Consider the following 72,089-nt stretch of genomic DNA (forward strand, 5'->3'; position numbering starts at 1 on the left):
AAGGAGGAAGCTGGTGCCTATCGTGGCCGCTGTACACTGACAGGAAAGAGAAATAAATTAAACCACCCCCAATGAGTGGTGGTACCTGTGTCAGCGGGAGACTGTCTCCTGCCAACATAGCACTGTCCACACGGGCGCTTCTGTGTAACTTATGTCACCCAGGAATATGTTTTTTTAACACAACATAAGTTATACCAACAAAAGTGCTAATGTAGACATAGCCTAAGATAAATTGTGCCTCCTCATTAGGAGGCATACTAGAGTGAAAAGGGGATACAGGGAGTTTTCTTCTTAGCTCACATGTACAGAGGCTTCCAGTGCTGGGGATATAGGGCTACCAAAGCACTGATAACCACAAGTGGGAGTTTTATTTTTGTGGATGTAGTTTCTCCAAAATAGCTACTTTGGAAGGAGTATGGGCCTGTTATGCAAATGTAGCTAGGGACTATTCCCATCATGTTCTCCCCAGGAAGCATTAAATATTTCAAAGGCATAATTCTTCCAGGTCTCTAGTAAGCAAACTATAGCTGTACCACAATGCTGTCCAGCAATGCCCCCAACACTTCCCCATACACCTTCTATCCTAGGAGCGGGGCACAGGAAATATTACATTGCAAGAGATGAGGTGTTAGCTCTAGAAAACAAAATTCCAATTTGGAAACTAATTTCATTCTGCAAACTTGAAACAAATGCCCAGGGGATATTCCTAGAGGGCTGTTACTCCTACTTTCAGTCCCTCTTTTCGCTGTTGAAGTGATGTAAACAGGCATAAGTGTAACAGAGAATTATGCCGAATGAGTTTGGACTGGAAGGGCTGCACAAGCCTTCCTGAACAAGTTATCTATATTCATTAACACATTCTCAATTAAAAAGTTTTCTGAAAAGACCACCATGCACATTACACCTTCTGCACTGCAGACAACTTGAATTCACATGCTAGTAAGTCTTAGTCCTTTATGCAAAATGCAATTCACTTTCCTAACAGTACCTAGTGAAAAGGAAACAGGGTTTTTCTCTTGTTTCAATGAAGATGTGACTGACATAGTCAGAAACTTCAATTATAAAAGGAAATATTTTTATGGGGTGACTTCTTGTTAATCAACTTATTACACTAAAATGTTCTACTGTTCTTATTTTTACTGATAACCTATAAACATTTACAGTACAAGAGAAGATTTAGATTTTCAAAATAAAGTTACAGAGTGGTAGCCGTGTTAGTCTGTATCAGCAAAAACAACGAGAAGTCCTTGTGGCACCTTAGAGACTAACAAATTTAATTGGGCATAAGTTTTCATGGGCTAGAACCTGAACTCAAGAAAGCATATGACCAAATAAATTTATTAAAATAAAGTTAGTATCTTTGGACCATGACATCAGTTTTTATGGCATTTCAGTCTATTTTAACTACAATTAAAAGCACTTTCTAAAAAGAACGGTGTCTAATTTCTGTGCTAAATCAAACCAGACAGCAGTGGATATTTTTACTTAAAACTGGAATATCATTAGAGTGAGCACAAGGCAGAATTGTAAGACACAACATGGCAAACAAACAAACAAAAACACACATTACTACAAAGTTATGGCTGAGAATTTAACCACACAGAAATTGGGTAATTCAAAGTTATACTTCCCTGGGTAGCTACTGCTTGGCCTACTTCCATATAAGTACCACTAAGTGTGTTGTTATAATGCAGAGTCTTTTAAATATATATCTTATATAAAATACGCAAGGCGAGTAAATTATAGCTGCTATGAGAACCACAATTTTGAAATACCTGACTTCACTTAGGTTAAATTTTCAACACACGTTTTACATAGAGTTTAATCGGATTCAAAAAAAGAAGAGGGTGCAGAGGAAAAATCTCAAGATCAAAATGCTCATCCTCTGCAAAAGTATTATGTTCAACATAATGCCAAGGGCTTTGAAAGACATGTTAGGGATTGAATTCCTCCACTGTGTGGTATCAAGGAAATTGTTATCTATAATCCAAAGGGAAGACTGTGCCATGGCAGCCTCTGGCACCTGATCCAATGTGGTGAAATTAGAGCAAAGTGAGGGAGCTCAGCAAACCCCAAGAGGCACTTTGCAGAGTTGGGCTCTAGGAGTACTTAGATCTCTTTAGTTTGGATTTACAGGATAGAGACTACACTCAGAGTTTTGATTTATGATGTCTGGAGATGGATACTGATCAGATGCCCACACCGATATTGGTTCCTTAGAGCTATCAGCTGTTTTTGATACCATCAAGCCTGAATAATTTGCAGACTCTCACAGGGGTAGATGCATCCACTCTTGCATTACTCCTGTCATAAACAGATAGCTAAGGGTTAATGTCTCTTTCACCTGAAGCACCTGACCAGAGGACCAATCAGAAAACCGGATTTTTTCAACTTTGGGTGGAGGGAATTGAGTGTCTAAGTCTTTTGTCTGCCTGCCTGCTTTCTCTGAGCTTTGGAGAAGTAGTTTCTACTTTCTAGTCTTCTGTTTCTAAGTGTAAGGACAAAGAAATCAGATAGTAAGTTCTATGGTTTCTTTTCTTTGGTGTTTGCATGAATATAAGTGCTGGAGTGCTTTAATTTGTATTCTTTTTGAATAAGGCTGTTTATTCAATATTCTTTTAAGCAATTGACCCTGTGTTATATCATCTTAATACAGAGAGAACATTTGTATGTATTTTTCTTTCTTTTTATATAAAGCTTTCTTTTAAGACCTGTTGAAGTTTTTCTTTACTTCAGGGAAATTGAGTCTGTACTCACCAGGGAATTGGTGGGAGAAAGAAATCAAGGGGAGATCTGTGTGTGGATTGCTAGCCTGATTTTGCATTCCCTCTGGGGGAATAGAAAAGTACTTTTTGTTTCCAGGATTGGGAACAGAGAGGGGGAGTCTCTCTGTGTAGTTTCACAGAGCTTGTGTCTGTGTATCTCTCCAGAAGCACCTGGAGGGGGGAAGGGAAAAAGAATTATTTCCCTTTGTTGTGAGACTCAAGGGATTTGGGTCTTGGGGTCCCAGGGAAGGTTTTTCAGGGGGACCAGAGTGCCCCAAAACACTCTAATTTTTTGGGTGGTGCAGCAGGTACCAGGTCCAAGCTGGTAACTAAGCTTGGAGGTTTTCATGCTAACCCCCATATTTTGGACGCTAAGGTCCAAATCTGGGACTAAGGTTATAATAACTCCATCCTCTTTCTGCAGCCAATCTCTTCTGGGGGTGGCCTTTAAAAAGTCACTGCTGTCTGGGAGCTCCCCCATACCAGCCCAGTATCAACACCAGCAGGGCAACAAAGAGTGCTGCAGCGCCTTTCAATACTTCCCTAACTCTCATTGGACTGCTACTGCTTTGTCTGGGAACTCTGGGAGCCAGTGGCTCCATCATCCCCGTGGGCCTCTCCACCTCCAAGAGCAGCCAGTCTTTCTTGGTGTGAGCACTAACCAGTCCTTTTTCTCACAGAATAGTCCTTACACTGACCCTAGCGGAGTGGGAGGCACTCACTGTCTCTAGCCTCCTCTGTGATGTCATCAACTTTCTTACCCAGTTTATCTGATCTCAAACCCTTATATCGCACTTGATTTGGCCTAATCAATTGCCCTAACAGCTGTGATGCCTCCATTTATTTTGATTTTTTTTGTCTTCATCATTCTCCCTCCTCTTCCCCTCCCCTTCTCCCCATCTAACCTCCCTTCCATCCACATGCCTCATCTCCTGTCACATTCCTTTACTGAACTGATTTCCATTCCCCTTCTGGGGATGTCCTGTAAGCTATAAGCTTAACCAATTATAGGTATTGAGTTGAATTTGATGAGGCAAAGATGAGGATAAATACATACTGCAGTCCTTCAAACATATCTTTGCTTGCCTCTAAAAGCTGTATAGACATACTTATCAGTTATCCTGGGCCAACCAAGACAAAATATCTTACCCCCTCATCAATATAAACCCTCAAAAGCTATTTCAAAAGAGTTACTTATATCTTTTTCAATCATTTTAACTCTTGGTAAATGCAGGGCATTCAGTAGATACACGATTCCTATTTTGGTTTGACATTTTTCTATTCATTGAGCAAAGATGAATAGTCTTAATTTCTGTTTACTATCTTTGGTTTCTTTCTTCTTTGGGGGGGAAGTGGGTTTCAGGGGCGGGGCTGACTTCTATACTCCAGTAGAAATAATGATTTCATAATTATTTCTGATCTAACCTTTTCAAGATTTCATGTGATTCTGTCACATTGAGGAAATGAAAGAACAGTGATAAGTTTGTGAATAGATTTGGATACCCCCAGGACTCAGAGTGTAGAAAATCTAGGTCTACACAGTCATTTTCTGAGATGACGATTTCAGGCACGTAAGCGTCTGGAGCCCTCATTAATAACAAGGAGCATTCTTTCATAGGATCTGTCTCTGGAAGAGACACTTTGTGCCCTGTTCTGGGAAAAAGACTGTAGCAAACACTAGCAGTGACTATTAAACCAAGGGGATTAGAAACAGCAGCAATAATAACATTAATTAAGAGAAACAGAATCTTAATTTGTTTAACATGGTAAAGCTAGCTGAGTGGAAAACAAAAGGACTTGATTTGATTGATATCTGCAAGACAAATAGACAAGCTAAGAGGCCTAAACATAAATATATTTCCCTGCGCTACCAGATGTATAGTTCCATGGAAACAAACACTAAGACATGAATTTCAAAATGCTAGAGGGTATTTCTACCTTATAAGCATAAAAAAGAAGGAAAGTAAGTATAAATGTCACAGAAGCAACAACTCAAATATAAAGAGCATGCATTGTGTTTAAATCTTATGGATAATGTGCTGAAGATTATGTTGCACACTAATAAATAACAGTGCACGTTTTAAAGTGGCAATATGTAAATCATGCCAGAGGAACCAAAAATATTAAATGGTTTTAGATTAAATGATAATCTAACTAGTATATCTTCTGTTGAGTCATATGTGGTGTAATTCCCACTCATGTTAAAGAAACACTGTCAAATTAAAAATAACTTCCTCAATTTTTTAGTAATCATAAGTAATATCTAAGGCTCCAATCATTCAAGTGAATCTGGGTAGGCAGAACCCCTGCACCTTGGCAGAATCCCCATGACTACAGGCCTAGGTCTACTCCAATTAAATAGATTAAAAAAAACATTATTTTTTACCCAATATTTTTCTGGTTTGCATACTTTGACAGCACTATTTTATTCTTACTGCTTTCTAATCAGTCAGTTTTCCTGGCTGTTTGTCTGGGTTTTTCCCACCAACACAGGGAGATCAAAATATTATAAAAATAAAAGGAAAATACAATTGTTTAATTTTCCAAATATGATGAGAACTTGTGAGAAAAAACAGTACTTGAAACTCATTTATAGAAATGATATAAAAGTGGTAAAATCATCAACAGTTATGGGTAGTATTTGAGAGGAGTAGGTCATTAAGGATCTCCCCTCATTTGTCACTCTACTTCCACACCTTCAAAGGCCACACTTTATGGACACTTTCCCAACTAGGGAAGAGATCTGGATGGAGCTCCTTCCGGAGGCAGTCAGTCCTTCTCCAAACTTCAACCCAAGTAAGTCACTAGAGAATGATAAAGTGCAGCCTCCACTGAGAATCCTGCCCCAAATCCTGAAAGGTGTGGGAGTTAGGCACCTACGTACCTTTGAGGATCCGACTCCCAGTCTTTCCTGACCTGGGAAGAGGGATGCCAGGCCTCCAGGATTGTCCTGGAGCCTCCAGGAATTAAAGACTAATCTTTAATTAAAGATTATGTCATATGATGAAACCACTGGGAATACGTCCAAGCAAAATTAACAACCCTACCTAGGAAGCAAGGGATCAAACTCAAAGCCAAAGCTCCGATAAGCCTATGTATAAGTATTTTCTTCAACACACTCCCAATACCTGAAAACAATTAGGCTAGATATTGAATCCCTCCCTTGTCTTGTGTACTAAACTGGGCACTGAACTCCCAATTCAAACATGTACAGGATCAGAATGGGCAATGGAAGCTCTTCAGTGTGACAGTTATCTGACCTTAGACGTTGCCTACTGTACTGGGAACCAACTAGATTATAATTTATTATCTTTACCCACTGCTGTAAACTGGCTCTGGGTGCACATCTTGTGTGTCAATTTACCTACACTTCCCTGGTCTATATTTGTGCTCCAAGCTTTCCAAGGCATGCTTATATGTCAGTTCCCACAGAACTCTTCTGAATTAAAATAATAATGCTTTTAATCAAAGGAAGGTATTTGTGGAGGAAAGGGGACAGAGATGAGGGGTAAGTGAAATTTCTCTAAAGTTCGAATAGACAAGTTAGCAACAATTAGTAGGAGCACTTTCCTAAAAGCAGGCACCAAGTGCTGTAACCTGTTGCAAATAATTGTTCCAGCAGCAGTTATGTCTTCAAGCAATTCCTGAACCTTCACAATACAGATTTTCAGACATATTTGTTTATGGCTGTGGCTTACTGAATAATACAAACAATGCAGCAGTGTAACAAGCATGAAGCAGGACAAGAAAAATACGATTAATATCAGAATCCAAAATCTAATTTGTATACGTGTCCTCAAATCACCCTTTGCCTCTAAGTTACACATTTGAAATCAGGAAGACATGGCCCAATTTTCATTACCTTTGGCTGCTCAGCAGTGTATTTTATATCTAATATAAAATGCTTGCAAATGTTTCATTCATATAATACACTGCTGAGAATCCAAATATATATAGATTTTCTTTGGTAGAATCACCAAATTAGTGGTTGAATGGAACGCAGTAGATGTAATACAGATTTAAATAGAACATTTGATATGGTGCCTCACAAAGTCTTAACTCTCAAAATTAATTCAAATTGGCTTGGATGTAAAAATTGCCATGCAAACTGAAAACTGAAGGCTCTAACCATAACCAATCTATGTTGTTTGCAGGGTTGTTGTAGCTGTGTTGGTCCCAAGATGTTAAAGAGACAAGATGGGAGAGGTGATATCTTTTATTGGATCAACTTCTGTTGGTGAAAGAGAGAAGCTTTCGAGCGACACAGAGCTTTTCTTCAGGTCTGGGAAAGGTACTCTTGAGTGTCACAGTTAAATACAAGTTGCAATACATTATTTAGCATAAGTAGTTAACACTATTCTAAGGGACAATTGAAGGAGAAGTGGCCTGTTAACACTCCTGTAGTCATTGGACAAAACATGAAGGGTTAGTGGCTGACAGATTGTTGTAATAAACCATAAATCTGGTATCTTTGTTAAGACTATGGTTTTTAGTGTCTAGCAAAATTATGAATTTAAGCTTCCAGGCTCATGTTTTGAAGGTGCTGTGCAGCTTTCCTTTGACAATAAAGACTGAGAGGAGAGGTCAAATATAGAGTGATCGTTTTGTGAGAAGGGTTCACCCCCCAGGTGATATGGTCTTTTTGTCTTATTTTTCTGTGTGAGTTCATTCGAGAGCATGATGATTATCTGATTTCACCCACATAGTTGTTATTGGGGAATTTAGTGCACTGGGTAAGGCACAGCACATGTTGTGATAAGCATGTGCAGGACAAATGGATCTTGAAAGGTGTTTTGTGGGTGAGGAGTGGATATATGTCTGCAGGTTTTGCATCTATGGTTCTGGCAGGGATTGCTACCACTTTGAATTGAGGGGTCCTGACAGTCTTAAGTGTGTTGAGATACATGTCCCAGACTTTCTCCTTGGAGCATATTATATGGTATCTGAGGGCCTGGCTAGATAACGGATTTCTTGGTGTGTTTGGGGCAGTTACTGGATCTGTGAAGGTTAGTGTGATGTTCTGTGGGTTTCCGAATCCGTGCTATCAAAACTACATTCCAAAAGATGGAATGCCAAAACATTTGAAAAAATCCCCAAAGCCATGATGGACAGAGGCCACAGCAGGGACTCAACACAGTGCTGCGTGAAACTTAAGTAGCTGAGACAAGCGTACCAGAAAACAGAAGAATCAAATGGATGCTCCGGGACAGAGCCGCAGACATGCCGCTTCTATGCTGAGCTGCATGCAATTCTAGGGAGGGCCGCCACCACTACCCCACCTCTGTCCGTGGACTCCGATGATGGGGTATTCTTATTTGCCATGCCTAAGGATTTTGTGGACAGGGAAGATGAGGAGGAAGAGGAGGACAAAGTTGAGGAGAGCAGGATTTTTTTCTCATCCTGAGTGAAATACCCTCCCAGCCCTCCCAAGGTGGTATCCTGGACCATGAAGCCATAGAAGGGACCTCTGGTGAGTGTACCTTTATAAATATAAAATATGGTTTAAAAGCAAGCATTTTTTAATGATTAATTTGCCCTGAGGACTTGGGATGCATTTGTGGCCGCTACAGCTACCGGAAAAATCTGTTAACGTATCTGGGGCTGGAGCAGAAATCCTCCTGGGACATCTCCATGAAGCTCTCCTGGAGGTACTCTAAATGCCTTTGCATAAGGTTTCTGGGGAGAGCAGCCTTATTCTGTCCTCCATGGTAGGACACTTCACCATGCCATGCTCGTAGCAAGTAATCTGGTATCATTGCATGACAAAGCCTGGCAGCATATGGTCCCAGTGTTTGCTGGCATTCAAGTAACATCCGTTCTTTATCTCTCTGTGTTATCCTCAGGAGAGTGGTATCATTCATGGTAACCTGGTTGAAATACGGGAATTTAATTAAGGGGACATTCATAGGTGGCCATTCCTACTGGGCTCTTTGCCTGTGGCTGAAAAGAAATCCTCTCCGCAGTTAGCCAAGCAGAGGTGAGGGCACACATTGGCGCTGAGCTGTTCGCATTTGGCTAGCAGGGATCTTCCCTGATACCAGTCACGTGGTTGGGGGAGGGTTAAAGTGATCATTCCAAAGCAAAGGATGTAGGGGGGAAGCTTCAAGCTGAGCTGTTCGCTTTTGGCTAGCAGGGATCTTCCCTGATACCAGCCACACGGTGCGGTGGGGGGAGGGTTAAAGCAATCATCCCAGAGAAAAGGATGTGGGAGGTTAGTTTGGTTTCTGCTGCTGCACGTTAACACAAAAACCGCAGCCCTAAATGGACAACTCAATGGGCTTTGCTTGGTATGGGAAAGGAGGGCGCTGCTGTTATGAAGGTTGCAGAAGCCAAAAGACTATGGCGTACCATGGCCGCCTGCAAGCCAAATTTCTGTTGCCCAGTGTGTTTGATCTCTAACAACAAAATCGCAGGCACTCAATATAAGATGCAAAAAATGACCTTGTACTGAAATCACATGTGCTATGTAATGTGAATCGTGTTGTTCAGCGTGAAAGAGTATACTCATTGTTCTATAAAATGTATCATTTTGAATGCTTCTCTCCCTTTTTTCCCTCCCTCAGCTGCAAATGTTTCAAGCCTCCCTCCTCTGTCCCAAAGGCTATCTCAGATAAGGCGGTGAAAAATATGCATGCACGATGAAATGTTCTCTGAGCTCATGCAGGCGTCCCACACTGAAAAAGCTCAACAGAATGTGTGGAGGGAAACAATAGCACAGTACAGGAAAGCAGCCAGTGAACATGAGGAGAGGTGGCAGGATACAATGCTGGGGCTACTGCAGGAACAAACGGACATGCTCCGGCATCTGGTGGAGGTTCAGGAATGTCAGCAGGATTAGAAACTGCCGCTGCAGCCCCTGTTTAACCTCCCTCCCTCCTCCCCAAGTTCCATAGCTGCCTCCTCACCCAGACGCCCAAGAACGTGGGGAGGGGGGAAAGCTCCAGGCACCCAACCACTCCACCCCAGTGGACTGCCCAAACAAAAGAAGGCTGTCATTCAACAAGTTTTGAAGTGGGCTTTTCCTTTCCTCCTCCCACACCCCACCCAGGCTATCTTGTGAGTTATCTCCCTATTTTTATAATCAATTAATAAAGAATACATGGTTTTTAAATGATAGTTGATTGAAAAGTACCCCTTACGGTTTATGTACTGGCTGCCCTGGTGGTCCAGTCCCAAGATAGGGATATGCGTTCCATCTATAGCCCCACCACAGTTAGGGAATCCCATTACAGCAAAGCCATCTACTATGACATGCACATTTCCCAGAGTCACTACCTTTGATAGCAGCAGCTCAGTGATTGCATTGGCTACTTGCTTCACAGCAACCCCCACAGTATATTTGCCCACTCCAAACTGATTACCGACTGGTAGCTGTCTGGCATTGCAAGCTTCCACAGGGCTATTGCCAGTTGCTTGTGAACTGTGAGGACTGCTCTCATCTTGGTATTCTTGCAGTTCAGGGCAGGAGAAAGCAAGTCACAAGGTTTCATGAAAGTGCCCTTACGCATGCGAAAGTTTCAGAGCCACTGGGAATCATCCCAAACATGCAACACTATGCGGTCCCACCAGTCTGTGCTTGTTTCCCGGGCCCAGAATTGGCATTCCATGGCATGAACCTGCCCCATTAACACCCTGGTGTCCACATTACCGGGGCCCACACTTTGAGAGAAATCTGTATCCATATCCTCATCACTCCTGTCACCACACTGCCATCGCCTCCTCGCCTGGTTTTTCAGGTTCTGGTTCTGCATAAACTGCACGACAATGTTCATAACTGCTGTGGTGATCTGAACAGGCTCCATGCTTGCCGTGCTATGGCGTCTGCTTGGGCAATCCAGGGAAAAGGGCGTGAAATGATTGTCTGCCATTGCTTTCACGGAGGGAGGGTTGACTGATGACATTTACCCATAACTACCCATGACAAATTTTTGGCCCTTTCAGGCATTGGGAGCTAAACCCAGAATTCCAATGGGCAGTGGGGACTGCGAGAACTGTGGGATAGCTACCCACAGTGCACTGCTCAGAATGTTGACGCTTGCCATGGTACTATGGACGCGCACTGCAGAATTAATGTGCTTACTGTGGACGCATGCACTCGACTTTATACAATCTGTTCTCAAAAATCAACTTCTGTAATATTGGAGTAATTTCATAGTGTAGACATAGCCTGAGTATCTTTCCCAGACCAGAAGAAGAGCTCTGTGTAGTTTGATAGCTTATCTTATTCACCAACAGAAGCTGGTCCAATACAAGATATTACTCACCCACGTTGTCTTTCTAATAACTCATCTAGACATTACAACACTTACCTGATCATAGCCAAATACCTTTCCCCCCCCCATGTGAAAAATAATTCAAAACAGATAATTCTCAACTCGAATTGTAATCCTATATGGACACAAGAACTGAAGGCTTCCAAAAAGTTTGGAATCTTTACTTAGATTTTATATGAACAATCTAATAACTTCCACACAGTATAGTTCCCTATGCTGATGAATCCCAGCTCAGCTAAATTAATCTCTGCATGATCTCCCTGGAAAGCTAAATTCCCTATCATTCAGTTACTTGGAACACCTTCAGTTTTATGATAGAAACACAATTTAACTCCATTCACTCTGACCTGTTGTCATTCTCATTTCTCACCACCCCATTCATTCTGCTAAATTATTCTATGTGAATTGAATATTATTTTATGTTAAATATGAATTGATAACAAAATGTTACGGACTAGGGCCAAGAAGTTAAAAAATGGGTGCCTAACGTTAGCCTCCTATGTCCCAATCTAGGTACCTAAATAAGTGAACCTAATTTTAAAAGTTGCTTACTACCCAGCAATTACCTCTGAAGTACCTTAAAGATACTTTTAAAATAAAGTTAGTATTAATCATTATTTTGTTAGAAGGTATTTTCTTCCTCTGTAGATTCTATGATTCTGTAAAGCAACCATTTTATTATGCATCAAAAGTGGGATGGATTTTTGTTTTAAAATAAAGTTTAAAAGGGACAATGTCTGGCTTTTAAATGTCTGAAGCACTCAGCCATCCATGTGCTGTAGTTTGAACAAAATAAGCCATTGTGTTGATTCTCAACACTTCAAGCTCAGCACAGGTTGCCCTGTAATTGACATGCCCAGTGCATGGTAAGGGACAGGTTATTTTTAAACAAAATAACAATAGGTGCGTTTACAACTTGCAGTAAAGAGGTTTTAGCCTGACACAAAGACATGTGATCTCCTTGCTTCTTGTTTATTCAAGGGAGGTGAGAAAACAAATAGACATTAATTTCCTCCCTTACTAATCAGGCAGACAATCAGTGCTAAAATCAGCCCAGGAAGAAGAGCTCAAAGAGAAGCTTTCTTCAAGTGAACAATGCTTCTAACTTTTCATTGTTGTATGCAATAGAGCCTCAGATCAAGAGATTCCCTGGAGGCCACCTCTGCTCTCAAACATTCACCAGCTCTTCACCAAACAGTATTGTTTGGAAATTTAGAGAAGCGGGGAGGGGAGGGGTTAAAAGCTTCAGCCACTAGCAAAAATTCTATCATCTGCAGTGGCCTAGCAATAGGCAGAGAACCTCAAGGTTAGGTCTGCACTTTGGGTGTATATCCACTGAGTGAGAAAACCCTTGTCAAAACACTTGCATGAAATGCTTGGTTGTATTGCTGTTCCTTGCAAGACTTGTAAGCAATGCTATTTTTGACAGAGACATTCTAGCATGCCCACACACTATATCTCTTAATACCATAGTAGTACAATTGCATTCTGTGACTTCCAAAGCAACCATTTTTACAAAGGGGGTTAAATAGTTTCCAGTGTGGTTGGGTCAATCTAGTGAAGTTTTCTAAGAGTTTTCTGTAAGTGTCCTAAAATTCCTAGGCCTATTCATTATTGCTACTATCACTACCCCAGACAGTGTCATGGAACAGCAATGCCTACTGTTTACTTGGCAGCTAGCTTCATAGACATGGGAGACTTGTGTAACTCTGGCAAAAGTAGTGGGTGGAATGCAGTAGGAGATTTAAGATCATGAGATTGCTGTCATTGGACAGTCAGACCATTTCTCCAAAAAAAGCCTCAGGATGAGTGCCACATTGCAAAGCCTAACATCAGTGCTTGTTTTATGTGCATTCTGGCCTTGAGCCTTACCAAAGTGGAGCAATAGTTATGGATCAATACTGTTTTGCTCAGATGTGGGATTATGGGAGATTGGAATAAGAGTTAGTGATTGAAGAACTTAGTATCTGGGTGAAGTTTGGTCTGCAGTGTGATCTCGTCTGTATGAGAGCTGCAGCCTCCTCTCCTTCCCACCATGGATGAGAGAATTGAAGACTATTGCTTTGTGAAGACAGGTAACAAATATAGAGTGTCACTGGATTTGGGGAGGTGAAGTCTATGGCTGAGGCCCATAGATACAGGTGGATAAAGCCATACATAAAGACCAGCAGTCCTGTGTGATTCCTATTTAAAATATCCCTGATACAGGAGAAGGGTTTGAGCATGGAAATGCCCGTTTTCAAGAGATCTGGCTTGTATGAGAAGAGAGTCACTCTGCAGAAGCCTTTGTTTAATATCTTTATCATTGACCACTATATCTATGACAATAGGGTTCACTGACTGACTATGTCAGCCAGGGTGCATTAGAGGAGAAACTGATAGAGGGGACATAGCAGAGAGGGGGGACACAGCTGGTGAACCAGAGGAGGTTTGCCAGCTGAGACATTGGTGAAATGGAGTGGGTAGTTCCACTTCTGATATCCTCCCTGTGGTGTTCAATTTTTAGATGTTTCTGACAGCACCTTCACACACTGAGAATGATCCAGGCTCTGTTGTTCTCTAACCCTATAAAAACAGAGCCTGTTCTGTATGTTACTTAAAACCATAGGTAATCAATTGAATCACTTTTGTGTATGGTCTTGAGGTGCATTTCAAATTGACTGCTGGGTAACAAACGTTACCTGACACGGTAAATTTGGCTAGTATATATAAGAGTTCCTGCACCTCAGAAACTCACTGTGACTTACTGTCTTCAAATAGATTTGTTTTACAACCTCCAAAAGTTTTCTCTACACTTGGAAATTTACTCACTGCTGACAACAGTGCTGAATCTGTGCTGAAAGAATGGATATCTTTATGTCTACACATGCAGCTAAGCCATTTTCAGCACAGATTCAGCTCTTCTTATTGCTGATACCTCTTCAGTAATGTGTAAATTTTCCTCAGCTTAGACCAGGGGAGGGCAAACTACAGCCTGCAGGCCGGCTCCAGCCTGTCAGGGCTTTCAATCTGGCCCCCGGGATTGGCATCCCTGTGGCGCAGCGGAGCTAAGGCAGGATCCCTGCCTGCCCTGGCCCTGCCCTGCTCCCAGAAGAGGCCGGCACCATGTTCCTGCTGCCCCTGGGGGTGGGGGGGGGAGGTCAGAGGGCTACATGCACTGTCCTCGCCTGCAGGCACTGCCTCCTGCAGCTCCCATTGGCCAGGAATGGGGAACCACAGCCAATGGGACCTTCAGGGGTGGTGAAGGCAGTGCACGGCAGAGTCACGTGCCCCACCCTACCCCCAGGAGCCACTGCCAGACATGCTGGCCACTTCCAGGAGCAGCACAGGGCCAGGGCAGGCAGGGAGCCTGCCTTAGCCCTACTGCGCACCGCTGCCACCCCAGAGCAGCTAGAGATAAGTGGTGCTGGGGCAGAGCCCACACCCCGAGCCCCTCCTGCACCCCGCACCTCAACCCCTGCCCTGAGCCCCCTAACCCCCTGCCTTGAGACCCCTGCCACACCCTTCCTGCACCCCAACCCGCTGCCCTGAGCTCCCTTCTGCAACCTGCACCCCTCCTGCACCCCAACCCCCTGCCCTGGCTTAGACAAAGCTGAAGAGATTTATTGAGACATTCAATTTATCTGCACTTACATCTCCCCAAACAATTAGGTTATGTCTACACTACAGCCTACGTCAGCATAACTTAAGTTACTCAGGGGTGTGATCCCCCTGCCCCTCAAGCGACATAAGTTACACCAACATACACATTTGTGTGCACAGAGATTCTCCCGCTGACATAGTTTCTGCCATTCAGGGAGGTAGGTTTTTATGCTGATGGGACTGGGAGAGCTCTCTCCCATTGGCATAGAGCAGACCCATTGCAGCAGCACAGCTGCAGCACAGTACATGTAGACTTGGTCTTAGCTAATAGAGACCTAATTTGAATAACTATTTTATAGTTTGTTTAAAAACAACCTTTTTTTAAAGTTCGAAATAAAGAAAACATTTCACACTAGAATGCCATTTAATCTCCTCTGTTCTTACTCTATCTAGGGCCTGTCCACTTGAGAAAAAGATCCAGAATGCAGTTATTCATCCTCATCTGCCTTTCAGATCAGACCACTTCTGTTGTTGAATCCTTTCAAAGTCACCTCCCCATCTACCAAAATCATATTTAGGATTCTCACCTTCTTTGTCAGGGCTCTGCACAAACTCACCTGCATGTCTGCCCTCCTCCCAGTATGTTTGACCACTTTGGTCCATCAGCACTGACATTGTTTCACCACTCCATTTGTTTCTGCCTCTCATTCTTGTCCTCCTGCTTTCTTCCATGCTGTTCCTCTGTTCCTGAGATTGAGTTCCTTTTCTTAATATATGAAGTACCCTTCCTTGAAAATTCCTCCTAAAAAAAATTTCTTTGACAAAGTCCTCAAAAATTAACCCATCTGAATGTTATGCCACCATCAGGCCAAGTGGAAGTTATCTGCATCCGCTATGCTCCTAGCATACTTTTTGTCTGATCTTTATCTGACTGTTAGGTTTCATAGAGCCATAGATTTTAAAATCCATAATGAACATGCTGGTATTATCTGGTCTGAGCTTCTGTACAATTTCATAGATTTTCACTCGGTGATTCTTTGTGTCAAGCCCATTACTCCAGGTTGTGTTAGAATATATCTTTTAGAAAGAAATCCAATCTTGTTTTAAAGACATTGAATGATGGATAATGTACCATATCCCTTGGTAAATTATGCCAATGATTAGTACTCTGACTGTTAAAAATGTATGCCTTATTTCAAATTAAATTTGTCAAGATTCAGTTTCCAGCAACAGGGTCTACTGATGCTTGTATTATACTAAGCCATCCTCTACCATCTGAAATCTTCTCCCTCTGTGGGTATTTGCAGATCATGATCAAGTCACTTCTTAGTTTTCTTTTCAATAAAACAATTAGATGGAACTCCTTAAATCTCTCACCATAAGGCATCTTTTCCAGTCCTCTACTCATTTTTGTGGCTCTTATCTGAATCCTTGCTAAGTTTTTTAAACATCCTTTTTGAAGTTTGGACATCAGATATGGACACAGTATTCCAGTAATGGTCTCACCAATGCTACATACAAAAGTAATACCACCATCCCACTCCTACTCAATAGTCCCCTGTTTATGCATCCAAAGATCACATTCGCCTTTTGGTTGTACGTTTCTCAGGGCAGACGTCATGGCTAACATTTTCAGACTTGGCTACAATTAGACAAATCCATATTGGATGCCTAAATTAAAGTGGACTGATTTTCAGTTGTGCTGATCATTCACAATCCCATTAAAGGGAAAGTCAGATGTATGCTCAGCACCTCTGAGAAGGCAGGCCACTCTTACGCTACTGAGATCCCTGAATATGGATTTTGGTGTCTTATTTCAGGCTCTAGATTTGAAAAGTTTTATTTGGGTTTTGTACAGTGCTGGATTTTCTTTCAGTGCTTAAAAATAGCAACAATAATCAATAGCATATACCATTGAAGTCTATACAATATGATTTAAATCAAAATCATACATAATCTAAAAAAAAAATGCCATGGACACTAGGGTACTTTATTAATTTGCGTTTAGAGCTGGCCAGAATCAAGAGTTCTGTTTTGCAAAAAATTGAGGATTTGAAATTTGATTTTGTTCTGCATTGAACATTTTGAAATGTCAAAAATGTTCATGAAAAACAGAGAGCAACCCACGGCAGTATAGCTAATAGATGGCTAGTTAGAGCACTCTCTTGGTGTGTGGGAAATGCCGGTTCAAATCTCTGCTTGCTTCTATCCCATATCCAACATGAATGCCTACAGTCAGTCAGTGTCTTGTTCTCTCACATGCAATGAATGTTCATGCATTTATACAGTGTGGACCAGTTCCAACAGAAGAGATTACTCTGACTCAGGCAGAGCAGGGACTTGAAACTGGCTCTTGTTCATCCCATGTGAGTGCCCTGACCACTGGGCTATTCTGGACTCAGTCTCTCACTCTTATTGACTGGAAATCCTATCCTGGACCTGACAATCTTCCCAATAAAAGCTGCAAAGAAACCAATGCATTTCTGCAGAAGTTATTGATTGCCACAAATCAAAGACATTTAGTTTAAAAATTCTCAGCCAGCTCTCGTTGTTTTGTTTCAAAGGATGAATTATATAGTAGGACCTGCATGCTGGTAATTTTTTAAATCAAAGGTCTTATTTATAACTTAAAATTAACTAGACTTTTCTAAGCAATGCGTAGCACCCAGTACAAAGGGAATGGGAGGAGACCATCTGAAAATGGAATGTCATCAACAGTGTACTATATTCATAAATGACTTCCCCATGCCCCTCAGCCCTATTATTTTTTCTCATCACAATCTATGGCATTAACAAAGTGAGTTCTGTCTAACACAATGCCTAAAGGCAAATGCCAGAGATGTTAAGCTGCCGTTATTAACAAGTTAACAACGTCTTGCTTCGTACTTGGAAGAAAACTTAGATAAAGTTTACACTGCTAGAGATAGTGTAAACTTTTACTGAAGCAAGGGAAGTTAAGCGAGTGAGAGGAATACTATGGCATGGGTCATCTATTGGAGAAGATAGTACTTCCAGAGGTGAGAATTGAAAGAATATCCATGCCCAAGACTATCAGAGAGAATTGTAAACAGTAAGGCACCTCCCTCAAATATACAGCTGGTTGAAAAAACAGAAAAGGAAGAGACTGTTTATTCCATTTTTCATTGTAATTTAAAAACACTTTAAAACTTCCAACTAGCTCCACTCAAAACATTTTGGTGGGTTTTTTTTGCATCTGTTGAGGATTTAACCTGTGCCAGGGGAGCTGAGGCCAGGGACCCATTAATTGTGAGTCAGAGATCTTTGCTTCTGGATTTCAGATAGAGCCAGCTGGAAAATGGAAATCCCATCCACAAAAAGTTTTGTGGTTTTGGAGGGAAAAAATTGTTCCAAACCAGGACAAAAAGTCAAACAATTTTTTTCTTGGGACCAGTTTTCAAGAAATACTGTTTCAGGGGAAATTTTTGGTTCCTGGCTGCCCACCTGGGCACAAAGTGAAATTGATAAGAGCCTTCCAGCCTGATTGTTATGGAGGCAGAGAGGCAGGGGATTCGGTCCTATGGCCTATATTATACAGGTCAGACTAGATCAGTGGTTCTCAACCAGGAGTACATCTACCCTTGGGGGCAGGGCCAGATTAAGACTTTTAGAGGCCCTAAGCACTGAAAAGATTATGGTGCCCCGCCCATGTAATTCAAAATAAAAACAATACTATACCGTAAAATAAAATTTTATTTTTCGAAATGACACAAAACTTACATGTATGCTGAAATTAAAATAGCTTCTTTCTAGATTTTCTGATTGCAAAATTCTGGGTAAGTTCATTGAAACTGACTCGACGAAACATGTCCGCTTCCATACACAATAGGGAAGTGAATCAAGTCTGTCCTGACACATTGTTGTTCTCTGAGGGTGTTTTATTCTTTTCAGCTGAGAGAAAGAGCATTCTGAAGAGTAGATAGTAATCATCAATGTTAGAAAAATATGTCATGTGATCTCTACATTTGGAAATACACGTATTCTGTCTTTTAATATTGTGTCATGAAGATCAATGTGACTGAATTTCATTTTTCTTGTTTCATTAAACTTTGCGCGCATATAACAGTGGAACTGCCGTACTTCTCCACAAAGATGCATGTTCAAGTCAACAGGGTCTGAGTCAACTAGTTTTTGGGAACCTTGATAATTCTTTGTACACTTCACCTCTCCTCTTCATGTGAGCTTCAAGTGTATCAATTATAGCATAGTAAGTAGATACATGAAATTTGTCTCTAGGATTCAATGCTGTTTCTGTTGCACTACTATCATTTGCTTGTTTTTTCCTGATTTGCTTATGGGACTGGGCTTCTTTGTAGTTAGTATCAGACAAGATATCTTTTGATATGTCTTCAAATCTTTCAAAATCATTCCTCAAAGTGTGTAAGTGGTCTGCTAATGATTGCCAGAGGTCTGCACATGTTTTCAAATCCAATTCTTTCTCTTGGAGAGTTTGACTTGTGTGGTAAAAGTGTTTTAAAATTCCATTCCACATGGTCAACATGAATACAAACTCTAGTTCTTGCATCTTGTTTGCAGTGTATTCTGCCTCTCGTATAGTTTCTCCCTTTTGTGATTGGTCTTCAGCTATACTGTCTAATGCATCCATATGCCCAAATATGTTTTAAGAACTGCCCACTGGTGTGTTGAGGCAGAGAAAAATGTTTAAAGTAACTGGACTGTTGAGAAAAACCTTACTGCCACTGGTCAACAATCAACAGCACTGCTGCCAACAAGATTGAGAGAGTGTGCAGCACATGGTATGAATATGGCATATTTGTTTTGTTCTAAAAGCTTCTTCTGCATTCCTTGATAACGCCCTGACATTTTGGCAGTGTTGTCATAAGATTGACCTCTGCACTTGGAGAAATCTATTTTGCAAACTTGGCACAGATAATGCGGTACTTGATTTGCCATTTCTTCACCAGTGTGACTTTTCAAATTGAGGAATGTTATAAATCGTTCACCTGGTTTTCCATCTGTGGGAGACACACATCTTAGTACCATACTCAATTGATCAATATGTGAAAGATCAGGTGTAGAATCGACCGATAAACTGAAGTACTCAGCAGTATTTATTTCATCCACAATAGCTGAACGAACTTTGTCACTCATTAGACCAATGAGTTCATCACATATTGTCTTGGATAAGTATGATGGGTTACCTTTGCCAACATTCCCATATTTTGAGATATGGCCTGCTAAAAACGGGTCAAACTGAGCCACAAGCTCCAACAATCCCAAGAAATTTCCATTCTGCAATGATCCAGATGTGTCATTTGATCCCTGGAAAGGCAGACCACGTTCAGCTAATGTTTGAATAACAGCTATAATACGCTGCAAGACATGTTGCCAGTATTCACACTCCCCTTTAATTTGTTCTTCCAATTTTTGTGTCAATCCAAATCCCTGTCTTCAGTTTAAATATGTCAACACTGAATCTCTGTGAGTAGTGTTATTTTCATGTTCAATTAAAACAGTATTCCGCCAGTCACTAAATCCATCTGCAGCAAACCGGGATGTTGAAGGTTTATATGCAAAAAGTTTGCAAACAAAACAGTACACCGACCCTGTTGATGGTGAAGACAGTAGCCATTCTTGAGTGTATTTCTCACCATTCGCTTTCATGACGAAAAATATTTTTTGTGGACAATATCTTATTTCTTTGCCTTTGGTAAAAGTCTGACATGATTTCTCAAATGGCCCAGTGTGGTGTTGACAGTCATTTGGTCCACGATCTATCCAGTAAACTACATCATCGGTACTGAAATCAACCCACATACCAGTATCTTTTCTCCTACTATTTACAGCATGAGCAGTTTCAGTCTCTGACACATCCACACCTTCTAGAACAATGTCTGTTTTACCACCAGGAGTAGGACGATCAGTTACAGTCTCTGATTTCCTCTCATTATTTCGATCTACATTAGTAGGACACCCCCCTGCTTTAGGTGGAGATAAGTAATAAAGAAAGAACAGAAAAATGGGGGAAGAGTGTGTAGTGGAGTGTAAAGAAGTCTAACGAAATTCTGATTTTTTCCATGGTGACTACTTCGATGCTTTTTTTGAAATATCAAATATCAATTTTCTTTAAAAAAATCTCATTTTTTTTTGGTGCACTCTGCTTTGCTGGTGCCCTAAGCTGGTGCTTAGTCTGCCTATTAGGTAATCCAGCCCTTCTTCGGGGTATGCAGAGGTCTTCCAGGAGGGTACATCAACTCATCTAGATATTTGTCTACTTTTAGAACCGGCTACATAAAAAAGCATAGCAAAGTCAGTACAAACTAAAATTTCATACTGACAATGACTTATTTATACTGCTCTGTATATTAAGTACAATATTTGTATTCCAATTGATTTATTTTATAATGATATGGTAAAAATGATAAAGTAAGCAATTTTTCAGTAAACACAATAGTGTGTTGTGACACTTTTGTATTTTTATGTCTGATTTTGTAAGCAAATAGTTTTTAACTGAGGTGAAACTTGGGGCATAGGCGCCAACTCCCACTGATAGCTAGCTCCCCCCACGCCTCTCCAGTGCCTCCCGTCCACCGGTGGCCCCAGTGATCAACTCCTCCCCCTCTCTCCCATTGCCTCCCGCCTGCAGCAGATCAGCTGTTTTGTGGCATGCAGGAAGTGCAGGGATAGGGCACACTCAGGGGAAGAGGCAGAACTGGGCGTGAAGAGCCAGGGTGGGAGCAGGAAGAGCTGGGATGGTGTGGGAACTTGGGGGAAGGGCTAGGGGCAGAGCATGGGAAAAGGTGGGACAGGGGTGGGGGCTTGGAGGAAGTGGCCAGGTGGGGGCAGGAGTGGGGAGTTGAACACCCCCAGGCCCAGAGGAAGCTGGCATCTATGACTTGGGGTACACAAGACAAATCAGACTCCTGAAAGGGGTACAGTAGTCTGGAAAGGTTGAGAGCCACTGGTTTAATGTATATAATATGTGTGTGTTTAACACACCCCTTCAAATGTGGTCATATTTAAATTCCTGCACATGCTTCTGTTCTGAACTAGCCCATGACAGCAAATGCCCATTTTTGTTCTGGGCTGGTGTTTAGCAATGAGGGCCAGAATGATTTATCCTAGGTTTATTACTATATCAGTTCAATTGTTCATATAGCATGAATGCCAGAGCCAGATTCACCAGTAAGTTCAAACTGTTTTGCACCACTATAGAAACACAAAGCAGATATAAACCAGTGAATCTAACTGAGATTCCTTTTCAGATTAAAATGTTGCACGTTTGTTTAAAAATTCACATATATTTAGTGGAACATTTATTTAAAATAAGGGGGGATACATTACAGTGTTATTTTAACAGAAAATATACAAAAATGTGAAGAAATGGGATATTTAGACCAAAGATTTTTTTTTTAATGAAATGCCCAAGGGTATGTTCACATTTAAACTGCCACAGTAGCACGGGGGCAAAGCTGCAGCCATGCCACTGTAGTGCTTCCGTGTAGGCACTACCTATGCCGATGGGAGGGGTTGTCCCATGGGTGTAGATAATCCACCTCCCTGAGATGCAGTAACTAAATTGATGGAAGAATTTTCCATCAACCTGCACTGACTATACCAGATTTAGGTTGGCATAGACGTGGATTTTTCACACCCCTACGAGACGTAGCTATGCTGATATAAGTTTCCAATGCAGACCAGTCCTTTAACACTTTGGAGTCTAAATCTCATGAAAATGTGTGACTTAGGCTACAAAATGATTGAGGCCTCAGTTCTGAGAGCTATTTGGGTGTTGTTGTACTCAGTTTTGTGCCACACTTAGGAGCTTGACTGTCAGTGGCATTCAGACTCCTAATTGCCTAAATACTTTTTGAAAATGAGATTTAAGCTAATCAGTTAGGTGTTGCAACACTGAGCACATCAGCACCTAAATATCTTTAAAAAATTTGAACTTTAAAAAAAAATTTGCCCCAAGACTCACACTTATACGTTTGTAAAATATAAGAAACAATACTCTCCTGTTGCTCTCCTGAGATTAGTTCACATGAAAGAAATTTTGCAAACATTAGGCAGAGATTGATGATAGCAGGATGCTGATGGCTTCAGGTGTTACTTAGTAGCTCAAGTTGTGCAAATATAGTCACACTGCGTCAAAAGATAAATGAAGGGCAGTAACAGGTAAGTACACTGATAAGCCTGGTCAGCCGATGATATTATGTTCCAAAAGAAATACATCATATTTGTGTGTTACAGATCAGTGATCTGCACCAGCTAATTGAAAACTATAAATACATTAAAATTGTCATTTGATACTGAAGTCTGATTATTAAATTGGATTAAAAGCTTGTGTTCCAAATTGGAAGCTACTGTCTGTCTGATCTATTAAGGCTTAAATCCACCCGTGGAGCAGGCAAGGCCCTTAGTCACAGGAACTCTACCAGGGAGAGGTTGTGGTGGCACAGCGGTTGCAACTTCTCCTCTACCCACAGACATGCAGGGGACCAATACAGTCCAAAAGGTCAGTGATGTTGGCAAAGGGTTGGGGAGCATGGCCACGGGAACTTTCGATGAGATTTACAGCTTGTCTACCCAGACCCACTCAGGAAAGTTAATCCAAGTTACCTAATGGTGAGAGTTTAAAGCAGATTAGTTAAACATGGCTAGGATGGTGGCCCTTTTAAGCATAGACTTGCCTAGGCTCCCAAGTCATTTAGGTGTTTTTGCAAATTTTACGCTATGTAGATTTCCAGAGAATTTAGATCTGTTGAAAATAGCATCTCGGCCTTTATACTGAGCTTTACTACAGTATGCAGTATCACAATTCCACAGTTACTTTTTAAAGATACGTAATGCTTTTGTTAACATTGTTGAAAATGCAGAAACTCTGCCACTGGTATTTAGGAAAACATTTTCAATGATACGTAATGTGCAGAATTACAAAAGGTATTTAGGCCCTAACAATACAGCTAGGTGCCTAGTGGGATTTTCAGAAGTGCTTAAGTGAGTTAAGTGCCTAACTCCTATTGGCTTTCAATAGGAGTTAGGTGCCTAACCCTAACTCAGCCTAAGGGCTGTCTGGTTTCCTTTGAATCTGCATTTTCCAATGAAAAACTGGTCTGGTGGAAAATTTTCAACCAGTTCTAATTATGACCTTTCTTGACTGCTGATTCCACCATGCACTTCCAAAGGCAGGAGTTTTTGCCATCCATATTGAAACTGGATAAGCTGAGTTTCCAGTCAAGTTATGCAAGTTATGTTATGAAGACAAATCTGTTGAGAAAAAAAATAAAGGAGAAAAAGATTAGACGTTTAAAGGAGAGCAACAACAAACTAGAGGATAAACACTAAATCCCAGTCCATGCAGCATTTTGTACCACAGTCTTGCTTATTGCCTTCATAAACAGCAGTTGGTCTTAAGGGTAGGATTTTTGAAGTTCCTAAGGGTGCTTGGTAGCGTTTGTCAAAAATTTTCTGTCTGGGTTTTCAGTTAAGCAAATTTTTTGACAGAAAGTGTCTGCTTTTCACAGATTTTGAAAGTTTTCTACTAAAATTGTATAGTGTTTGACTGAATTTTGTGTGTGTGTATGGTGGGGGGGGTTGGTCTTGTTTTTCAACAAAAAGTCAAAAACTTCTGCTAAAAAATTTGGTTGAAAATGAAAAAGATTTCATTTTCATTGACATCTTCCACCAGGAAAAAAAAATTTCAGCCAGCTCTAGAATTAGGCTTTCGTCTCCCATTGAAAATTAAAGCATATTTTTCTCTGATGTATTTGTATGCATTTTGGGTTAAGTAATAAAATCTAATTGTAAAATCTAGGCTGATGTTATTATTGATCCCTATATCATAGGCAATTTGTTCCTTTCACAAAAATAGAGAAACAGACAGTTCTGATTCACCAGCTGCCAAACAAGCATAAGAACATAAGCATACCTTTGAAAATCATACTGCAGAAATGTCTTCGTGTCTCTCTTTATTAGTGAAAGTTGCATAACCATTTCACTTATTCCATTATTTAATTTTGTGAATATTTTTGTTATGCAACATTTTAAAAAAACACACCAAAAGTAAGGCCTGATCCTGCCATTATGTATGCACATACTTAAAATTAAGCATTCAAGTATCCCCATTAACCAAGTTAAGCATGTGCACATATCTTTTCAGGAACAAGACCTAAATTAAAAAGGAAATACAGAAGCTTTTCTCCTAACCACTGCAGCGCAACTGCAATGGAGCAAGTTTATGGAGAATATTGAAGAGAAGAAGAGAAATGTGTGAATTAGATTCAGAGTTAAACAGGAAATCAATAAAAATAATGGATGTGGGAGATTCTACTTCCATTTCCTGAAGCAAGAGAGGGGTCAGGCTTTAAATTTATATATTTTTAAAACTGGAGGGCAGATATGAAGCACGTGCTTCGCAAGTGTTTTAACAAACTAAACTCAAGATGAATACTGGTTATTCACGTTTCAGAAATATTTATCCTCCCTATTAGCATTTGTTATGCATCTATCCACACCCCTATTTCATTTGATACAATCTAGAAATAAATGATCTGTGGAAGTCCCTGAGGACTTTCAAAATGAAGATTGCTTTAATATTACAGTCTTACTTACTTGAGAAATACGCAATGAAAATTCAGAAAGGAAAACAATAGTAAAGGCACAAAGTTGGTATATCTACTTCTGGGAAATTGCTATGTGACAAGATTAAAAGTATTTTCTAAATTGACATTTTGAAAGAAACAGTTAATATTTTCTGGAGACTTTGTGGACTGAAACATGGAAAATTTTTGTTATAAATATCAATAGAGTAAATTCAGAGTAACTGTACTGACAGCAGTTGAAATAATCTGGATTGGAGCAGGACGAACTACAAAAAATATACTGCCGCTGTTTGGACTAACTTACAAATTGTGGTGTTAGTTGTGAATGTTTAGAGCTGCCATTAGGGGACATAGAACAAGGAGGCAAAAGTGTGAAAACAGGAAATACAGTAGTAAAATCAGTCTTGCATTCACTTGCCCATGGTGTGCTGCGTCCCTAATCTGTACACAAGCAAATTTACTTTAACCAATGTTCTTTTATCTTTTGTGTTCACTTTTCAGAGCAATTCAGGTGTTTGAAATAATTATTACAAGTGCATGTGACTGAAATTTAAAAGTATCCACAGAAAACAATTTTAAATTCACATTCATGAGTATTTGTACTCCTCCAGTCAGATAATTTAGATACCAGTTCACAGCTAAACACAGTTTGAATTGTGAATATTGATTACAAAGTATATGCAGCAAAGTATTCATAATGATCAATCTATCAAAAAGAAATGTATTAAATCCTCTAACAAATATATTTCAAATTTTTTTCTGGAAACCCTCCAGGCTCCCATTTTCATTTACTTTTACATCAACTTAGATTCTCCTTTTCGGTCAGGTGATGTACATGATGATATTAATAGTAATTAGAGTAGGAACCACTACGGATAGACTCCTTCTCAGCATTGCACAATGCACATGCACAGTGTGAAATCCTGGCTCTGCTGAGGTCAATAGGAATTTTACCATTGGGATAGAGCTGGGCAGAAAATTATGGATTGAATTTTTTTTTGTTATAAAAAATTACAGCGAAAAACAAAATAAAAACAAAACAGGGATAGTTTCAAGAAATCTCCCAAACAGAAAATTTGTTGAAAAATAAAGTTTCAAAATTGTCAAAAGGTTTGATTTTGATATTTTTTAAATAAAAAGTTGTTTTGCCAGTTTGAAGGAACATTTGGTGCAGAAATTAGACCTCCCAAAAAAGGTTAAGAAAAGGAAAAGGCTGAATTTAAACATTTTGAAATTTTCTTAATGAAATGTTCCAATTGACCCAAACTGATTTCTCCCCCCCTCTTTTTTTTTTTTTTTTTTTTTTTGGTTCAGGAAAATTTGAGATGGACTTTTCATCCCAATTTGGGACAGGATTTTTTTTTTTTAACTTTCAAATAGAGCCAGGACAGGAAAACCATTTCCCATGTATTTCAACTACTGACTTTGCTGGACCTAGGCCTGCTGACAGCAATTCCAGGCCCCAGAGCACAAAAGTCAATGGACCCCTAGAAAGGGATGGCTGGGGTTTGATTCATGCAGGGTGGACTGGAGGCCGCCCCCCCCACACGCTGCTGCTGGCATCGCCACATGGGTGCAGAGCTGGACCACGCACCGGTTGCAGACACAGTCCCCCGGACATTTGGGTGGTGCTGCGCCTGCACTGGCTGGTGCCCAGCAAGCTGCTGCCAGCTGTGCTGCTGGGTGTGCTCTTCCAGCACAGCCAGCCTAGGTGCCAATTCCATGGGTGCTCCAGGCCTGGAGCACCCACGGGAAAAAATTGGTGGGTGCTGAGCACCCACTGACAGCCCTCCTGCCTGCCGATGGGCCCCGCCAATCAGCACCTCCCCCATCTCCCAGCTGTTTTGCGGTATCTGTAGGCATGGGTGGGGGGGGAAGGGAGAAGCGTGCTTAGAGGTGGGGGAGGAACTGGGTGGGGAAGGGGTAGGGAAGGGATGGGGGTGAGAAGAGGTGGGGAAAAGGCGGGATGGGGGCGGGGCCTTGGGGAAGGGGTGACATGGGGGCAGGTCCTGGGCAGAGCCGGGAGGGAGCACCCCCCAGCAGATTAGAAACTTGACCCCTGTGGTGGCCAGGGCTTCCACATGCCCACCCAGCTGCCTTTGCTGCCGCTGGTACCACCCTGCATGCGCCTAGGAGCCTGTGGCCCACCCGGGTGATTTAAAAGGGTCCAGAGCTCCTGGGGCCTTTCAAATTGCCTTGGCCCCTGGGCAATTGCCCCTTTACCCCCCTCTGTCGACGGGCCTGGCTGGACCCAAGATGTCACTTATATGCTGCTCTTTGGTTGGTGGGTTATTTGGGGTCATATAATTCTTTTGGTTACATTTCTTCTCTTGCCCCTACTTTCTTTCTCTTTCTGCATCCTGTCAGCACAAGATGTTGCAATGTTGTATCACCACATAGTGTTGACACTCATGACAATTGCCACAAAAGCTAACGGGCTCCCTCTCCTACTTTGATTTATTTTAACTGCCAGAATAGAGCCACTGAATATCAAACCATTCAGCTCAGCTTTCCAACACACAAAAGAATTATTAGCTGTGAGAGTCAGAGTTTACATGCTGAATGGTCATGAGATTATGGGTAGCCACTCAAATAATTTATAAAGGAGTAAGCATGTGACAATGAGTTGATGTCATCAATAAGACTATACAGCTGACACAATATATGTAGGAGTCCAATTTAGGATTGGAGTAGAAATGCTACCACAGAACTCTGCTGCCAGTCCCACTACATGAGACACTCAGGATGATATTACATCAGGGAAGGAGTCTTATTTGGTAGGTAACAGGGTTGGAAGCTGTAGCACTAGGACTAGGGCACAAATTTTTATAGATATTTAAGTGTTGTGCCTCTCAGTGTTTCAGTTATGAGTTTAAGTTCCAGGCTTGTGCAGGTTTCCTTTGAGGTCGAGGACTGAGAGGTCAGATATCTTTCCTGAACCCCGTCTTCTGGCCTTCCAACAACCCGCCAACCTCTCCAAGCTCATCGTCAGAAGCAAGCTCCCCACAGACCAGGACATACCAACTCAAAATGCCACCTGCCCCTGCCAGAGCAACAAATGCGAATCCTGTAGACATACCTCCAGGCTACAATAAAAAATATCCCCCACAGCACACCTTTCAAGATCCATGGAATCTCATCCAGTGCACTATATAACCCAGTAACAACTATGTGGATGAACAAGACAGTCACTACGCTTCCAAATGAACTTAGAAAAATGATAAAAGACAAAAGCACCATATCACCCATGGGTGAACACTTCACAAAATGATCACTCCATATCTGACCTCTCAGTCCTCATCCTCAAAGGAAGCCTGCTCCAGCCTCTGCAACTCTGTACATGTAGACAAGCCCTCATGGACTGAAACACTGAATTTATGGCTCACTACAACAGTCTGTAAGTCACTAGCCATCCTTTGTCCTATAATAGTAGAGGTGTTAACTGCCCATTTCGCCTGGAATGTGAACTCCTTATGTGTTCCACCTTGTATTTAGCTGTGATACTCTGAGTTTCTTTGTTAGTCTCTAAGGGCTTGTCTACACTACAGAGTTGCAGCGCTGGTGAGGGGGTTACAGCGCTGCAACTTAGGATGTGTACACACCTGCACGGCACTACCAGCGCTGCAACTCCCTGTTTGCAGCGCTGGCCGTACACCCGGTCGAGCCTCGGGTGTAGAGGATCCAGCGCTGGATCACCAGCGCTGGTTATCAGGTATAGACACTCACCAGCGTTTTTGTTGACCTCCGTGGCATAAGCAGGTATCCCAGCATACCTGAAGAAGCCTCTCTGGTAATCAAGCAAACTCCACGGTCCTGTGCTCACCTGACCCCTCCTTTAAATGCCCCGGGAATTTTAAAAATCCCCTTCCTGTTTGCTCAGCCAGGTGTGGAGTGCAATTAATCTATCAATCACTCAGCGACCATGCCTCCACGCACCAAACGAGCCCCAGCATGGACCAATGCAGAGCTGCAGCACCTCATTAGTGTTTGGGGAGAGGAGGCTGTGCAAACACAGCTGCGCTCCAGAAGGAGAAATTATGATACGTATGGGCAGATATCGCAGTCCTTGATGAGAAGGGGCCATGAACGGGACGCCTTGCAGTGCAGGGTAAAAATTAAAGAGCTGAGGAGTGCGTACTGCAAAGCCCGTGAGGGAAATCACCGCTCAGGAGCTGCCCCCACAACCTGCCGCTTTTACAAGGAGCTGGATGCCATACTTGGGTGTGACCCCACTGCAAATCCTAGGAGCACGATGGAGAGTTCAGAGCAGGGAGCAGTGGGGGATGTTGTAGAGGACGGAGACAGTGAGGCTACTGCCGTGGAGGGAGACACCCCGGAGTCCAAGGACACATGCAGCCAGGATCTTGTCTCAAGCCCGGAGGAGGCTAGCCAGTCGCAGCAGCTGGAAGCTGATGTTGAGGAGGAAGCTGAGGATCGTGCTCGGGGTAAGTAGATTTCTATGTTTTGGGAGAGGAGGATTTTGGTTATGGCTGCCTGCATGCATGCCTAAACGTGGAATAGCCCATTGATTTGATCTATCACGTCTCTGTAATCTGCCTCGGTAATCTCTTGAAATGTTTTTGCAAGAGCGTTTGCAATTTGCTTTCTCAAATTGATCGGGAGAGCCACCGTGGTCCCTGTCCCGGTCAGGCTAACTCGTCCGATCCACTGTGCAGCGAGGGGTGGGGGAACCATGGCTGCACACAGGCAAGCTGCATAGGGGCCAGGGCGGTATCCACATTCCTGTAGAAGACCCTCCCTCTCTTCCCAGGTAACACGCAGCAGTGATATGTCTGGCAGTAGAAAACCCTGTTGAGAGTTTAGGGGTAATTGAGTGCAGGGCGCCAGATTCGCGGTTCCCCAGCCCATCGCGCTCTGTTTTCCCCCCCACCCCCTTCCCAGCACGTAGGCAGCCCTGCGGTGTGCTCCCGTGTTTCCCACCCCCCCTCCCAGCACGTAGGCAGCCACGCGGTGTGCTCCGGTGTTCCCCGGCCCCCCCTCCAAGCAGGTATCCTTCCCCGCGTTGTGCTCTGGTGTTCCCCGACCCCCATCCAAGCAGGCATCCAGCCCCGCGGCGTGCTCTGGTGTTCCCCGACCCCCCCCTCCAAGCAGGTATCCTTCCCCGCGTTGTGCTCTGGTGTTCCCCGACCCCCATCCAAGCAGGCACCCAGCCCCGCGGTGTGCTCCAGTGTTCCCCGACCCCCCCCCTCCAAGCAGGTATCCTTCCCCGCGTTGTGCTCTGGTGTTCCCCGACCCCCATCCAAGCAGGCATCCAGCCCCGCGGTGTGCTCTGGTGTTCCCCGACCCCCCCCCTCCAAGCAGGTATCCTTCCCCGCGTTGTGCTCTGGTGTTCCCCGACCCCCCTCCAAGCAGGTATCCAGCCACGCGGTGTGCTCCCGTGTTTCCCACCCCCCCTCCCAGCACATAGGCAGCCACGCGGTGTGCTCTGGTGTTCCCCGACCCCCATCCAAGCAGGCATCCAGCACTGCGTTTCCACCCCCCCATCACCGTCAGGACAGCGTGAACGCGGACCAAAGAAACCCCCCCCCCCCAAGCAGCTAGCTCACCACCTTCCTGTTCACTACTGTCCCTTCTTCAGGACACCAGCTACCCCCTGTACCCATTGCTGATAAACCCCAGTGACCCAATGTCCTCACCCCATTTCTCGCCATGACTTAGCTTGCCTGCCCTCTCTGTGTTATGTGAGGTATGTGAGAAGGATGCTACCAAAAGTCTCAAAAAGTCTTTCAAACTGTGATAATAAACAATGATGCCTCTGTGTATTACATGGTTCTATCTCTGTTTTCTAGGGACCTTGACTACTGCAGCCGTAACACCGGCCTCACGTAGGTTGCAGAACTTGAGACGGAATCCTAGGAAATCAAAAGAGGAATTGATCAAGTCTGTTATGAGCCACTACAACAGAGAAGTAGGAATACAGAGGAATGGAGAGAGAAGACGTATGAATGGAGAAGCAGTGTACAGGACTGGAGAAAGACTGTGCATGAATGGAGAAAGAGTGTACATGAATGGAGGCAAACAGAAAGCAGGAGAAAGGAATTGTCTGCCAAAAAAAACCACAAAGCAGATGATAAGCCTCCTGTCTCGCCAAACTGAGTCTTTCGAGTCTCTTGTAGCCATGCAGACAAATATGTACCGTGGTAACCCACAGCCCTCCCAAAGACCTCTTCCTTGTTCCCCAGTCTTTCCACAAAACAGCTTTCTCCAGCAGCCAGTTCCATATTATCCCCAGCTGCCCCCAACACCTATAAGATCACCTACCAGCCCTGATAACTATAATTCTTACCCTGTTCACTCCACCCCCACTGTTCTGCAGCATAGTAATGCTGAAGTGCAGCAGACAGGGAATATTGAACAAAATAGGACATATTAAAACCTGTAAATGTACAGTCCACCACCCCTACCCCCTTGCCTGTTATGTACTGTTTGTTGAATAAAGTTTTTTCTTTCTATTTCTTTCACTACGTTTTATTGTTGCTGGAAGTGGGAAATATTACACAGCAAGGTAAAGCAAAGCACATCAAATGCATCAAACATTACTGTTGGCTCTCAGCATCAAATTGCTCCCTTAAAGCATCCCTAATCCTTGAAGCCCTTTCCTGGGCCTCCCTATTAGCCCTGCTCTCTGGCTGAGCAAACTCATCCCCCAGGCGTCGAACCTCGGAGGTCCATTCCTCACTGAATCTTTCACCCTTCCCTTCACAAATATTATGGAGGGTGCAGCACGTGGATATAACTGCGGTGATGCTGCTTTTCATCAAATCTAGCTTCCCATAAAGACAGCGCCAGCGAGCTTTCAAACGGCCAAAAGCACACTCCACAGTCATTCTGCACCGGCTCAGCCTGTAGTTGAACCGGTCCTTGCTCCTGTCAAGCTTCCCTGTATATGGTTTCATGAGCCATGGCATTAAGGGGTAAGCGGGGTCTCCAAGGATCACAGTGGGCATTTCCACGTCCCCTACTGTGATCTTGCGGTCTGGGAAAAAAGTCCCGGCCTTCAGCCTCCTGAACAGGGCACTGTTCCGAAATATGCGTGCATCGTGCACCTTTCCCCGCCATCCTGAGTAAATGTCAGTGAAACGCCCACGGTGATCCACAAGCGCTTGCAGAACCACAGAGAAATACCCTTTGCGATTAACATACTCTGATGCCAGGTGGGTGGTGACAGAATAGGAATATGAGTCCCATCTATTGCCCCTCCACAGTATGGGACGAGGTGCTCTGTGGGATAGCCGCCCACAATGCACCACTCCCAACAGCGCTGCAGTGTGGCCACATTTAACACCACTTGCAGCGCTGGTTGCTGTAAGTGTGGCCACTCTGCAGCGCTGGCCCTATACAGCTGTACTAACACAGCTGTAACAACCAGCGCTGCAAAATTGTAGATGTAGACATACCCTAAGGTGCCACAAGTGCTCCTCATTCTTTTTGCTGATACAGACTAATACAACTACCACTCTGAAACCTTTCCCAGACCTGAAGAAGAGTTCTGTGTAAGCTTGTCTCTTTCACCAATAGAAGTTAGTCCAATAAAAGATATTAAAAGATATTACCTCATCCATCTTCTCTCTCTAATAGCATGGGACCAAGACGGCTACAACTGCATTGCAGTATAGAATTCTATTAAAGTTTTACTGTAAATTTTACTGAGGAAATATTATGTTAAACCCTGTTATGTCCATTGTGTTTTTAATATGTATTGGAAGAATGAAGGATTATAAAACCAGCAATGATGATATTCTTCTGAGGTTTGCAATCAACAGACAAGGAGGTGGAAATTAATCAGATTTATTTCCTAAGGAATGTAAATTCATTTGCCTAGTTTGTATCCATGAAGTATCTTCATTGACTATTGTATTACAATGTGTAACATAGTGATAACCACACATCAAGAATTCTGGAGCTTACAAATATAAAGAAAAGGAGGGAGAAAATCTATTTACCGTAGGACTTTCTACAATATCCATTGTAACATCTAACGGCCAGATTTTTAAAGGTATTTAGACATCTAAAAATGCAGATAGGTGTCCAAAAATCCCACTGGATGCCTATCTACATCTTTAGCTGCCTAAATAACCTTTAAAAATCTGGCCCAAGGGTTTTTATCAAAGTATCTATAGTGAGGCCACCATTGTTTATACAGGACAGATGCCCAAGCAATATATGTGACAATAATATTCCCCGTATAGACTGTGTTATGGAGGCAACACAGAACTTTATCCAGACCTGTTCATCCTAAACAAAATTACTGAAACCAAAATGAATTCTTTAAGGATGAGGATCCCAGCTGAGATGAGGCACATATCTGTTCACCAACAACATTCTGCCAGCACAAAACTCTATATGATCATTCCAATCCCACAGAAGCAATGTTTCCTTTGTGACCAAAACAATAGAAGCAAATGGTTGTTAGTACAGTGGTTATAACTCGTGCACCTAAGTCACATGTGTAGCAGAAGAAAGCTCAAAATGACTAATGCTTTAGTTCAGACTGCAACAAAAAGAGTAATAAAATGATCACGAGGAGTTACTGTATAATGATAGATCAGTATTTAAATGACTGTTGGTATTATTAAAACATCATTTGTAAATAGATTGTTGAAAACTTTACTGTGACTGAAACTTCAAAAATCCTGGCCATGTCTAAATATTTGTTTTACTTTCAAAAAGTAGTCATTGTGAATGTGATCTATTTTGCCTCAACAACTGATTTATCAGCAAACCAATGGGAGAATTCTTATTTTGTTAAAACAACAGACATATCCCTTCCCTTCCATTAGCCTAAAATGGTGTAAAATAGCACAATGGCCTGTAGCCTCTTAGTGTTATAGGATTTTTTAAAAAATTATATATCTCGTCAATGAAATTTCAGAGCCTAAATGGTGATTGCACAACTCCACTGTACAACTGACCTACTAGCAAAACAACCAGCTTTTCAATTTACTGTGGGTTATAATCAATATACTGCTTGACTGCTATGCAAGGTAAGACTGTGGCGGATTTTAATGTCAATGACTCATTAAATAACACCAAACTAGCATATATATCTGTTATCTCCTCTCTATAATTCCTCCAATGAACATCCTCACAACTTGAAGGACACATTATTGTCACGGAATGGCAAAATATACTACATCTGGGAACTATTTAGACTTCTGGTGACCACAGAAAGACAAACTGGAACAAATTAACTCCACAGTAAAATCAACACAGTTGCATTCAGAGATGAATTTAGCTTATTATATACAGGTCTGCAGTCAGTGCTTAAGTAATTTTACTGTAGTGCAATTAATGAATAAAGGCCACTGATCATAATTACTTCTCTCTCGCTTTATGGGAGAGTACTCTGTTTTGTTCTTACAAAAAGAACAACCTGAGAATTCACTGAATCTATTCCAAAACTACTTTCAGTAGGAGCTATTCCATTGATTTCACTGTCGAAATTATTAATATCCAAGGCTGCAACAAATTTTGATCATGTAACTTTCAGCTCAGTGAAGTGCTGAGTTAGTCCGATATGTGTTACAATAATGCATGATCTCTGTGCTGCAGCAACAAAAATATAGTTCTCTGACAACACTGTGGTGCAGAAGCCCATTTGTGGTTCGCTACTCTGCATCAGCAACTCTTGTCAGGCCCAACACACTTCCTCCACCTCACACCCGGGTGTCATATTTATTTACTAGGTGACATGTAATATATTGTTTGAAATCTAACATACTGCTCATTAATGTCATTGGGAAATGTTTGTAAGAACTCGGTAGATGAAATTATGGATGCTCTCTGGTATTATGGCCTGGGGACTGTAAACAAACAAAGGTGACAAAACAGGTTCCTTCTACATAAAGGGGAAAGAAAATACACTGGCAGACGCCCTGTCCAGGAAGGAGGGCTCTGACCTGCTGCCTTTGGGTCAGCCAGTGGCTAACCCTGCTGCAACTTTGTAAGGGGGGAGGTGTGATCTGAAAAGCATACCCGTGCCAGAGGGCAAGGAGCTCATTGTTATCAGGTAACGAGTTTCAGCTGTCTTGGCCAATTCAGCGTACCCAAGATCACTATGGTTATAATCTATATCTAAAAGGTGACATGTAGTACGTCACTGGAAAACTAATAACTCACTGATCATTAATATTCTTGCATGATGTATGCCCCAGGTACAAACAAAAGAGTTATGAATATGTGCTAGAATTATATTCTTAAAATGTGTTTGGCAAGCAATGCATAAACACAATTTGCTTTAGACAAAGGAATGTGTATTTGCCTCTCTCACCAGTTTGGTCATCAGGCAGAGACAATGAAGGTCCATTAGCATAGAAGGTAAACAAAGCTATCAAGCTAACAAGTGGGGAAGGGGAACCTCAGCAGGAGAGAGAAGCTTGGTCTGGGTTTTACTTTTCAAGAATACATTGCAAAGGTTTACTGGTCTATAAAGCCAAGGGGGCTGAACCGAAAGTGATAAGTGATTGAATTAACTGATTATTTACAATATTTTCTGTACTATAAAAGTATAATGAGTGAAGTGTTTCAGAAAAACCTATGACACACTGGTGATTAATATCATCATAAAATTTATGTTCAGTATTAACACTGTACAAGGAATTATGGATATTCTTTGCTAGGCTGTACAGCCTGTGTCCAAACAAAGGGAGAAACAGGTCTCTCCCAGACAGAAGGGAAATTTTAGAGCTATTTACCTGTCTCCTATGTATATTAAGCCTGGTGGAATCAGAACAATGGAAGCTCCCATTCACATACAATGGGATGGGAAGACTGTAGGACTGAAAAAACAGCATGAGTACATCCTGCCTCTTGAAACAGTATCAATGAACTTTGGAAGGTACAAGCAAAGATATAAGCCATATTTGGCATCCATCACTGGACACATACAAGGGAACAGAGCTCTTGCAAGCTGAAAAAGATGGGTCCTTCAAGCAAGAGGCACATATTGAAGTCTCTGGAAATTTCATATATGTGAAAAACCTGCTTAAGCAAAGATCTTTCACTGAGGAAGAGAAAGGAAGCAAGCATATTAGACTTCTGTAGAAGGTCCTGAATGAGGAAAAGTCTTCCCATGGCTGGGAAAAAGGAAGATTGATGAGAGAAATCAATTAGGTGATGATAGAAAACAGTTTGAAGGACATCAAGGCCCTGGCTGGGACCATGCTACAGAAACAGAGGGATCCTGTACTCCTTTTTTTTTTTTTTTTTTTTTTCCAAAATATGGTAAATGCCCATGAAAAGTGCAGGACAAATAGCACAGGAGACTATTTGCAGAACAGGAATATTGCAGGTTCCTCAAACTTCTCTGCCAAAATGACTCAGCTCTCACTCGGATAGTCCAGCTCCTATGCCCTGCCCTTTCCATCCTTGGGCTCTTCTTTGCACAGACCCCAACAAATGTGCCAGTCACTACAAATCCTGGTGCTCATTTTGGAGTTCTACACTCCAGGCCTGTCTTTCTATTTATGTCAGTGGCCACTGGATTCAGCTTTCTGAGACTCTCTGTGAAATAGCATTCCCAGACATGAGTCTGGATATCATCCAAAGTTTGGTAACTGTCTTCTTAACAAATAAGAACCAGAACCTCTTGTCATATAGGAACACAGTAGCAGTGGTATCAGCAACAAAAAGTGATAACAAGAAATCTTCTCAAACATGCTTTAACTACTTAATATCTAGCACTTGCATGTCCAGCCACATTGCTAAAGGATTTAAACAAGAGCAGCATGGAGACCTTGCCTGTATAATAAAAACAAAGTCTGAAATTTTAAAGAATCAATTCTCAGTCTTTGGGGCAACTGTATTAATTGGCCAGGTTTAGACCTCACCTGTCCTAGTAACCTCGCCTCTCCATCCCCATTCTTCCTTGAATGTGGTGAGCAGCTTTTTCCCTGAAGTCAAAGACTTTGGCCCTTCCTGGAGGCCCAATCCAGTTCCTATTGTACGAAATTGAAAGAATTGACACATTAGGGCCTGATCCTGAAAGGTACTGAGCTTCTCTTTACTCAACTCTATTTCCTTTATAGCTCCAAGTTCAGGTGTTCCATGTATGTCTCGGGAACAGAATAAAATACCACCTGGTGAAGGGGCTGCATTTTGAGCATTTGGGCTGCCTGTTTTTTGTTCACCCTCCAGTCTGCTTTAAGTTTGTAATACTGTTCTGCTGGGGCCTGGGAGAAAGCTCATTGAAGATGGTGGGTATAACAGCTGCCCTTCATTCAGGATAAATGTAAGACGCAATTTAGTGCCTTTTGGAGTAAGACAGCTGAAACACTAGGAGTCAGTGCCCAAAACACAGGCCATATACAAGGCTGGTCAGGAGCTAAGCTATGTGGGCAGAGGGGTTCCAGTGGGGCTGAAAAGAAATACATAGGGCCGGATAATGTTCTGGTAGAGCTGTGTGCGCATGTGTGAACAGAAGCAGACAGAAACACCACAGAAGCAGGCAGAGAAGGCAGTAAAAACCACAATCAGAGAAGCACTTATTGTGTGACCTTAAGATAAAGCTAAAAGCTAAATATTTTTGGGCAGAGTGCTGGCTCGAATAAGGGTTGGGATATTGAGCAAGGAAACTACCTCCTGTCTGATTTTGAATGTGTTTGGGGAGATGGTTCTTTATCATGGGCGGCACAATGAACCCACCTGTTTGGGCATGCTAGCTCCTACCCCATCCATTCTGCCCGAGACCCTGCCCTTAGTCCACCTCCTCCCTTGCCTGCCAGGGCCAGAGCAGCCCCAAGCGCCTGCAGCTGGAGGAGCCCTGGCTGGCCATCCCAAGCCATTCCAGCCCCAACCTGCCCACTGAGTAGCCCCAAGCCCTGGCTAGCGGGAGGAGCCTTGGGCCCTGGCCCCCCGGAAGAGCTCTGAGCTGCACATGGCCCAGCCCTGGGCTGTTCAGGGGAGCATTAGTGGAGGTTTGGGGAGGCTTATCCTTCCCCAGCCTCCATTATGTGCGGCCCATGGTCTTTATGTACATTCTTTGTAAATAAATAGGATTGCATCAAAGAAACACCTGACTGCCATCAGTTTCTTCTCCTAACGGAAACAACCTGTAAGACCCCGAATATTGGCTAACCACTCAGGTCAAAAGATGTAACAATATGGTATCTGAGAGCATACTGTAGGTTTTTCTCTCATGCCATCTATGTCAGTCCGGCCAAAAGCATCAGGTACTGGCCACACCAAAATCTCCATGTTCAGGTTCCATGAGAGTAGACAAGTTGCAGTTCTATCTTGAGTTTGCCCTTTAAAAAGGGAACAAACAAGCAGGGGAAACCCCAACATTTTGGTCCTTGTTGTCAATGAGTAAACAGAACAGCTGTTGCTAAGAACACACAGTCACCTTCACTGATGTTGATAACCCTGGAGAATAGACACCCTTCTTCATCTCCACCCTCAGAGCTTTATTATTATCCACGTACAGACCATTTATGAACAACCTGAGAACACACACTTCATTTCTGCCTGCTCCATCCAGATAATCTTCCCATTTGTAAAATGTGCAAGAAAAGAACCCACGTGACTCTATTAATGACAGAGGCAGGTCTAGTACATGAAGGAATGCTCTGCGTTCGTTCATCCTGTTCCATGGTTGAACTACTTGGCCTCACTGAAGTCAGTGGGAGTTTTGTCACCGACTTCAGTGGGGCCAGGCTTTCACCCAATGTGCACACTGTGTCTCTGTGGATGCGCATGCACACACACACAGAGTTCATATCTTCTCTTAGGATCCATACCTTAGAGAATGATACAGGCCTGATGAGCAGACCATATTATGGTTGGCTATTTGTGCTGTAAATATCAGCCAACCTTTGAAAACAAAAGAGATGGCAATACGTCAGGTTAGCAAATGACTCAGAGAACTTTTTATATTCAGATGCATTTAGAAGAAACTGTCTGCTCTTGACCATGTCTCTTTAATTTAATTGCAAAATAATAAAATATTGAACAAGCTGGAATTGTTCTCAGAGGATTTTTCCTTCTTGCTCTTCATTATTGTTTCTTATTTCTCCTTCAAATGTTCTGCCCATTCTTTGCAGTTATTTCTTTACCCTCCATTCCCTTCACCTAGTTTTAATTAGATGTCCCAAGAAAGAGCAACATATAAATTAAAACACCTGTCAGTTCAGATGAGTATAAACAGAGTAAAGCCTGTTTTCAGCTAGAAGTTCTTTGAGATTTAGCCTTTTTCTTTAAAGACATTTCTGATTCACAATTTGCATAACCATTTCTGTGGTTATGCAAATTGCAACTTGCTGATGACTGTGAGCAAGGATTACTTCACTGAATAAAATTAGCAGGATCCTAATAACAACAAGAAGATATGTTTTACATTTGCACAGCACCTTTTATTCTGGTGGATCCCAACACACTTTATACAATGCTATTGAAATAGAGTAGGACTTGCAAATAAAAATAAAAAAATCACTAAAACACCAATTCTCTTCTCAAAGTGATTTTACACCAGAATACCTCCATTGACTTGATTGGAGTCACTCATATTATATGCCAGTGGAAGTGAGGGGAGAATAAACACCAAAACTTTTTAGTCATTTGCTGGAGGGAAAGTCAATTCATCCTGGTCTCTCCTCTCCTCTTCATAAAAGATCTGAGCATGTTACTCACTGTTCTGTGGCTGCCTTGCTCCACCCTCATCTGAGAAGACATGGGATCAAACAACCATCCAATTTAGACTGACACTCTGTTGCTCTGCATTAGCTGGCAGGATATACCTGCCCACTCTGGCCTTAGTTTGCAGTCTCCCTAAAATTTGTCCTTAGAAACCCCGACTCTCTCTTATGTGTCCCTGGGCTTTAAAGATCTCTTCCTCATGCTTCTTTAGGTTTTGTAGGTATTTGCCATCTGTGTCTGAATTCCTGAGAAGCAACTTCCTTCTTTACTCTAGTGTAATCCTGGACCTATTTAATCCTCGACCTATTCTCCCAGCGGTTTTTTTGATGTTTGTTTTGTTTTTTTAAAACAGGAACTCCTTTTCATTCACTGGCCAAGAAAAAATGTCTCTATAGCCTGTGGTTAGGGTACGTACCTGGAAAGATGGAGACCCTCAGATTCCAATCCCTGCTCCAGTGACAATTTAATTATATGTACAAAGTGGAACAGCTTCAACAGGAGAGACTGAGAGAGACCTACCCCAAGATCCCCTATAGCATGGTGGTTAGGGAGTTTGGAGCAGGCCTGTAGCTAGGATGTGGGAAACATATGTTCATGCTTTAGCCACTGGACTATAGGGAAGAAGAGTACTGCCACCTGTGTTTTGAGAATGGTGCCTACGTCTTTGTGAACCTAGCCTGAAAAAAAAAATGAAAACCTTTTTTCAAAAATGTTGAAATGATTCATTTTAGTCATTTAAAAAAAATTGACCAAAATAATTTGAATCTGCATTTTTTGGTGAAAAAGATGTTGGCTGAAACATTTCACCCAGCTGCAATTAGAATCTGCTGTGTTGACCAATCTATTACAAGGGTTCTCCTTGGATTAAAAAAACAGAAGTATGTTAATAGTAACGTTCTTCTCACCATTTTTGCAGTGTTTTACGTACCCAGTACATTAGGCTAGTGACATGGCAGACTGACTTCAATGGGTATTGGATCAAGCCTTGAGGCATGAAAGGTAAAATATCATGCCAAAAGTTTGGAATTTTTGTTTGGGGCCCTTGAAGAGAAAAATCAAATACTTTTTGTACTGTACATGGAATTATAGTTCCAGATTGGTGGGTCTAGGGAAGCAGTCAGTATTTATCTGACAGGCACTTAATTAGATTAGGATGGCTTTAAATAAGACAGCAGTAATCAGCTCAGACTCCTCCTACACAGACCTGTGGGTCTGTGAAGAAAAGTATGTTTCCTTGCTGTTAACAAGACTACAAAGAGCTTTAGCCGTTAAAAAGGAAGAAATAGAAACCAAAGTACATAGTTTAATTTTAAAATGGGATTCAATGCCTTGGAGGACCACATAGGCAGAAAATATCCTCTCCTTTCAAGTGGTTTCAGAATGGTTAATTTCTCCTTCAAGCTCTCACTCATTGCTAAAATATTTCTTGTCATTTCAAAGCCTGAACTTCAGAAAAGAAAGCCAATGCATTCCCCTCAGAGCAGCAACACTTTTTTTGAAGAAAGGAAGAAAAATCCCCACCCCAGATACAGATTCTTGATATATTGGGCCAGATTCCCCATTGCCCAGCCCCTTATGTAGTCATTTACACCAGAGCAGAACAGCTATGACATGATACAAGTAGGATGTGGTAGTGTTTCACCCACACTTTGCATAGACATAAGTGACTACCCCAGGTGCAGGAGAACAAACAGTCTTTAGAACAGGACAACTAGCAGTGAAGAAGACTGTGTTCTGTTCCCAACTCTGCTACGAACTTGCTCTAAAACCTTGGACAAGTTATATAACCTCTCTGTACAACTGACCCCACTGGAGAAAGAGTATAATAATATTTACTTCATGGTGTTAGTAAAGCACTTTGTAATCCTCAGATGAAAGGTGTTATAAACAGACATTAATGGGAGCAACTTACAATAAGGATTTCACCAGCACCACTGCCATCCTTACAGTTACAGTTACCTGAGGGCTTGGCTACACTACAGAGTTGCAGTGCTGGTGAGGGGGTTACAGCGCTGCAACTTAGGATGTGGCCACACTTGCAAAGCATGGCCAGCGCTGCAACTCCCTGGTTGTAGCGCTGGCTGTACACCCAGTCGAGCCTCGGGTGTAGGGGATCCAGCGCTGGTGATCCAGCGCTGGTCAGCAAGTGTGGACACCCACCAGCGCTTTTGACCTCCGTGGTATAAGGAGGTATCCCAGCATACCTTTGAAGCCCCTCTGGTAATCATGCACACTCCACTGCCCTGGGCTCAGCTGACCCCTCCTTTAAATGCCCTGGGAATTTTAAAAATCCCCTTCCTGTTTGCTCAGCCAGGTGTGGAGTGCAATCAATCATTCAATCAATCAGCGACCATGCCTCCACGCCCCAAACGAGCCCCAGCATGGAACAATTCAGAGCTGCAGGACCTAATCAGTTTTTGGGGTGAGGAGGCTGTGCAAGCACAGCTGCGCTCCAGAAGGAGAAATTATGATACTTATGGGCAGATATCGCAGTCCTTGCTGAGAAGGGGCCATGAACGGGATGCGTTGCAGTGCAGGGTCAAAATAAAAGAGCTGAGGAGTGCTTACTGCAAAGCCCGTGAGGGAAATCGCCGCTCAGGAGCTGCCCCCACAACCTGCCGTTTTTACAAGGAGCTGGATGCCATACTTGGGTGTGACCCCACTGCCAATCCGAGGACCACGATGGAGAGTTCAGAGCAGGGAGAAGTGGGGGAGGGTGTAGAGGAAGCCGACAGTGAGGCTACTGGCGTGGAGGGAGACACCCCGGAGTCCCAGGAGGCATGCAGCCAGGAGCTCTTCTCAAGCCAGGAGGAGGCTAGCCAGTCGCAGCAGCAGGAAGTTGCTGGTGAGGAAGAAATTGAGGAGCGTGCTCGGGGTAAGCAGATTTTTATGTTTTGGGAGAGGAGGGTTTGGGTTATGGCTGCCTGCATGCATGCCTAAACGTGGAATAGCCCATGGATTTGCTCTATCACGTCTCTGTAATCTGCCTCGGTAATCTCTTGAAAAGTTGCAGCCAGAGCGTGGGCAATTTGCTTTCTCAAGTTTATCGGGAGAGCCACCGTGGTCCTTGTCCCGGTCAGGCTAACTCGTCCGATCCACTGTGCAGCGAGGGGTGGGGGGACCATGGCTGCACACAGGCAAGCTGCATAGGGGCCAGGGCGGAATCCACATTGCTGTAGAAGACCCTCCCTCTCTTCCCAGGTAACACGCAGCAGTGATATATCTGGCAGTAGGAAACCCTGTTGAGAATTTAGGGATACTTGAGTGCAGGGCGCCAGGTTCGCGGTCCCCCGCCCAGCCCCGCGTTGCGCTCCAGTCTTCCCCCCCCCTTCCCAGCACGTAGCTAGCCCCACGGTGCGCTCCAGTCTCCCCTCCCCCTTCCCAGCAGGCATCCAGCCGCGCGGTGCGCTCCGGTGTTCCCCCACCCCCCTCCCAGCAGGGATCCAGACCCGCGGTGCGCTCCGGTGTTCCCCCACACTTCCCAGCAGGCAGCCAGCACAGCTGTGCGTTTTCCCCCCCCCCTCACCAGCAGGCCTGCATTAACGCGGACCGCCCCCCCGCCAGCAGCTCGCCACCTTCCTGTTCACTACTGTCCCCTGTGCAGGACACCAGCTACCTCCTGTACCCAGTGCAGATAAACCCCAGTGACCCATCGGTCAATTCCCCCTCCCAGGTGCACTCGGGGCAGAAACACTCACCCCATTGCTCGCCATGACTTAGCTTCCCTGGCCTCTCTGTGTTATGTGAGGTATGTGGGAAGGATGCTACAAAAAGTCTAAAAACTCCTTCACTGTGTGATAATAAACAATGTAGCCTCTGTGTATTACATGGTTCTATCTTTGTTTTTTCTAGTGACCTTGACTAATGCAGCCGGATCACCGGCCTCACGTCGCTTGCAGAACTTGAGAAGAAATCCCAGAAAATCAAAAGAAGAATTGATCAAAGCAGTTATGAATCACTACAACAGAGAAAGTAGGAAGACACAGGAATGGAGAGAGAAAATGTATGAATGGAGAGAGAAAATGTATGACTGGAGGCAAATAGAAAGCAGGAGAAAGGAACTGGCTATCAAAAAAACCTCAAAGCAGATGATAAGCCTCCTGGCTCGCCAAACTGAGTCTTTCAAGTCTCTCGTAGCCATGCAGGCAGATATGTACCGTGGTAACCCACAGCCCTCCCAAAGCTCTCTTTCTTGTTCCCCAGTATTTGCACAAAACACCTTTCTCCAGCAGCCAGTTTCTTATTACCCCCAGCTGCCCCCAACACCTGTACGATCACCTACCAGCCCTGATAACTATAATTCATACCCTGTGCACTCCACCCCCATTACCCTGCAGCATAGTAATCCTTAAGTGCAGCAGACATTGAACAGTAATCCGAACAGGACATATTCAAACCTCTGAATGTACAGTCCAGCACCCTAACCCCCCTGGCCTTTTATGTACTGTATTTTGAATAAAGGATTTTATGGCTTTTACAATACGTTTTATTATTGCAGGAAGTGGTAAATATTGTACCCCAAGGTAGAACAAAGCACAGCAAAGGCACCAAACATTACTGTTGGCTCTCAGCATCAAATTGCTCCTTTAAAGCATCCCTAATCCTTGAAGCCCTTTCCTGGGCCTCCCTAGTAGCCCTGCTCTCTGGCTGTGCAAATTCATCCTCTAGGCGTCGAACCTCGGAGGTCCATTCCTCACTGAATCTTTCACCCTTCCCTTCACAAATATTATGGAGGGTACAGCACGCGGATATAACAGCGGAGATGCTGCTTTCCCCCAAATCTAGCTTCCCATAAAGACACCTCCTGCGGGCTTTCAAACGGCCAAAAGCACACTCCACAGTCATTCTGCACCGGCTCAGCCTGTAGTTGAACCGGTCCTTGCTCCTGTCAAGCTTCCCTGTATACGGTTTCATGAGCCATGGCTTTAAGGGGTAAGTGGGGTCTCCAAGGATCACAGTGGGCATTTCGTCGTCCCCTACTGTGATCTTGCAGTCTGGGAAAATAGTTCCGGCCCTCAGCCTCCTGAACAGGGAAATGTTCCGAAAGATGCGTGTATCGTGCACCTTTCCAGGCCATCCTGAGTAAATGTCCGTGAAACGCCCACAGTGATCCACAAGCACTTGCAGAACCACGGAGAAATACCCTTTGCGATTAATGTACTCTGATGCCAGGTGGGGTGGTGATAGAATAGGAATATGCATCCCATCTATTGCCCCTCCACAGTTAGGGAAACCCATTTGTCCAAAGCCATCCACAATGTCCTGCACGTTCCCAAGAGTCACAGTTCTTCTTAGCAGGGTGCGATTAATGGCTGTGCAAACTTGCATCAGCACCATTCCAACGGTGGACTTTCCCACTCCAAATTGGTTCGCCACCGATCGGTAGCTGTCTGGAGTTGCCAGCTTCCAGATTGCAATAGCCACCCGCTTCTCCACTGGCAGGGCAGCTCTCAATCTCGTGTCCCTGCGCCGCAGGGTAGGGGCAAGCTCAGCACACAGTGACATGAAAGTGGCTTTTCTCATCCTAAAGTTCTGCAGCCACTGCTCGTCATCCCAGGCTTGCAGGACGATGTGATCCCACCACTGAGTGCTGGTTTCCCGAGCCCAAAGGCGCCGTTCCATGGTGCTGAGCACGTCTGTTACTGCCACAAGCAATTGAGTGTCTTCAGCGTCAGGCATTTCAATATCATCGTCTGACTCCTCACTGTCACTTTGCAGCTGAAGGAATAGCTCCACTGCCATGCGTGATGTGCTGGCAACATTCATCAGCAAGGTCCTCAGCAGCTCAGGCTCCATTTATAACAAAAATCTCAGAAATCGTGCTGCAGAATCACAATGCCGCCAAACTGCTCGGAATGTGTAGCAAAGCACCACGGGGCATTGGAACAGGAAGCGGAAAGACCCGCACACTTCCTTCCCCTTCCCACAAGCCACAGCGCCAAAATGGGACGAGCTGCTCTGTGGGATAGCTGCCCACAATGCACCACTCCCAAACAGCGCTGCAAGTGCTGTGAATGTGGCCACACTGCAGCGCTAGTAGCTGTCAGTGTGGCCACACTGCAGCGCTGGCCCTACACAGCTGTACGAACACAGCTGTAACTACCAGCGCTGCAAAACTGTAAGTGTAGCCATACCCTCAGAGGGCTACCTGAAGCTTAGTTCTGACTGCTGATGGAAGCATGGGGGTTGCATGCCAGCCAGATGCTCCATTGCTGGATGCAAATGGGAAGGGATAGAGTAGATGGAGCCAGGGCTAATTATCAGATCATTTACCATTAATACTCACAGAATTTATTACAATCTGTTTTAAATGAGAGGAAATACTAGCATGGCTGAAACACTGAGCCTACACTATCTCCAGCTTGTGTGTAAAAAACGTCATGAGATATTTACATTTCATTTTTTTGTGTCCCCCTTTTAGAAATGGAAGAAGCATGTGAAATTGGGATATGAGTGACTAGGTCAGTCAGATGGGCTTGAGGTAGGAAGGGATTTTCTTCTCTCTCTCTCTCCAGACTAATCTTAAAACAAAATTGTGTGCACCTTTGTGATGACATGGAGGAGTTTCTTGTTTTCCTTGTTTCCTAAGGGGGATTCGCTTGGTTTTCCTATGGTTGGCAAGCCGAGGGGGTGAGACTCAGCTTCCCTAGGTGTTATGGGTTTAACAAGGTGATGGCCAAGGGAGTTTGTGGTTACAGAGGACCGGCGAGAAAACTTGGGACCCCAGCCGTTGGCGGGGAGAATGGAGACCCCAGTGATGAGTGACCTGGTGACCTGGAGGCGCTGCTCAGGTCTTTGGCCAGAACCAGCTGTGACTCCTCAGCTCTCAGGAGTCACAGCTGGTTCTGGCCAGGGGAAGGGCACTGGGCTGCGAAAAGAGGACCCCGGTGACCTAACCAGCCAGTTCCAGCCAGAGGGAGCCAGGGGACAGAAAAGAGAAGAGGAGGCCCAGGCGACCCTGTTTATTATCCTGTTTACCTGGATAGAGGACAATGGACAGAGGCGGGGCTTGGGACTGGTGATAACAGATGCCCATCTGGGAAGCAGGGGGGCTCTGGGCTGGAGAGAGGAAGCAGGCAGAGCCCACCAGGATGCTGGGGAAACTTGGATATGCAGTGCTGAGGGAGGCCAGGCCTGAGGCCCTAAGAGTTTCCTGTGCTGTGGAACACACAATAACCCCTCCTGTTTTATGCTGGCTGAAAGTCACTTCGGTCTAGAGAACATGGTTGCATCATCCCCTTCGGGGGGTGGAGGCCCTGGGGATCCAGAGTGAGTGGACTCCCCGAGGGGGCCCATGGCGAAAGATGGGTGTGCTAAGGCTTAGAGAGGTGTGGCAGGAGTTGGAGGGGCTTAACCCCGAGGGAGAGTGGACCCCAGGGGAAAGGGCTGTCTCACTGAAAGGGGCACCCCGCCACGGACTGCATGGGGCCAGGAGTGGGCATGACCTGTGAGTCCATGACAACCTTGACTAGCAGGAATTGAATGAGAAATCTATGTAGTAACTTGGATTAGATGTTAAAAGTAGTTGAGCAAAGGATATGCTAAAGGAAGAATTAAGACATTGAAGATGTTAAAATAAGCTGAGTTCCACAATGGCCTCTGAAGAGTAGTTACCTAACAGATGCCAATACATCATTATGTACAGGGTCAGTGAAACCACACTTGAATTCAAAGAAGTCCTTGTATTAGGACAAAAGAACATAGTAAAGCATCTAAGCACTGCATAATTGCAATATTTGTCACAGGAAATGTGCCTTTAAAGTAAACACTGAGTTATTTTCGTCAGCGCCAGTAATGCAATGTTAGAAAGAAAAAACCTAACACAGGATCCTCTTGTTAACATATTGTATAAAACTGTTATTTTAACATACACACAAGCAGTATTGTAGCAACTGTCCCAGTAACAATGGCAGTAAAGTTGAAAACAACTTTCTATTAACTAAGGCTAAGATTTTGTCATGGAAGTCACAGAATCTATGACATTGTCTGCTTCAGCCCCAGGGCAGCGTGGCTGGAGGTGTCAGCTGGTGGGGACTCAGCAGCTCTCAGCTGATGTGCAGTGGGGGACTTTGCAGCTCCTAGCCGCTGTGGGTAGCAGGGAGACCCCACAACTCCGAGCCACCACATGCACCGAGGGGGAACCCAGCAGCTCCTGGGTGGCGATGGCAGGAGGGGGACACCATGCTCTCAGACACTATGTGCAGCGGAAGGGGACCTTGGAGCCCCAGCAGCCATGGGTGCTGGACCCTCCTCCCTTCTTGTTTTGTCATAGTTACTTTTAGAAAAAGTCAGGGATAGATCATGGGCTTCTGTGAATTTTTGGTTATTGCCTGTGACCAGTCCATGACTTTTACTAAAAATAACTGTGACAAAATATTAGCCTTAATTATAACTAGGGCTGTCAAGCGATTAAAAACATTAATCACAATTAATCGCACTGTTAATAGAATACCATTTAAATATTTTTGGATGTTTTCTACATTTTCAAATATATAGATTTCAATTACAACATAGAATACAAAGTGTACATTGCTCACTTTAGATTTATTTTTATTACAAGTACTTGCACCGTAAAAAAACAAAAGAAATAGTATTTTTCAATTCACCTAATACAAGTATTGTAGTGCAATCTCTTTATCATGAAAGTTGAACTTACAAATGTAGAATTATATACAAAAAAACCCTGCATTCAAAAATAAAACAATATAAAATTTTAGAGCCTGAAAGTCCACTCAGTCCTACTTTTTGTTGAGCCAGTTGCTCAGACAAACAAGTCTGATTACATTTGCAGTACATAATGCTGCCCACATCTTGTTTACGATGTCACCTGAAAGTGAGAACAGGCATTTGCATGGCACTGTTGTAGCCAGCACTGCAATATATTCACGTGCCTAATGCGCTAAAGATTTATATGTCTCTTCATGCTTCAGCCACCATTCCAGGGGACATGCATCGCTGCTGATGAGAGGCTCTGCTTCATAACAGTCCAAAGCAGTGCGGACCAATGCATGTTCATTTTCATTATCTGAGACAGATACCACCAGCAGAAGGTTGATTTTCTCTTTTGATGGTTCGAGTTCTGTAGTTTCTGCATGGGAGTGTTGCTTTTTTAAGAGTTCTGAAAGCAAGCTCCACATCTCATCCCTCTCAGATTTTGGAAGGCACTTCAGATACTTAAACCTTGGGTCGAGTGCTGTAGCTATCTTTAGAAATCTCACATTGGTATCTTCTTTGCTTTTTGTCAAATCTTCAGTGAAACTGTTCTTAGCCAGCGGCACTGCTATGGGTACCTGCATGTCCCCACAGTAAGCCAACATTTTTATGGTTGACTTAGAACAACACTTCCTCAGCTCTTATCCCCTAGCGCCCTGTCATAACCTTAGTCCCAGATTTGGACCTTAGCGTCCAAAATATGGGGGTTAGCATGAAAACCTCCAAGCTTAGTTACCAGCTTGGACCTGGTACCTGCTGCCACCACCCAAAAAATTAGAGTGTTTTGGGGCACTCTGGTCCCTCTGAAAAACCTTCCCTGGGGACCCCAAGACCCAAATCCCTTGAGTCTCACAACCAAGGGAAATAATCCTTTTTCCCTTCCCCCTCCAGGTGCTCCTGGAGAGATACACAGACACAAGCTCTGTGAAACTACACAGAGGGACTCCCCGTCTCCGTTCCCAATCCTGGAAACAAAAAGTACTTTCCTATTCCCCCAGAGGGAATGCAAAATCAGGCTAGCGATCCAACACACAAATCTCCCCGATTTCTTCCTCCCACCAATTCCCTGGTGAGTACAGACTCAATTTCCCTGAAGTAAAGAAAACTCCAACAGGTCTTAAAAGAAAGCTTTATATAAAAAGAAAGAAAAATAAGTACAAATGTTCTCTCTGTATTAAGATGATACAACACAGGGTCAATTGCTTAAAAGAATATTGAATAAACAGCCTTATTTAAAAAGAATACAAATCAAAGCACTCCAGCACTTATATTCATGCAAATACCAAAGAAAAGAAACCATATAACTTACTATCTGATCTCTTTGTCCTTACACTTGGAAACAGAAGACTAGAAAATAGAACTACTTCTCCAAAGCTCAGAGAAAGCAGGCAGCCAGAAAACAAAGACAAAGACACTCAATTCCCTCCACCCAAAGTTGAAAAAATCCGGTTTCCTGATTGGTCCTCTGGTCAGGTGCTTCAGGTGAAAGAGACATTAACCCTTAGCTATCTGTTTATGACACGCCCCTACTCTACTTGTGCTACACTGGCGACATCATCATCTAAACCCTTGGGAAGGATGCCCTTGAGGAATTACACCAAGATTTCAACAATTTCCATCCCACCATCAGCCTCTGCCTGGATCAATGCACACAAGAGATCCACTTCCTGGACACTACTGTGCACATAAGCGATGACCACATAAACACCACCCTATACTGGAAATTTACTGACCGCTATACTTACCTACATGCCTCCAGCTTCCATCCAGACCACATCACATGATCCATTGCTTACAGCAAAGCCCTCAGATACCACCGCATTTGCTCCAATCCCTCAGACAGAGACAAACAGCTACAGGATCTCTATCAGGGGTTCTTAAAACTAAAATACCCACCTGGGGAAGTGAAGAAACAGATTGATAGAGCCAGAAGGGTACCCAGAAGTCACTTACTACAGGATAGGCCCAACAAAGGCCTGGTCTACACTATGCGTTTAAACCGATTTTAGCAGCGTTAAACCGATTTAACGCTGTACCCGTCCACACTATGAGGCCCTTTATATCGATATAAAGGGCTCTTTAAATCGGTTTCTGTACTCCTCCCAGACGAGAGGAGTAGCGCTAAAATTGGTATTACCATATCAGATTAGGGTTAGTGTGGCAGCAAATCGACGGTATTGGCCTCCGGGCAGTATCCCACAGTGCACCACTGTGACCGCTTTGGACAGCAATCTGAACTCAGATGCAGTGGCCAGGTAAACAGGAACAGCCCCACAAAATTTTGATTTTCATTTCCTGTTTGGCCAGCGTGGAGCTCTGATCAGCACGGGTGGCAATGCAGTCCCAAATCCAAAAAGAGCTCCAGAATGGACCGTATGGGAGATACTGGATCTGATCGCTGTATGGGGAGACAAATCTGTTCTATCAGAGCTCCGTTACAGAAGATGAAATGCCAAAGCATTTGAAAAAAAATCTACAGGCTACACAGTGCTGCGTGACAAGCGTAACGGGAAGCCAGAGACTCAAATGGATGCTCATGGAGGGAGGGAGGGGGTACTGAGGACTCCAGCTATCCCACAGTTCCCAGCAGTCTCCAAAAAGTATTTGCATTCCTGGCTGAGCTCCCAGTGCCTGTAGGTTCAAACACATTGTCCGGCGTGGTTCAGGGAATAGCTCGTCAATTTACCCCCCCCCATGTGAAAGAAAAGGGAAAGAAATCATTTCTTGACTTCTTTTAATGTCACCCTATGTCTACTGAATGCTGCTGGTAGACGCGATGCTGCAGCAGTGAAAAGCAGTATCCACTCCTCTCCCCTGCCTGGTGGCAGACAGTGCAGTAGGACTGGTAACCGTCCTTATTATCAGCCCGTGAGTGCTCCTGGCTGGCTTCAGGTGAGGCTGGCCAGGGGCGCCTTGGGTGAAAATAGGAATGATTCTGGGTCATTCCCAGTAGATGGGACAGAACGGCTGGTAACCGTCCTCATCATAGCAACTGGGGGCTGAGCTCCATCAGCCCCCTCCCTCTTCTGTGTAAAGAAAAGATTCTGTCTTGCCTGGACTATCATAGCAGCGGCATGCTGGGCTCCTCTCCCCTGCACCGCTTAATGTTCTGCTTGGACTGTCATAACACCAGGAGGCTGCCTCCCCCTCATTTTATCTCACTAACAAGTCATTGTTTCTTATTCCTGCATTCTTTATAACTTCATGACACAAATGGGGGAGGGACACTGCCACGGTAGCCCAGGAAGGTTGGGGGAGGAGGGAAGCAATGGGTGGTGTTGTTGCAGAGGCACCCCCCCGTGAATGGCATGTAGCTCATCATTTCTGCGGGATCTGACACGGAGCAGCTGTGCTCTCTGATACACTGGTTCTCTAGTACACTTGCCCCATATTCTAGGCAGGACTGACTCTATTTTTAGAAACCATAAAGGAGGGATTGACTAGGGAGTCATTCCCAGTTTTGCCTGTGCGCCCCCGGCCGATCTCAGCCAGGGGCACCCATGATAGCAGCAGACAGTACAGAATGACAGATAACTGTCATCTCATTGCCAATTTACACCAGCAGCAGACGGTACAGAACGACTGATGACCGTCTCTGCTATCATGCAAAAGCAAATGAAGGCTGCTGTGTAGCGCTGGAGTATCACCTCTGTCCGCAGGATCCAGTACACATTCGGTGACTGTAAAAAAAAAATGCTGAACGGGCTCCATGGTTGCCATGCTATGGCGGCTGCCAGGGCAATCCAGGGAAAAAGGGCACAAAATGATTGTCTGCCATTGCTTTCCCAGAGGAAGGAATGACTGACGACATTTACCCAGAACCACCCACGACAATGATTTTTGCCCTATCAGCCGCTAGTCTCTCAACCCAGAATTCTAAGGGGCGGGGGAGACTGCGGGAACTATAGGATAGCTACGGAATAGCTACCCACAGTGCAACGCTCTGGAAATTGATGCTAGCCTCGGACCATGGACGCACACCGCCGAATTAATGTGCTTAATGTGGCCGCATGCACTCGACTTATACAATCTGTTTTATAAAACCGGTTTATGTAAAATCGGAATAATCCCATAGTGTAGACGTACCCAAAGAAAGTAACAGAACACCACTAGCCATCACCTACAGCCACCATCTAAAATATCTCCAGCATATCATCAAGGATCTACAACCTATCCTGAAAGACGATCCCTCACTCTCACAGACCTTGAGTGGCAGACCAGTCCTCGCTTGCAGATAGCCCCTTAACATGAAGCAAATACTCACCAGCAACTACACACCACACAGCAGAAACACTAACCCAGGAACCAACCCCTGCAACAAACCCCATTGCCAACTCTGTCCACACATCTATTCAAGGGACACCATCATAAGAGTCAACCATCAGCCACACCATCAAGGGCTCGTTCACCTGCACATCTACCGATGTGATATATGCCATCACATACCAGCAATGCCCCTCTGCCATGTACATTGGTCAAACCGGACAGTCTCTACGCAAAAGACAAATGGACATAAATCAGACATCAAGAATTGTAACATTCAATAACCAGTAGTAGAGCACTTCAATCTCCCTGGACACAGTAACAGACTTAAAAGTCGCCCAACAAAAAAACTTCAAAAACAGACTTCAACCAGAAACTGCAGAACTGGAATTAATTTGCAAACTTGACACCATCAAATTAGTCCTGATTAAAGACTGGCAGTGGCTGGGTCACTACAAAAAATAATCTTCCCTCTGTTGATACTCACACCTTCTTGTGAACTGTTGGGAATGGGCCATATTCACTTCGATTGAACTGGCCTCATTAGCACTGCATGGACTGCGTAGATCATCGGTCCTTCATCAGTTAAGACTGAGCCAATCATAACACATCTTCCAATCTTCTCTCGCTCTGGCCATCCTTTCCTATGCTTGTCCATATCTCTTTGTTAGGAAATCATCCCACCTCTTTGGAGGCCGACTGCATGGCCGTTTCAGTTCTCTCAGATACCACTCAGATATAGCTGCAGTCCATCTGTTGTCACTCAGCCTGGCCACATGGCCCACCCACTGCATTTTGCTGGGCCTGCTTTCAACAACATCTCGCACTCCAGACTGCTGCCTAATTATTTCACTGGGAATGTGATCACAGAACGAAATGCCCAAAAATGTTCCTTCCATTGCCTTCTGGGTGACAGACAGTTGATGTTCTTCAGTCTTCATCAGCGACCATGTTTTGCTGCCATATAGCATCACTGGAAGCACGGTTGAGTTAAAAAGATTTGCATGAGTTGTTTTGCTGATCTTTCCTTGGAGGATGTCCCTGATGTCACTGAATGTGCAACATCCAGCTTTTTTTCTGTGCGAAAGTTTGCCTTTCTGATCATGGTGCATATTGACTTCCTGGCCCAAATAAACGTATTTGTCGACCTCTTGGATCTGCTCTCCTCCAAGAGTTATGTGGGTTCCTGGCAGAACATCTGATCTCATATTTTTGTTTTTGACTGGTTCATTTTTAATTTCGGCTGTCAGCACTATATCATCTGCGAACCTGAGATGGTTTAGCCGCTCACCATTGTTATTAATTCCACCTTTCAGGTCTGCTCATCAAAAGACCAATTCAAGACAGGCTGTGAATAATTTTGGTGAAACTATATCTCCTTGTTTCACACCTTTCTCGATGGGGATTCGGAGGGGAGTATCAAACAGCGATATATCTGTGCTGCAGCCAGAGTTCGCTTCCTTTAATAATGTGATATATTTTGCGCTGATGCCCAGTTCTGAAAGAGCTTCAAGAATGGCATTAGTCTCCACACTATCAAACGCCTTCTCGTAGTCCATGAAGGCAATGCACAAAGGGAACTTGCATTCCCTTGAACGCTCTAGTAGTTGGTTTAGAGTGAAGACGTGGTCTATTGTGCTGTAATTCTTTGAAAACTGACTTGCTCTCCTGGTTGCTGTTCAACCAGGTTTCTCGACAGTCAATTTGTTATTTTTTGGTGAACAACTTATAGACATGCGAAAGCAGGCAGATCAGGTGATAGTTCTTTAGATTTTCTCGATAGCCTTTCTTATGCAGCAAGATGGTATTGGACTCTCTCCAACTGGACGGTATCTTCTGGATTTCCAGGTAATGGCTGAACCTTTGGGCAAGAGCTTTCCAAAGTTCCTGACCCCCCGCCTTAAGCACTTCTCCTGTCAGACCATTCTTGCCTGGAGCCTTCCCCTCTTTCATTTGATGGACTGCATGACGGACTTTGCTGATGAGAACTGGGAGTATGTGTTCATTGGTTTGTTGAAATGATGGCATTGGGACATCTATATGGGATGCAAACAGCTGGGTAAAAAAATCCCTGCAGATTGCCTCCATCTCTGTTCGATCGGTTACTGATTCTCCATCCTTGTTCTTCAAAGCCGATAATGATGACTGTCAGTTTCCATTTGCATTTTTTGAGACTTTTATGATCTTCAGCAGCCTTTAGGAGCTTTTCAGTTTGAAATTTATTGAAATCTTCCTTCAGCTTCATTCATCTGAACTTGCAGAGAAGGGAGTACTCAAGCCTGTCACTGCCATTTCTTTTCATTTCCTCCCTCTTCTCCAATAAGGTCTCTGTATTCTCTGAGATTCTTCCACTAGCTCTTTTTGGTCTTTCACATTCAGCTGTTCTCACACACCATTTCAGTCTCTTGCTGAAGTTCTCATAATCATCATTGCGGTCATCCAGGAGGCTCCAGTCTTCCCTGGAAATGTTTTCCTTCAGGATTGCCTTGTTGAAAGCTACTTGTTGGTGCCTTCTGTTCACCATACACAGTGCCTTTTTCTCCACTTTCACAGTGAATGTGAGTCTGGCTCTCAGTAGGCGATGATCACTACCGATGTTAAATGATGGTACTACTGAAATATCCTGCACAATGCATCGTCTATTGATAATAAAGTAATCGATTTCATTCTTTATCTTCATATTCAGTGCGATTCAAGTCCATTTCCTGTTGGCCTTCTTTCGGAACTAGGTGTTACCAATGGGCATTCTCCTCACCTCTGCCAATATAGCTAGTCATTCTCCTCGCGTGTTTCATTCTCTGATACCGTACCTTCCTATGAACTTTTTGCCCTCTCTCCCTCTTCCAACCTTGGCCTTAAAATCTCCCATTGCAATTGTGTATGTGGAACTCTGAGTGAGGGCTTCCTCCAGCGCCTGATGGAATCCATCCGCATCATCATCTTTGCATGCACTTGTGGGAGTGTAGATCTGGATGATTTCGAGGGTGCTGTTTCGGTTCAATCGGAGGTAAAGCACCCCAATACGCGATGACTTCAAATGGCATGAGATGATTTTCTAAGACCATTCCTTGTTTATGATTAATCAGATTCCTCCAGCTGTCCTCGTGCCTTCTCCTTTTCCTACGATTACCATGCTTCCATCCCTCCAGCTGACCTCCATCTCCTTCTTTCTTCATGTTTTGCAAACACCCATCACATCGCAGGCTGTTTTTGCCTTTTTCTCCATGAGATGGTTTATTGATTCCTCCCCCGTCAGCGTTCTGCAGTTATAAGTGTACACTGAGAGAGTTGTCCAGTTTCCTTTTGGCAACCTGGCACCTGAGATTCTTTTCAGCCTCTTGTTGATCGCATGCCTCACTGCCTTCAGAGTGGGGATTGAGGGAAGTGCAGAGAACTGAGACTTGGTTTTCTGTGTTGTTTTAGCCATTGTTTTCAGACACCCACTGGCAGGGCTGTCAGTGGAGCTTTTACCTCCCCAATTTAGCTAGCTTACAACCTCAGAAAGAGGGATTATACGCCCCTCCGCAGAGGAAGCAACCCTCTCGCTGGGCTGACAGTCCGACACCTTGATAGAATGGTTAGACCTGCCAGATAATACACTCCACTACCATCGCTCTCAAACAGCCAGGGTCACCGCTGCACCACACTGAAGCATTGAAGTAGGATTTGCAGCAGATTTGTTAGCATTACAAAAAGTAATGTTCCCTCTGTTGATAGTCACTCCTCCTTGTCAATTGTTGGGAGTGGGCCATATCCACCCTAAATGAATTGACCTCATTAGCACTGACTCCTCACTTGGTAAGGCAACTCCCATCTTTACATGTACTGTATATTTATACCTGCTTACTGTATTTTCCACTCCATGCATCTGATGAAGTGGGTTATATCCCACGAAAGCTTATGCCCAAATAAATGTGTTAAGTCTCTAAGGTGCCACAAGGACTCCTCCTTGTTCTTAAAATGAACAACAAGTTCTGGGTCATCATCTGAGACTGCTATAACATGAAATATATGGCGGAATGTGTGTAAAATAGAGCAGGGGACATACAATTCGCCCCCAAAGAGTTCAGTCACGAATTTAATTAATGCATTAATTTTTTAATGAGCGTCATCAGCATGGAAGCATGTCCTCTGAAATGGTGGCTGAATCATGAAGGGGCATATAAATGTTAATCATATCTGGCATGTAAATACTTACAAAAGTGCTATGCAAATGCCTGTTTTCACTTTCTGGTGACGTAAATAAGAAGAGGGCAGCATTATCTCATCTATAAATGTAAACAAATTTGTTTGTCTTAGCGATTGGCTGAACAAGAAATAGGACTGAGTGCGCTTGTAGATTCTGAAGTTTTACATTGTTTTGTTTTTGAGTACAGTTATGTAACAAAAAAGTTTTAAATTTGTAAGGTGCACTTTCACGACAGAGATTGCACTACATTACTTGTATGAGGTGAACTGAAAAATATTAGTTCTTCTATCATTTTGACAGTGCAAATATTTATAATAAAATACACTTTGATTTCAGTTACAACATAGAATATATATGAAAATGTAGAAAAACATCCAAAATATTCAATAAATTTCAATTGGTATTCTACTGTTTAACAGTGAGATTAAAACTGCGATTAATCATGATTAATTTGTTTGAGTTTATCGAGTGAGTTAACTACGATTAATCAACAGCCCTAATTATAACCCCTGTTTTCACATGCTCATAACATTCCAGAACAGTCACTTACATAGGCGCTGACTCCGTGGGTGTTCCGGGGCTGGAGCACCCATGGGGAAAAAATTGGTGGGTGCTCTGCACCCACTGGCAGCTCCCCGCCCTGCCCGCCTGCCCCAGCTCACCTCCACCTCTGCTCCACCTCTGCCTCCTCCCCTGAGCATGCTGCAGCTCCGCTACCCCCCCTTCCCAGTGCTTCCCACTGTGAAACAGTTGATTTGTGGCTGCAAGCGCTGGTAGGGATGGGGGAGAAGGGGGAACGCGGTGGGAAAGAGGTGGGGACGGGGCAGGGATTTGGGGAAGGGGTCCAATAGGGAGACAGAGGGGGCGGAGTTGGGGTGGGGATTTTGGGGAAGGGATTGGGATGGGGGCGGAGCAGGGGCATGAGGAGGCGGGGCCGGGCATGAGCACCCACTGGCGCCTGGAAAAGTTGGTGCCTATGGTCACTTACAGTGTTAGAAAATATGTCCACCATGCTGTCATGGCTCCTGCTAGTAACCAGGTAACATGGAAAGGGAAATAGCTTGACTGAAATGCGGAGGGGTGAGGAGGTGCCAATGGGAGACTGAGGCTATGTCTACACTTAAAACATCACAGTGGCACAGCTGCAGCACTGCAGTAGCGGTTCAGGGTAGACACTCACTACAGTGATGGGAGAGGTTCTGCCATTGCTATAGTTAATTCACTGCCCCCAGAAGTGGTAGGCAGAAGGTTGACAGAAGAATTCCATTGACCTAGCTCTGTCTACACCAGGAGTTAGGCCAGCATCACTCAGGGGTGTGGTTTTTTTCATGATCCTGACAGACAAAATTTTGCCGATACAAGTTTTCAGTCTAGACCACCCCACAGGCAGGATCCAGAGAATTGGGGGAGAGGAAAAGGAGATAGACAGGAACCAGTGAGGATTGGGAAGAAGACAGACAAGGACCAGCAGGATGTGGGGGACAGCCAGTAGGAAGACTGGGACAGGAGCCAGCTGAGAGGTGAAGAGTGGGACAGGAACAAGTTGGAGAGGACAAGTGTAAATGGGATCAGTCTTGGGGGAGGGGTACAGGTGCAAAAGAGTCTGTAACCACTAGATTGTACTGCTCTTCACAACCTGGAACTGAAGCCAGAATTTCCAAATCCCAATATTCCTCTGCTGTCTCCAAATAGATGAGAGACCCATTGGAAAAATGTGTGTGTAACCGTGTATATAACTCGCTTATTTCCTTTTCCTACTTAATAAATCTTTAGATAGCCAATTTGGAGGCTGTGTCCCATTTCTTTACAGTTTGCCCGAAGGTTCATATTCATGCTCTTGAGCCACTGCAGGACAGGTTGACACTCCTGACTGCAAATGATATCAATGAGATCTGGGTTTTGAATATATAAAGTGCTATAAAAATGCTACATGCAATGAAAAAAAGCAAGCTCTAGATCATTGGTGGGCAACCTGCAGCCTGCGGGCAGACCATCAGGGTAATCCACTGGCGGCCCACAGGCCACAGGTTGCCAACCATTGCCGTAGATGTTCCAAATTGGGCAGAAAACAAAGAAAACTTCCTCACCATTACTAACAGAAATAATTAATCACGAGAAAAAATACACAATCCCATTATCCCAAACATGTAAAAATAGAGATCAAGCCACCAACATAAATAATTCTCCTGTTTAAATCTCTTTTTAAAAAATGAAAAAAAAAATTAACATCACTGGTACATCCCCACTTTCCAACCATCAGTCTGAAAACAGGTGCACAGAACATTCCTAATTTGGGCAGCACGCTGACTGTAGTTTGTGCTAATATAAACAGCTAATTGGAACAACTTGCCTGTGTGCTTGCATATTGGTTATTGAAAGTCCTGCTGCCCCTCCCCACTCTATTTCTTTCACATATATTATGCAAAATTCAGCAGGCAGATATAATCACCACCAGAGCCATCCCATCCATAGGACGGACCAGGGGAACCACTCTAGGCCACGCACTTTGGTAGGCCCTGTGCTTTGGGGAGCCCCGCGCTTCAGGACATGGGGTCCAGGGTGGCTTGGGGGGTTAGCAGGGGGGCTGGCACTGACAGCAATGAGCGACCCAGCCCCAGCCTGCCCCACTCCGCTCCATCCGGCTGGCTCCCGGCATCACTCTGGAGGAGGAGGTGAAAGCCAGAAAAGGGCAGGGCTTGGCAGAAGGGGTAGAATGGGGGCGGGGATGGGCCAGAGTGCGGAGTTGTCCTGGGCCCCGCATCCCCCTAGGAACAGCCCTGATCACCACATTAGTCACTGACCAACCATTGCTGATCAACAGGCACCTCCAACTTGCTTTCGGTCTCCCCAAGTCACACTCCACCTTCTCTAGACCAGGGGTTCTCTCAACAATTTTTTTGGTGGCCTCAAAGTGCAGCCACCAACTCTCACTGGTGGCTGCACTGACATTTTTTCCTAAAATACTTCATTAACTTTAGGAAAAAACATTAAATATGCACAGATACACAGCCAAGTCATTGTAATTTATATATGTAGGGTTTTTTTGTGGACTCAATAATAAAAATAATACTGTGAAAATTATATTGGTGGGACTAAAAGAGGGACCGGGAGCTCAGGGTGATGGTGGGGATGGATGCAGGGCCAGGAAGGCAGCAGGGTCCAGAGGCAATGGGGGTGGATGATGAGCCCCGCTGCCATGTGACCGGAGTCTGGGGTTGGTGTCTGCTGCCATGAAGCCAGGGCCGGGGCCCAGAGCCCTCGGCCAGAGTCCAGAGCCAGAGACAGGAACTGCGTGGCTGGAACCAGGTATCAGAGCCTGTTGGGTCAGCGCCCAAGGCCACTGCCTGCTGCCGAACAGCCCGAGCCCAGAGCTGGATGCTGGAGCGCAGGACTACATGGCTGGAGTCAGCACTCACTGATGCGCGGCCAGGGCTTGGGCCCAGGGCTCAGCACTGAGCGTCAGCTCCCACTGCCACACGGCCAAAGTCTGGGAACAGAGCTGTGGGTTGGTGTCTGCTGCCATACAGCTGGGGCAGAGGATCAGCATCAGAGGCCGCGCTGCTCGAGCTGGGGGTCAGCACCTGCCGCTGTGCGGCTGGAGCCAGGGGTCGGTGCTTGAAGCCCTGCAGTCAGAGCCCACTGCCGCACAGCCAGAGATGGGGGTCAGCGCCTGGGTCCAGCGCCCACCACTGCATGTCCAGAACTTGAGGCCAGAAGGCAAAGCCCCACGGCTAGAGCTGGATAATGGCATCTGAAGCCCCCTGGTTGGAACCTGCTGCTGTGCATCCAGGGGTCGATGCCTGGGGCCAGTGCCTGCCACTGCCTGGCTGGAGTCTGGGACAGGAGTCAGGGCCATCGCCTGCTGCCACGCAGCTGGAACCAGGGGATGGAGGCAGAAGCCCTGCAGCTGGAGGCCAGGTGGTGTGGCAGGAGCTGAGGGAGCCAGTACCTGCTGCCCTGCGGTCGGAGCCATGGGCCACACGGCCAGGCTCCCAAAGTCTCATTGCTGGAGCCTGCCGCCCAAACTCCCTCCCCCCCAAGGTGGGTCATGCCCCCCTTGTCTCCAAAGGCTGCGCAGGGCAGCGCATACTGGAGCAACAGAGAGGGTGAGGGAGGGGCTGATGCTTCCCCCCCACCAGCCCATCACTGCCCAGGAGGCTGTTGTGGCCTCATGCAAAGCCCCTGGTGGCTGCATGCGGCCACAGGGGTCACATTTGAGAAATGCTGCTCTAGACACTGCTCCAAGTGGCAGCATGTGCCCAGGGGCAGCTCCAGGCACCAGTGCAGCAAGCGCGTGCCTGGGGCAGCAAGCCAAGGGGGGGCAGCGTGCCAGTCCCTGAGAAGGAGGGAGTCAGGCAGCCTTTGGTGGCATGCCTGCGGGAGGTCCGTCAGTCCCGCAAATCCAGTGGTAAATGAACAGCGGGTGCTGAAGGTGCAGGACCATCAGATCACCCGCAGAAACGCAGCAGACCCCCTGCAGGCAAGCCACCGAAAGCTACCTGACTGCCATGCTTGAGGTGGCAAAAAATATAGAGTCGCCCCTGCATGTGCCACTGCTATTACAGTAACAAATAGACAATCATTACAGTATTCCACCTTTATCATCCATATCAGAGTGCTGCAATCTACACACACTCTCAGCAGATCACTCTGCAAAAATGGAGATCTTGGAAAACTTTTGTAAAGCAGCAATTAATGTACCTTTGGGCTGATTGATGACAATAAAAGGTTTTTCCAGAAGTAAGTTCCCTACATAGATCCCAGTCCAATGCACATTAAAGTTTATGGATAGACTCTTTTAATTTCAGTGGGTACTACATCAGGACCTAATCTTTTCAGACTATTTGGAATGGTTGCTTGAAACTTAGCCATGCTGATCAGAAACTTTGAACATTAGAAATCAATCTGAAAATCTTGTGCATGCAGACTTCAATTATTTATCTGCATTTCTGTACTTCCTGGTTTCTCTTAAGAAAAAATACCAGATGAACCACTTCTCTTACCTTTTAGCATATCCATTCCAGTCCTAGCCCAAACCAGGAAGTACAGGACTGAGAAAACTGCGTTGGAGGAAAATATTAAGCACATTTTTTAGAACCTCAAAATTTTCTTCAGCTTGTGTTTTGATCAAAGGTTCAGATGTATTCATATTTTATCCATACTAGTTTATATGTCCTTTTTGTAAATCATTCACCAATTTATAGAACCCTCTTTTTGGTAAAACTTGTAAGGAGAAAACCAGTGTTAAGCTCTCTCTGTGAAACTGATCCTGAATCTAATGTCTGTTAAATAAGCACGTTAACATCAAACAAGTGTATTTGGACCTTTCCTCATCTGTTACTAAACATTTTATACTCTGAAAACTTAATTCTTTATAATTTCTGACTTCTGTAAGGCTGTGCTAGTGTTGATCACAAAATGTTTTATTATAGATACATTTTGATTATGGGTTTGTGACTTAGCTAGTGACAATGAGTCTCATGATGCCTCCAGTAGCTAGCTAGATAAAGGAATACATGCAAGCTTATATCTACAGAAAGATAAAATGTTTAGGAAATGTTTGTTGGTGCAGACTGGGCCATAGATGTGGAGATGAGTGGCAATAGCCTCTCAGTAGATAAAGTGGAAACTAGCCTAATTCTAATCCCAGTGGTGAACCCCTTCAAGTTTTTCCCCAAAAGAAACAGCTCTTCCTAAAACTTTGCATACAGATGTCATACCAGAGTAAAAACTTTCTGAGACATTTTGCAAAATCAGAACAGGAGTTTTAAAGTTTTGGGGATTTTAAGATTTTAACTAACATTCAATTCTGAAAGTTTTTCTAATTGAGGGGTGCGTAAAAGTGGTTCATGAAATGTGCAAAATGGTCTGGTCTATAAACTCCAGATGTTTTGTTTTGTTTACCTTGCTGAGAAGAGGTGCCTTTTAGCATTTGGGGTGGAGGAGTTTGATGGGAAATTATGCAGATACATCAAAACTGCCTGCAATACTCGGCACGAGTTAAGCATGGAAGAGATTAATTAGGGGCTGATTAAAGCAAGGTTATAAAAAGGGGAACTTTGAGGGGAAAAGGGAGAGACAGTGCTTATCTAGCTATGCTGCAGTGTAAGGAAGCAATGGAATTGGAAGGGCAATATACAGTTATTTGCAGTGTTATTGTAGTCATGCTGGTTCCAGCATATGAGAGAGACCAGGTGGGTGAGGCAATCTCTTTTACTGGACCAACTTTTGCTGGTGGATGAGAAAAACTTACAGAGTTGTGTAGCTTGTAAGCTCAAAAGCTGTCACAAGCTGTGACCAACAGAAGTTGGTCCAATAAAATATCCTCACCTGGTCTCTCTAATATATTGTTATGACAAAGGTGCCAATGACTTGCCTATTAGAAGACATTAAGTTACAAGCAGTCAGGAAGAGAGCCAACGATGCTTTGCTGTAACCCCACACAAACAATTAATAAGGGTTTTGTGGGGGCTAAAGCTCAAGGGCTTCTTTTCCATGGGGCCAGATGATGACAATGTCATCAATGTAGCACTACCCATGGACCCATGGAAAAGAAGCCCTTGAGGAATTTCACCATGATTTCAACAATTTCCATCCCACCATCAGCCTCAGCCTGGACCCATCCACACAAGCCGTTCATTTCCTGGACACTACTGTGCTAATAAGCAATGGTCACATAAACACCACCCTATACTGGATACCTACTGACCACTATACTTACCTACATGCCTCCAGCTTCCATCCAGGACACACTACACGATCCATTGTCTACAGCCAAGCTCTAAGATACAACCGCATTTGCTCCAATCCCTCAGATAGAGACTAACACCTACAAGTAGGGTGACCAGATGTCCTTATTTTATAGGGACAGTCCTGATTTTTGGGTCTTTTTCTTATATAGGCTCCTATTATCCCCCACCCTCTGTCCCAATATTTCACATTTGCTGTCTGGTCACTCTACCTACAAGATCTCTATCAAGCATTCTTAAAATTACAATACCCACCTGCTGAAGTGAAAAAACAGATTGACAGAGCCAGAAGGGTACCCAGAAGTCACCTACTACAAGACAGGCCCAACAAAGAAAGTAACAGAATGCCACTAGCTATCACCTTCAGCCCCCAACTAAAACCTCTCCAGCGCATCATCAAAGATCTCTCACTCTCACAGATCCTGGGAGACAGACCAGTCCTTGCTTACAGACAGCCCCCCAAGCTGAAGAAAATACTCACCAGCAATCACACAACAAAATTACTAACCCAGGAACCTATCCTTGCAACAAAGCCCGATGCCAACTCTGTCCACATATCTATTCAAGTGACGCTATCATAGGACCTAATCACATCAGCCACACCATCAGGGGCTTGTTCACCTGCACATCTGCCAATGTGATATATGCCATCATGTGCCAGCAAAGCCCCTCTTCCATGTACATTGGCCAAACCGGACAGTCTGCATGCAAAAGAATAAATGGACACAAATCTGACATCAGGAATCATAACATTCAAAAACCAGTAGGAGAACACTTCAACCAATCTAGTCACTCAGTAACAGATTTAAAGGTGGCAATTTTGCAACAGAAAATCTTCAAAAACAGACTCCAACCAGAAACTGCTGAACTGGAATTCATTTGCAAACTAGATATCATTAACATGGGCTTGAATAGAGACTGGGAATGGCTGGGTCATTATACAAATTGAATCTCTTTCCCCGTGTTAAGTATCCTCACATCTTCTTGTCAACTGTCTGAAATGGGCCATATTGATTATTACTACAAAAGTTTTTTTCTCCTGCTGCTAATAGCTCATCTTAATTAATTAGCCTCTTAGAGTTGGCATGGCAACTTCCACCTTTTCATGTCTCTGTATGTATATATATTTCTTACTATCTGTTCCATTTTATGCATCTGATGAAGTGGGCTGTAGCCCACGAAAGCTTATGCTCAAATAAATTTGTTAGTTTCTAAGGTGCCACAAGTACTCCTGTTCTTTTTGCGGCTACAGACTAATACGGTTGCTACTCTGAAAGGAGGACAAACACCCAGGCTCCATGTATGGACAAGCCTTGGAGAGAAGCCTTGAAGTAGGTGTTTCCCAGTCAAACAGAGGGACTGTGGCAGGAAGGAAAGATAGCAAGGACAGCAGTAGACTAGGTGGGCTATGGACTGGAGGACTGGGTGCCATGTAGTTGTGCCACTTTACATTTAAAATAACACATTCAAACTGAAAGGATAGCCATAAAAATCTTAACTATACAGTGATTATGCAAATCTCTTCTCTCTGATTGGCTAACAATGGTTGTTGGCCTTTAAGAGCATAGTGATCTGTGTATTTCATGGTTACTGCACAGTAATCATGGACTTATTATGCAAATCAGAGACCTTGATGCACAGTGTGTGGCACTGCAGTTGCTGAGCAAAGAATTGTATTATGAGACAATAAAAAAACAGCAAGCATCCCTGCACTCCAGGCCAGACAATGCTATTTCATCACAATGCTAGGTTACAGTATTTCCTGAGTCTAGGAACACATACATTAAAGGAGCACCAAGTTACTAATTGATAAACTATATGAACTTGAAGAGGCTGTCCCATAGTTTGAAGTCGTTCTACTACAGCCTGTAGTAAAATCATCAGAGAATCATTAGAGAATTGAATTGTGTGTGCAGTGATATTCTTTTAAAATCTCTTTTCTTTGGGCTATATAGTTAAAGTATTATAGTCAGAAAAGGACAGTTGGCAGATAAAACATGTTATCTACTGCAACATCATCCCCTTTTTAGTAATTGTGGAAGAGAAGTCCTCCTATGAGCTAAAGGAATAGTTAGAGCAGCTGGGTCCACTTTTATAAGGGATATTGTTGTGCCTCATGGGGGTAGATAATAAGAGGGCTTTGTTCCCCTGTGGGCTCTTGGAGGGTTCTGCTTTCAATGATAAAGCCTTGCTTTGGACTCTCAGTGAGATACATTGCTAGCAAGGTTTCTTGATTTGGTTTTTTTTTTGTCTAGAGATGTACTCTCCAGAGGCTCTTTTCCCTAGTAGAGGAATTGTTGGTATAATATTTGTGATGAGTTTTAAACCCACAGTGCACTAGGCACTGTCCACACACAGCCAAAGACAGATGCCTGAATGCACAAAAAGAGTTAGGTGTTCTGATGCTGAGCATTGCAATGCCTAACTATTAGGCACCTAGAAAAATCACTGTGATTCTCAAAGCCTGAGGTAGGAGCCTGAGCTCCTGTACAATGCATGGGGAGAGGTAGGCACCTTAGACTTAGGCTACGTCTACACTACAGCATAAAATCGAAATAACTAAAACCGGTTTTATAAATCCGATATTATAAAATTGATTTTATGCATCCACACTAGGGCACATTAATTCGGTGGTGTGCGTTCATGGTCCGAGGCTAGCGTCGATTTCTGGAGCGGTGCACTGTGGGTAGCTACTGTAAAATTATGAGGCCAATAACTTCGATTTCCATCCACACTAACCCTAAATCGATATAGTAATATCGATTTTAGCGTTACTCCTCTCGTTGGGGATGAGTACAGAAATCTATTTTAAGAGCTCTTAAAATCGATTTAAAGTGTGTTGTAGTGTGGACGGGTACAGCGTTAAATCGATTTAACACAGTTTAAATCGATTTAACTGCGTAGTGTGGACCAGGCCTATGATTCACAAAAGCAAGAAGCAGGAGGGTGGCTACGGAGGAGGAGGAGAACCTCCATCATAACTTCAAGCCCAGCAGTTAGTGGTCTCTCCCTCTGGCCCAAATATCAAGAGAGAGAGAGCACAAGAATGACTCTGTAGTCTAGTGGCTAGAGCACTCACTTTGAAGACCCTGGATCCAGTTCCCTAGCTCTATTGACCAATTATTTATCTAGAGTGGAACAGTTTCAACAGGAAGGATTGAGAGCCTCCCACTCCCACAAATACACCAGAATATTCCATAGCACAGTGGTTAGAGGACTTACCTGAGAGCTGGTAGAAGCTGGTTCAAATCCCTTCCCCAGGGGGAATTGAACTGGAGGTCTCCTACAGCCCAGGTGAGTATCCTAACCACTGGGCTAAAAGTCAAGAGGGAACTTATTCTCCTCCTCCTCATGCAACATAAAGGAATGCTTGTCTTCTCCTGGTTCGTGAATCACTCTGGGGCTTAGCCAAGATTTAGGCACTAGAGTGAGGCAGCAGGGTGCATGCTCAGAGGCAGAAACATAGGCCCCGGGGAAACTTTTATTCAGCCACCGAGTGAGTTCAGGCACCTACAGGGTGCAGCAGGTGCCTTGTGCATCTCAGTGGTCCCAAAATTGGAACTTTGGTGCCTAACTCCTTTTGTGCATTCAGACCACTGTCACTTGCCCTGAAGTGCTCACAAGCTAGCTTGCAGAGCTGTTTACCTATGTGAGGAAAGCCAAAGATCAGCTGAAATCAGTGAAAAAATGTATACACCCTATTTTTCTGACAGCAATTTGCTTCCCAACCACAAGATGGAGCCAGCTAATTGAGGTTAATTTTGGTTCTTTCCCATGTTGTGTTTATATGAGGAATGCTGAAAGGATTTGGGCATAGTATTCAACATACTATGACTTGGAAGTTGTTCAGAGGGACTCTTAGTAAGATTTACTTTTTTTTGTTAGCAACAATAGCCTTATACAGCAAGACTGGCTTCATCCTAACTTAACAGGAATCAGAATTAGGCTAGACAGCTTAATTGTGTAGTTTGTGTTTGGGATTAACGGTTAAAATAAATAGTTCTTTTCTTCCTTTGGGAGCTGAAGAGCCAGCCTTACTTCTAAATGACAGAAGACTTCTTAATTGGAGTACTGTGTTTGTCAAAAAGCACAGAATAGTAAATAGGATTAGACACAATGAAAAGGCTCTTTATCGTTAAAAAGTTTGTATATGGGAAGTGGGATCTGCATTAAGTATTCATTATTATACAAATTTAGTGATTTTTCAAATCTAGAGGTGAGTGTTTTGAAAGGGAAAAGCACCTTAAAAGCAGGCACCTAGCTATATATAAATTTTAAATGACATTTTTAAGACTCCAGACTGAGACTTACTTTGATCCACATGAACAGATAAGTGCCATTTATTCCTCTTTAATTAGTGGTTTCTATTAAATATAGTTGATGTATAGATCTTTTCTCTCTTTTTTTTTTTTAAAAAACAGGCCCCTATGTTTTTCATTCCACTGAGAATTAAAAATCCAAAAGATACAGTTTGTTTGAAAATGCTATGGCTGAAACACAAACAGATGAAAGTCAAAACATTCAAGGCTGAGTCGGACACAATATGTTTGTAATTGTAGCAGGACTGGGGCCAAAGAATCAGAAAGCAAGTTTGTTGGGGGCTCAGTGAGTTCATCAAACTCCCTGTCTGAATACAACTCACCCTCTCTGAGAAGAGATCTATTACAGGGGTTTGGAGTTAGCTCAGATTTACTAGAATTTGGCCAAAGTTTCCAACTGCAGCTCCTTCCATCCAGTATCACAAGTGGTAAGCTCACAATTATAAAAACAGAGAAGTACAAAGTATGCTTCTGTGATTTTGTTATCCTGTATTTGATCAGCATGGTCCTTTTGGCTCTCTGTCCTGTAGAAAAAACATCATTCATTAAAGCTGTTTAGGTGAAATAGGCTCTGCTACACCAAAATTAGTTCCCAGTTGGTAGTGTCTCAGTGAACAGCCTCTACACTCTGCCTGGGAAATAACCCCCAAAACCCAGTATTGTCCAACAGAGTTGGAACTATTCCTAGCGATGCCATTGGATGAGGATACAGCAGGGGCTTAGGGTCACCTCTGAGGTCACAGTTACAAAAATAAAGAAATAATGAAAGGAAAATCAATCATAGTGATCCATTTGTATTTTGATAGCTTAATGCATGGAGCCATCTGGAATGATTGTTTTCAGAACAGCTCTCCCTCGTGTTCTGGAACCAGGAGGACAACAAAAGTTCCCTGAACTGCCCTGGAAGTTTTCCAGCCTGCCTGTGGCGTGCTTTGGTAACCTGCCTGCCTACCCCATTTCTTGCCCAACATGGCTCCAACTCCTAAGCTGTCAGCAGAATGGAAGAGATCCTGCTTTCCAAGGTCCAAGTGGGATACCAATACAATACATACTAATTTGAGATGGATGTTCAGAAAAATCAGGGAATTTTTTTCAGTGGGAAAAGTGTTTCAGATGAACAGGTCTGACAAACTACAGGAAATTTAATATCTGAAGGAGGTTAAAAAGGCAAAGAAAATTCTTGCATACTGTAGGATCTCTCAGATTAACATTTCTCTCTCCACAGCAAAACAATTTAGGTTCTTCTTTTGCTATTGATTGCATTTTTAGTTACAGAGATCAATGGTTTGTTTGAATGGAGAGGGAAAATGAGAGGACATATTAATGGCACAAGTTGACAGGGACTCATAGCTAAGTGCAAGTGATACATAAATAACTAACTGTCTTACCAGCTCAGCCCACTGGTCCACCAGATACTTCAGAGAAGAAATCCAGTGCAGGACAGTTACAAAAACAATCTGTTGCATTCTAACACCTCAATTAATGAGTGGCTTACGCTCTAAGCATGAGAGATTATATCCCATGTAATGTGACTTGGATGTTCGTGTTAGCTGTATAATTATCTAATCCTTTTTTGACAATGATTAAGTTCTTGAGCTCAATGACATCCTGTGACAATGAGTTCCACAGGTTAGTTATGCATTGTGTAAAAAGGTATGACCTTTTATCAGTTTCATACTTGTTGCCATTCAATTTCATTGGATCTCTTTTGCTCTCATATTATTTGAGGGTAAATAGGAACCCCTTTCATTATTTTGTATGTTTTCTATCTCCTCTCTAACTAAACTTGCTTCATATGGAAGTTTTTCCATGATTTTGATTTAGTCCAGCATTTGTCTATGGACCTCCCTTTTATTTCTGTGATTGTCTCTTTTGGATAGGGTGACCAGACCTGAATACAGTATTCCAGATGAGGGTGTACCATTGATTTATATAATATTTTCAGTACGTTATAATCTATTCCTTATGCATATCAACATCCCTTGCTTGTTTGACTTCAGATGTACATTTAGCAGAGGTTTGCATTGAGGCACGCACATATTACAATGATGAGGGCCATGTAAGTACATAGATAGAACACACTCAGGTCTTTCGCATGAGTTGTTCCAGTTAATACTTGCTCTGGTTTATGCTCCTTTCTGTTGGCTTCACTAGGGATGGATTCCCATGTTTTTTTAAGAACACCTGTGTGGTTCAAACAATACCTTGAACTTTGCCATTTAGTCACTTTTTTTTATAGTTTCTTGTTTTCCTGATTCTGGTTTTCTTTAGGGCCATGCATGACTTTGTGATTCTGTTCTCATATCCCCTAGGTAGCCTCCATACTGAGTCTAAGGATTTTAATTTCCTTACTTTTGACTTGGAGGGTGATTTTTAACTAGCTGCCTCATTTTTAGAGTGCCTTTGGTCTTGTGGAAATTGAAGGAAAATGGCAGCTCCTCATCTGTACCTTAAAACTTGACGTTGAGAAGGTCTGTCTGCTCCCCTCCATTTCTCCCTTTAGATATCCTGAGTCACTAGAAACCATCCCTAAAGATTACCTACAGAAGACCTACAGAGATACAAAAGTGACAAATGGGAAGTATCCAAACGAGAAGGAAAATCAAATCCATAGAGCTATCACTGTTCCTTTTTAGCTTGGTGCCTATACCTTGCCCCCATGTCTTCTCTGGACTACTGAATACTACACAGAGATAGCAGAGAAAGATGCTCTGTTATAGGTACTGTAATCATTAACTTCACACTTAGGAATGCATCAACATGGAACAAAGTATTTTCACATGCTTTTATAGGAGATTTTGTTACGCTTTTACTTTACAGTTCCCAAATTGTTTGTAGATTAAATGAGGCCTCTTTCTTAGATAAAGGAGAACAGAGGAAGGAAGTGTAGTGAAGTTGATCTTAGTGTGGAGCAAGGGATTTTGCAGCTGCATTTGTTGATAGTAAACTAAAAAAAAAAAAAAAAAATCCTGGCTTGATGCCCCTGTTTGGCTATTTTCTTGGTGTCCAGCATAGTTTCACCCATTTCCCAGTGATCCATCTGTGTAAAACAGAATTGCAGTAACAATGTTCAATACACAAGCATCAGTAAAGACAGACAGAGGAAGAGCTTTACTCTCAATAGCTGAGCATAGTAAGAGATTGAGAAATTCATTCAAATCAGTTGACACATGTTGCAAAGCAAAAGGACATTTAGGAATAAAAGCTAAACACTCCATAAAACACACATCTGCAATTTACTGTTATTGATAATGTGTAGCTTGAAGAATAAAGATGTGTGAGTAACAATGTATTTTGAAAGGGAAGTAGAAAACTATTTTAATGGCTGACTGCAAAGGAAAAAGCTTTTGTTTACACGTATCAAATGATAATGCTATGATGATAGGATTGGAAGACAGAGAAATTATCTTGAAACATTGGAAGGACAATGCTGCCCTGATGGAAACTGATGAGTTAACAAGCATGTCCTAAACAGCTTTCTATGGGAAGATTTTAAATTTTATCCAGGTATCTTGGATAAGATGATTATTCTCCATATTGAAAAAGATACAGATTCTGATTCATAAAATAACATGTATGCTGTTTTTAAATATCTACAATATAAGGAATGTTTGGTTAGGATATTATATTCACTTTGATATTAGATTAAATAAATCTTTGAAGTAATTGACCACTAGTTAATTCCCACAATCCTTTTTAAAGAAGATGAAATAAAAATTTTCTTGTCTGTTACACAGTCCCACCCCCTAATCGCACACTAATTTCCATTCATCTCTATACATCCTGGTAACAGATGTGAATGGAAATGGAAATACAGCAAGAAAATTGTAAGCATGGTATTTGCAGCCCATCTAGAAGCAGGAAGTACTGGAAATCTCACCAGAGACACACTCAAAATGTACAGCTCAGTTGTGAAGACGCAAGAGGTTTAAGTCGGTCAGTTAAAGTTCTGATAGGTCTGCAAATTTTTGCTAGTTTTTATGCTTATGACATGGTGCTAAT

General features: G+C 43.5%; 1 protein-coding gene across 2 annotated transcripts; it reads left to right on the forward strand.

Moving 5' to 3' along the window:
- Positions 1-28,932: 28,932 nt before the first annotated feature.
- LOC127048258 (zinc finger and SCAN domain-containing protein 29-like) lies at positions 28,933-44,760 on the forward strand. 2 transcript variants are annotated; one of them, XM_050947884.1, is made up of 2 exons: positions 28,933-29,648; positions 43,708-44,760. In XM_050947884.1, the coding sequence occupies exons 1-2, from the start codon at positions 29,126-29,128 to the stop codon at positions 44,205-44,207; spliced, it is 1,023 nt and encodes a 340-aa protein (XP_050803841.1). In that variant the 5' UTR covers positions 28,933-29,125; the 3' UTR covers positions 44,208-44,760. The 2 variants fall into 2 exon arrangements, with proteins under 2 accessions (XP_050803841.1, XP_050803840.1); XM_050947883.1 differs by lacking the exon at positions 43,708-44,760 and adding an exon at positions 31,014-31,676 and having other exon boundaries at positions 28,937-29,648.
- The last annotated feature ends 27,329 nt before the right edge of the window (positions 44,761-72,089 follow it).

This window comes from Gopherus flavomarginatus, chromosome 3 (assembly GCF_025201925.1).
Source record: "Gopherus flavomarginatus isolate rGopFla2 chromosome 3, rGopFla2.mat.asm, whole genome shotgun sequence".
Taxonomy (NCBI): Eukaryota; Metazoa; Chordata; order Testudines; family Testudinidae; genus Gopherus; species Gopherus flavomarginatus.

What these genes read in the sequence shown, in the direction of transcription:
- LOC127048258 (XM_050947883.1), top strand. Translation starts at nt 29,126, where the DNA reads ATGCCTCCACGCACCAAACGAGCCCCAGCATGGACCAATGCAGAGCTG. An exon ending in AGCTGAGGATCGTGCTCGGG is followed by an intron (nt 29,649 to 31,013) that starts GTAAGTAGATTT and finishes TCTGTTTTCTAG; the next exon opens with GGACCTTGACTACTGCAGCC.